Raw genomic sequence first — 72,089 nt, forward strand, 5'->3', positions numbered from 1 at the left:
AGAATTTGAAAAATAAATGAATAAGTGAATAAATAAATGAATGGAATAATAATAACGAAAATAATAATGATTGGATAAATAATTGCGAAGATTGGAATTTTGGAAATTGAAAATTGAATTTAGAAATTGGAAATTTGAAGAATTATTTAGAGATGGAATTTTAAATAATTGAATAAGTGAATAAATAAATGAATGAAATAATAATAACAAAAATAATAATGATTGGATAAATAATTGCGAAGATTGGAATTTTGAAAATTGGAAATTGAATTTAAAAATCGGAAATTTGAAGAATTATTTAGAGATGAAATTTTAAATAAATGAATAAGTGAATAAATAGATGAATGTAATAATAATAATAACGAAAATAATAATGATTTGATAAATAATTGCGAAAATTGGAATTTTGGAAATTGGAAATTGAATTTAGAAATTGGAAATTTGAAGAATTATTTGAAGAAAGAATTTGAAAAATAAATGAATAAGTGAATAAATAAATGAATTGAATAATAATAATAACGGAAATAATAATGATTGGATAAATAATTGCGAAAATTGGAAATTGAATTTAGAAATTGGAAATTTGAAGAATTATTTAGAGATGGAATGTTTTTAAAAAATAAAAATAAATAAATAAAATAATAATGATTAAATAAATAAATGTGAAAATTGGAATTTTGAGACTTGGAAATTAAATTCAGAAATTAGAAAATTAGAATTTAGGAAATTGGGAATTAAATTTGAAAATAGGAATTTTTGGAAAATTATATTTAAAATTTTGAATCTTGGAAAATTAAATTTAAAATTAGAGTCTTAGAAAATTATTACGAAAATTGAAATTTGAAGAATTAAATTTAAAAAAATTGGAGTTCCGAAAAATTGAATTTTGAGGATTAAGGTTTTGTAAACTAAATTTAAAATCAGATTTTAGAAAATTATTTCGAAAATGGTATTTTTTTTAAAAATAAATAAATGAATAAATAAATAAATTTGAAGCTTTGGAATTTTAGAAGAATTATTTGATAACGGAATTTTTAAAAGATGAAATTTTTAACATGAAAAATGAACTAAGAGGATGGCACGTGACTGCTGCTGTTGGGAGGTGGTCGGAATACGGTGGTGGTCTTGTGAGAACCAAACCAGGTCCCACTCTGGAGCTCATGCTTGCCGGACTCATCCTGGATGAGTTGGAAATCAAGGTTCAGAAGCTTGAAGATGCAACTGAGCTTGCCTTTTAGGCCCTTCACCTAAACGATCTTCGCACCTTCAGGTATGTCCACTATTCCTTCAAACAAATCCGGCATCGGCAACGTTGCAACTTGACTTTCACTACAACTTTTCGAGATTAATCCGATCAAGGACCCCACCATTCTTCCAAAACCTCAAGACAATACAACTCTAGTCAAGGCTCGATGGTCCAATCAGGAGGCAGCCAAGTATATTAACCCTCCCTCTCACTTGAGTCGCTTGCTGAGCCGACGTTGCTGATGGCGCCATATCAACTCTTATGGAATTCAGAGCCATATTGTTCTAGGACCAAGGCTGGATTTCTTACGTTGCAAGTGCGAATATATAACAGAGGGGTGAGCAACTGCTGTTGGAGCAGCAGATTAGCTAATTTTGGAATTTACTGTAACTGGAGATCACTTCAAAGATTGAACTTTCTTTATTCTAATAGAGGGGTGAGCAACTGTTGTTGGAGTAGCAGATTGGCTAATTTTGGAATTTACTGTAACTGGAGATCACTTCAAAGATTGAACTTTCTTTATTCTATCAAGACCTGCTCTCCCATGTATTTTCCCATTAAGACTATATATATATATATATATATATATATATATATATATATATATATATATATATATATATATTTATGGCCCTTCCAATTTCCTTACCCATTGCATGCCATCCTCTTCACGTATCTTCCCATGACCACAATCCTTCAATCCTAGCAACTTGGCCATTGACGATACCACTCCACCATCAACAAGAGAGAGACAGAGAAAAAAAAAACATAAAAACTGAGCATGCCCTTAACTATATGTCATGGACCATCAAAGAGATATGAGCAAGTAGAATCCGGAGGAAATAAAAGCATGGTTTTGATACATCATGTTATGGAAGGAACAAAACATAAAATATTTTCAAGAGAAGTAAAAAATAAAAAATAAAAAACACTGAAAATAAATGGGGATACAGAGCATGCATACCCAGAGTCCCACAAAACAAACGAGTGACCTATAATATCCACACCAATCAACAAACCAAATACTCATATGAATAGCTGAAAATGAGAGTTAATCAATGTGGAAATGAGAAATAAGGAGCTCACGAAAAGTCATACCTGGAATGCTCCTTTCAAGCAAGGAGTGGGTTGGTTTCCAGCAGTGTCGTTTCTTCTCCCCCCCCCCCCCCCTCCCCCCCTTCCGTCCCATTTCCAGACTTCTTTTCTACTACCCCCAATCCAGGCTCCTAACTGGTTTTTCTTTTCAGTCGTCCTGTTTTACTGCCACCACCAGCTCACCCTGTCCCATCTAGTTGCCCCATGCAACTTAATCCCAGGGTGGTCAGAAGAATAATAAAATAAATAAATAAATAAATAAAATAAAACCCCTCCATCACAAGGAGAGGGTCTACACATATCTATTTAGTACAATAAAATAAAACTTTCCTATATTATGGTAGAAGATGGTAGAGTACCGTCTAAAGATAAAAGAATTGATCATAAAAATCAAATAAAATAATATAAAAACACTCCAAATAAAATTAGGAAAAACTTTATATAGGAGAGGAAAATTAAGTTAATAAATTTGAAGTAGTAAATAAAAGAAAAATTATTCATTTTAAATATAATTATTTTTTTTCTTTCTACCATTTCTCTCTAATTTTTTTTCCCTTATATTTTCCTCAAAATTTATAGAAGCCAAAGCCAAGAGGGCCTATGCAAGCTGAGAAATGATGTAAAAAGGGGAGATGGATCTAATCGGACAATAAATGAAGTTATGGACCTCGCATTTTGCCCCAATGCGTTTCCACTCGATGGCGAAAACTCGCTTTTTTATTTTGTTTGGTGAAAATTTGATTTTTTGAAAAAGACTTGGAGTCGCCACTTATTTTTGTTTTCTTTTTAAAAGGAAAAACTAAATAAGAAAGAAAAACCCTAAGTGTGACTCCTGAAGGAAAAAACGGGTTTGTGAAAAACCGAGTCTGGGTCCGGGGGTCAGGTTACTCATTGGGAAGGTACGGTGGTGAGTTGTAGCACCCCTCTAAGCCCGTATATGTACGGCCTTTACTAAACAAATTGAGGAAATTGTGGCAATTAATTAATTAATTATGGATACAAAAAAAAAAAAATTAATATACAAGTCATGGTGAAAATTAATATGCACAAAAACAATGATGAAATCTAATTACAAAAATACACAAAATAAATAATAAGAGAATTATGAAAAATGATTTATTGAATTAAATAAATAAAATATATTAAAAAAAAGGTTTTAAAGAAATTTCAAAGGATTTTATTAAAAATGATTTTGAATTAATGATTTCCATTTATTTACTTATAAAGAAGAATCAATTTGTTTTCTCAATTTCAGTTGTATTCAATTTTTTAAAAAGCTATTTACACTTATTGTATCAAAAGAATTTATTACAAAATTTCAATTTGGGCACAAAAATTATTTTTACTTGCTTTTACTAGAAAATAATGAATTTTTACAATTTTATTTACAAAAGTATTTAGATTCATTTTCATTTAAAAGAGTGATTTTTATAAATTATTTAAAATGACATAACTTTATTTGCAAAATAAATTTTAATTAAAAAGAAAAATAAAGATTTAAATTCTCTATTTTTGAAAAACACTTTTAATCCCATTTTAATTAAGGAAAAAGAATTCATTTGAAAATAATATTTTTAGACAATTTTATTAAAAATTAATTTTTGGAACAACTTTATTTACAAATCAATTTTTGGACAATTTTTATTAAACAAAGAAATTTTTGAACAATGTCATTAAAAACAATTTTTCGAATTCTATTAAAAATAATTTTTTTTATTTTTCTAAATGCATTTTTCTGAATTTTTATAAATAATAAAAAAATTCTTTTATTAAAAAGAATATTTTAACATTAGTATTTTATTAGAACATATTTACTGAATTCTTCCTCTCATTTAAACAAAATTTCTAATTTGTTTGATGTTCAATTTTGTACACACTCAATAAATATATACAAACAAATATTTATAAGAACTAATTAAAATAGAACCAAATAAAAGTGGGAAATAAAATATGTACCCAAATAAACTTACAACAAGCTCCACATGTCATCAATTCGTACTCAGCCAACAAGATTGCAGAATGGGTCAATGCAAAAACAAAATAGCACAACTGTAAATATCTAGAGATGTATAAAATCCCAAACAAATATTCAAACCCAAATTTCAATTTCAAATTAGTCTCATAAATTTCATCAATTAAAATGAGCTCAAATTACTATAGGTCTTAACCCAGAATATCCAAATTAATAACAAAAAATACAAACACAATCAACCAAACCTAAAATTGGATAAATTAAAATAAATTCTACTAGACCTAAATTTAATATTTCATAATCTAAGCCTAGTTTAATATACACCACAATTGTCCCGTGTCCTAATTAAACAATTCAAATTGGCCAAGCCCATATCAAATATCCAAATAATCCAACAAATCCCACCCACGTTATAGGCCCCAAAATTCACATCAATTAACAAGCCCACATAAAAAAAATGCATGGTCAAGAGAAATAATATTTCAAGCCCAATCCAATAAGCCCAAACAAATAACAACTTAATAATAGACCCAAGTCCAAATAAACAATATGCCTTGATATAATGCAAATATCCCCAAATTAATCACCAAATACAATATACCCACAAACCCAAATTAACAAATTTCAAATTAATTCACTAACAATAAATTAAATCAAATTACGTGTTAATCTACCAACAACAAATTAACCCCAAATTTCATATTAATTCAAGAATCCAAATTTCACAAACAACAATTACTATTAAAATAAAATAAAATAATAACAATAACAATAACAATAACAATGATAATAATAATAACAATGGAATGAGTGAAAATGGGAGGGGGTCGCCAACCGGTAGTGCTCGTCGGCGGCGACTGGCCGATGGTTTGCCGACGGCACTAATAGATAGTAATAATAATAATAATAATAATAATAATAATAATAATAGTAACAATAATAATAATAATAAATCAATAGAATAGTGTTTGGATTGAGAGAAAGGGAGAGAAAATGATGGAAATAAAGAAATGGGGGCCGACATGAGAGAAAAAAAAATAGGAAACAAAAAAACGGGGGGAGTGTCATGGGAAGAAGAAGAGAAAAGGAGGGAAAAAAACCAAAACAAAAAAATGGGGAAAAAGGGCTGCTACAGCCGTGTGAGAGTTTAGGGAGAAAAATAGGAACAGAAAAATAAGGAAGAGGAGAATAAGGGGTCGGCTGATCTTTTGGGAATGGGTAAATAGAGAGAGGAGAGAAAAAAATTGGAGCAAAAAAAAAAAAAAAAAAAACCTTCAGGCCGTCTCTCCATTTTTTTCAGGTACTTCAGAGTAGAAGGCGGTCGTTCTTGGGAATTGGGGGGAAAAGTGGATGGCAAAATGGGGAGAAAAAATTTTTTTTTGGGGGGGGGGGGGAGGGGGGTCGTGTGGGAAGAATAGGAAGAGAACGAGTATGAGTGGGTGGGTGGAAATGGAAAAGAAGATAAAAATAAATAAAAATAAAAATACAAAAAGAGAGATGAGATGGCGGCCGATGGTGAGGGGTATGGGAGGAGAGAGAAGAAGTGGGTGGGGTGGTTGGGGAGTAGGAAGAGAGAGGAGAGATGAGAGAGGAGAGAGAAAAGAAAAAGAAAAATAAATAAAAATAAAATAGAATATAATGATAATAATAATAATAATAATAAAAATAATAACATAAAAGTAATAGTAATAAAATAAAATAAAATAATATACAAAATAATAAAAGCTATTAAATGATGAGTGGGCCAAAAAACACATGTAATTGTAATGTAAAATTTATTGACGAAATTGGGCTCAAAATTAATGTAAAAATAAAATTGGGACAAATTTTGGGGTCTACAAATATGCCCATCTTCGGTAGAGTTCACGAGTAAAGTGAGTGTATACACAAACGAAATGAAGTGAACTTTGCCGAAGAACAAGAAAGACCACCAAATTTGTCCTAGTATGACATGGGCTCTCTTGAATGATAAGGCTGAGGAAAAATGACTCTGAACTCCAAAATGAGGAAAGATGGTGACTCTAAGTGCCTAAATGAGTATGCACGATAGCTCTGAACGCCAAAACTAAAGGAAGAAGATGGCACTGAATGCCAAGCTGGACAATGGCTCTGAATGCCAAAATGAAGACATGGCTCTGAATGCCAAAATGAAGACATGGCTCTGAATGCTTAAAACTGATAAAAGGAATGGCTCTAAACGCCTAAAACTGGAAAAGATGGCTTTGAACGCTTATGAAAGAAAATTGTGGCTCTGAATGCCAAATGGAGATCTGAAGGCCTATAATTCTAAACACCCATGAAAGAAAGCAGTAGCTCTGAACACCTAAAGGGTGGAAACGACTTTGGGTCATGAACTCAAGGCTCTGAATGCTAAGAATGACTCTAGGCCAAGAATAAGAAGAATGACTCGAGGTCGTGAGCTCAAGGCTCTGAATGCTAAGCTGACTAATGGCTCTAAATGCCAAGTTGACTGCTCTAAATGTTGAATTGAAAATATGATGGCTCTGAATGCCAAGCTAACCAATGGCTCTGAATGCCTGACCATGAACGACGGCTTTGAACGCCAAACTATGGAGAAATGGTGGCTCTGAACGCCAAACTAAGGATACGATGGCTCTGAAAGCCAAACTGTTAGGAAATGGTGTATGCCTGACTATGAACAATGGATCTGAATGCCAAACTGTGAACAACGGCTCTAAATACCAAACTGCGGAGAGATGATAGCTCTAAAAGCCTAAATGTGAACGATGACTCTAAACACCAAACTGTAGAGAGATCATGACGACTCTGAATGCCAAACTATGAACAATGGCTCTGAACACCAAACTATGGAGAAATGATGGCTCTGAACACCTGAATATGGATGATGGCTCTGAACACCTGAATTGTGGATAAATCATGACAGCTCTAAATGCCAAACTATGAACGATGGCTCTGAACGCCAAACTATGAGCGACGGACTCTAAATACTAAACTATGAGGAGATGATGGCTCTAAACGCCTGAATGTGAACGATGGCTCTAAACACCTGAATGTGGACGATGGCTCTGAACGCTTGAACTGTAGATAAATCATGACGACTCTGAATGTCAAACTGTGAACAGCGACTCTGAACGCCAAACTATGAGCAACGGGCTCTAAATACCAAACTATGGAGATATGATGACTCTGAAAGCCTGAATGTGAACGATGGCTCTGAACACCGAAACTGGAAATGCGACTTTGAACATCAAATTGAAAACCGATGATGGCTCTGAACACCAAAACTGAGAATGTGACTTTGAATGTCAAATTGGGAAGTGATGATGGCTCTGAACACCGAAACTGAGAATGCGACTCTGAAAGTCAAACCGAGAAGTGATGGCTCTGAACGCCAAAACTGAGAAACGGTGATGGCTTTGAATGTCAAAACTAAAAAGCGATGATGATGACTTTGAACCCCGAAACTGAAAAATGCAACTCTGAACATAAAACTGAAAACCGATGATGGCTCTGAACGCCGAAACTGAGAATGTGACTCTGAACGTCAAACTAAGAAATGATGATGATGACTCTGAACCCCGAAACTGAAAAATGTGACTCTGAACGTCAAACTGAAATCGATGATGGCTTTGAACATCGAAACTGAGAATGCGACTTTGAACGTCAAACTAAAGGTGTGGCTCTGAATGCCAAACTGAAAATGGCTCAAGATATCGAGCTAAAGACAAACAACGGCTTTGAATGCCAAACTGAAGATATGACTCTGAACGCCAAGATGACGATGTGGCTCTGAATGCCGAATTGAAGGTGTGGCTCTGAATGCCAAACCGAAAAGAGATGGTGGCTCTGAATGCCAAACTGGAAAGGGATGGTGACTCTGAATGCCAAATTGGGCAGAAATGGTGGCTCTAAACACTAAAACTGGAGATACGGCTCTGAACGCCGAAACTGTGAAACGATGATGGCTTTGAAGAACGAAACTAAGAATGATGGTGACTCTGAATGCCGAAACTGGAGATGATGCTCTTGAATGCCGAAATAAAGATGTGACTCTAAATGCCGAACAAAAAAACAAAGATCTGGATGTCAAAATGAAAATGTGGCTTTGAACGCCAAATGGAAAATGAACAACGACTTTAAACGCCAAACGAAAAAGGTGGTAGCTCTGATGTTGAAATGAAAATGCGGCTCTGAAAGCCAAACTGAAGATGCGGCTCTGAACGCCAAAATAAAGATGTGGCTCTGAACGCTGAACAAAAAAACAAAGATCTAGATGTCGAAATGAAAATGTGGCTCTAAACGCCAAATGAAAAAAGAACAACGACTCTAAACGCCAAACGAAAAAAGTGGTAGCTTTGATGTCGAAATGAAAATGCTGCTCTGAACGCCAAACTAAAGCTGCGGCTCTGAATGCCAAAATGAAAATACAGCTTTGAATGCCAAATTGAGAAAATGTGGTGGCTCTGAATGCCAAACTAAAAATGATATAATGACCCTGAATGTCGAACTAGGAACATGACTTTGAACACCAAACTGTGAAGAAATGGTAGCTCTGAACACCAAACTAAAAATAATAGCTATGAATGCCAAGCAGAAACAACGACTCTGAATGCCCAACTTAACTGATAACTAGGAATGTCAGGCTGAGAAAGACAACTCTGAATGTCGTGACTGAGAAGACATGGTGGCTCTAAACGCCAAGCTGAAAATGGACGACTCTATACATTGTATCCGAGAATAGATGGCGGCTCTGAACGCCAAATAGCAATGAAACGATGAGGGGAATATGCCCTAGTGTAGTGTGCCGCCACAATTCTCCATCCTCTAAGAAGGTATAAAAGAAACTCCATGAGCCTTAAGAGATGCTCTGCTAGTAAGTCAGAATGATCAAATTGACTATAAGCATAGTCTCGCAACCCATCCGTTTGGATCACGAGGCCTGACGAGATGTCACAATGAGTCAGATGTCTCTATCTCGAAATGCTCTGCTAGAGGAATTCATCGTCATCTCAAATGGGTAATTCACTAGGGAGTCTTAAGAGAATAATCCGCTCACGATCTCATCAAAACAATCTACTACGAGGTCATGGATAACAGAACAATCACAACCTGAATGTCATGTTCCATCGAAAGCTCATCTCGATGAAAATCATGGGAATAGTGACCAGTAAAGCAAATACAGTATCTCTCGGCTGAGTGATGAAAATTGTAATAGATCTGTGAGAGAATGATCATCTCCATAGCTAAAGGAAGGAATATGCCCCAACATGGCATCAGATGTACCTGATCTATCCTAATAACTCAATTTCATATTAATTCAAGAATTCAAATTTCATAAACAACAATCACTATTAAAATAAAATAAAATAACAATAATAATAATAACAATAATAATAATAATAACAATAACAATGATAATAATGATAATAATAATAATAATAATAATAATAATAATAATAATAATAATAATAATAATGGAATGAGTGAAAATGGGAGGGAGTCGCCGACCTATAGTGGCTCGTTGGCGGCGACTGGCCAATGGTTTGCCGATGACACTGACAGATAGTAATAATAATAATAATAATAATAATAATAATAATAATAATAGTAATAATAATAATAATAATAAATCAATAGAATAGTGTTTGGATCGAGAGAAATGGAGGGAAAATGATGGAAATAAAGAAATGGGGGCCGACAAGAGAGAAAAAAAAATGGGAAACAAAAAAACGGGGGGAGTGTCATGGGAGAAGAGAAAGGGAGGGAAAAAAAAAACCAAAACAAAAAAAATGGGGAAAAGGGGCTGCTACTACCGTGTGAGAGTTTAGAGTTGGTGGGTGGAAAATGGAAAAGAAGATAAAAAAAAAAAAAAGATGAGATGATGGCCGATGGTGAAGGGTATGGGAGGAGAGAGAAGAAGTGGGTGGGGTGGTTGGGGATTAGGAAGAGAGAGGAGAGAGGAGAGAGGAGAGAGAAAAGAAAAAATAAAAATAAAAATAAAATAGAATATAATAATAACAATAATAAAAATAAAATAAAAGTAATAGTAATAAAATAAAATAAAATAATATATAAAATAATAAAAGCTATTAAATGGTGAGTGGGCCAAAAAACACATATAATTGGGATTTAAAATTTATTGACAAAATTGGATTCAAAATTAATGTAAAAATAAAATTGGGACAAATTTTAGGATCTACAGAAGTGTTTAGATATTAGAAGGTCTAGAGCTTAGGCTTTTATTAGTAATATTTCTATGAAAAAACAAAAAAAAAAAATTATCTTGCTTTTTTTTCAAAATTTTGAAAATTTTGAGAAAGTAAAAAATTTTTAATCCTTAAATTTTAAGTATTTTAAAAAGTGTTTTCAAGTAAAAAAAATATATACTTACTTTTGTATAAGAATTTTTATATTTAATTCTATTTTATAAACAAAAATGAAAAATGTATCCAAACATATATTAAAAATGTTTCTAATGGAAAGGTACTAACAAATGACTTTCAAATAAAAATGCTTTAAACAAAATCACTCTCAAACAAGTGTAAGTTATAATAAATATTTTTCACCAAAATGATTTTTATTTAAAGAAGAAGCTTCAAAATGATTTTAATTTAAACTCATTTCATTTGTAATCTTGTAATCCCATGCCCTAAATGTTCCCATTCATCAATTCCATTGGTAAAATTTTATTAGAATTAATAATTATTAAAAAAATTAAATTCAAAACCTTTTTAAAAAATCCCACGGTTTATATTGTAATTTGGGTAGTCATTTCTAATAAAAAAGATATTATCAATATTTTATTTTTTATTTATTTTCATTTTGGTGAAATTATAGAATTATGTGAATTTTTCTTCTTAAAATAAGAAAGATATTATAAAGAAAATGGGGGAAAGCTAATACGCTAGATGAAAATATATGGACTAATATGTGCAATCAATTTGCATAAAATTAAAATTCTGATTATTTTCATTTTTATTGTTGTTATTTAATCAAAATAACAATAAGCGGAATGAAAAAAAGAAACGTGAGAATTAAAAATTCTTCGTGGAAAATGCTAGCTAGTTGTACTAATATTTCATAGTGGGAGGCTATATTTGTTCGCCATTTTTTCCGAAGAACTTTATTAAAGGTGATGGTGATGGTGATTATTTTCCACATATTTCATCATGTGTCTTGTGCATGATTAAATCTTTATTCTTGTACTGGAATATCATAGTGATCTAAGAAATTTATAATTATAAAAAGAATTAAATTTTGTGGCTTAAAAATGAGGATTACCTATTTTCCCCTCTAGATAGTTTCAAGAATTAAGATAAAAACTTTTAAAAATCATATCAAGTTTCATGGTAAAATATCATCAACCCTCCAAAATGTTAAAAGACTTAAAATTTTATCAAAATAAAAATTATTTTTTAATAATATAAAATAGAATAATCCTTTTGACAGAAAGTGGCACTCTAAAGATTTTCATTGAAAATATCATCCATTAGGCATTGTGCCCCAAATTTTTCTATGGAAGATGCCAACTGGTTGTGCTAAAATTTCCAAGGTGGTAGGCCATATTGTCTGCCATTTTATCCCCATTTTTTCTTATCAAAATTGCCACTTTAATAAAGGTAATAGTGAAGATGATGGGGGTACACTAAAGTCCACTTTTAAATGATTTAAGCTCTTCGATAAGGAAAAACTATACATCATATATCATCATGTCTTGTGTATAATTTGATCTTTATTCTTATGCTTGGATAATATACTTTGATTAAAGAAATTTATAGTTACGAAAAAAATTAAATTTTGTGACTTCAAAATATAAATTACCTATTTACTCCCTCCAAATGGTTTCAAGAATTAATAAAAACTTTTAAAAACTATACAGAATTTCATGGTAAAATATCAACTCTCAAGAATGTCAAAAGACTTAAAATTTTATCAAAATAAAAACTAATTTTCATTAATAAAAAGAGAATAAACTTTTTTCTTGGATAGAAAGTGATACTTAGAAGATTTTCAATTGAAAATATTATATAATAGGCATTGATATAATGTTAGCTAACATGTTTATCAAGGATTGAATTTGTGAAAAATGGATAAAAATCAATTGACTAATTGATAGGACAGTTGAAAGTGCATTCGATAATGATTCTAGAAAATGTTTTTAGTCTTAAAAGTATTTAAAAAAAAATTAAATATGATAAAATTTAGACAATACTTTTAAAAATATGAAAAATCTCTTGTAATTGTGAAAAATCTTTTACAATATTTTCGATGAAAATGCTTCTACTAAAAATAGTACCAAATACACTTCTAATAATTACATTTCCCACAAATTTTCTAGAAACCAAACATATTAATGGGAATAAGGGAACATGAAGCACCCTCTCCAACGAGAAGTTGAAGCCAATACCTATACCTTCTAAACCAACTCCTCTCTTCTGCTTGATTCATCGTCCCAAAGCTCTCCACACTCATCATTTCCCTCAAAACTAGCTAGTTCTTAATCCTCGTTGACAAAACCATGGGCAACATTTGCTCGATTTCACTCCCCGCTGACCGCATTGTCTCTAGCTTCTGGGATGGCACCACTGAGCATGCAAATTACCTGCGCAAACTCCCTGAAAATCTGGTAGAATTAGGAACCGCTTGTGAAAGATTGAGGGAGTTAAGGAACGATGTGAAGAGGATGGTGGATATTGCTGAGAGGGAACAAATGCAGCCGCTGGACCAAGTACAAGGGTGGCTTTCAAGGGTTGAAACTCTGGAAACTCAAGTCACTCAACTGATTGGAGATGGCACCGAGGAGGTTGAGAAGAAATGTATGGGTGGTTGCTGTCCTAGGAATTGCAGGACCAGATACAAGTTGGGGAAGAGAGTAGCTAGAAAGTTGAAAGAAGTGGACATTCTAATGAGCCAAAGACCTTCGGATGCGGTGGCTGAGAGGTTACCTTCACCTCGCCTAGGTGAAAGGCCTAATCAAGCAACTGTCGGCATGAATTCCAGAATTGGTAAGGTTTGGAGCAGCCTTCATCAAGAACAAGTGGGAATTATCGGCCTATATGGATTAGGAGGAGTTGGGAAAACCACCCTCTTAACCCAAATCAATAATGCTTTTACCAAAAGAACCCATGATTTTGATTTTGTGATCTGGTCAACAGTTTCCAAAAATGTAAACCTTGAAAACATTCAGGACGACATCTGGAAGACGATAGGGTTTTGTGATGATAAATGGAAAAGCAAAAGTCGAGATGAGAAAGCTACGAGCATCTGGAGAGTCCTGAGCGAAAAGAGGTTCGTGCTGTTGCTAGATGATTTATGGGAGTGGTTGGATTTATCAGACGTCGGAGTCCCATTCCAAAATAAGAAAAATAAGATAGTATTCACCACTCGATCAGAAGAGGTGTGCGCTCAAATGGAAGCGGATAAGAAGATCAAAGTGGAATGCCTAACATGGACAGAATCCTGGGAATTGTTTCGAATGAAGCTTGGAGAAGACACTCTCGATTTCCATCCTGAGATACCGGAGCTCGCTCAAGCCGTCGCACAAGAGTGTTGTGGTTTGCCACTTGTGCTAACTACCATCGGCAGGGCCATGGCTTGTAAGAAGACGCCGCAGGAATGGAAATATGCAATAAAAGTGTTACAAAGCTCTGCCTCAAAATTTCCAGGTATGGGGGACAAAGTGTTTCCTCTTTTAAAATACAGTTATGATTGCTTACCCACCGAAGTTGTCAGATCTTGCTTCTTGTATTGTTCTCTATTTCCAGAAGATTATCAGATACCAAAAATAGCTATGATAAAGCGTTGGTTTTGTGAAGGCCTTTTAGACGAATTTGATGACATGAAGGGAGCAGAAAACCAGGGTTACAACATTATTGGCACTCTGATTCATGCATGTCTATTAGAAGAAGGTGATGTTGATTATGTAGTAAAACTGCATGATGTAATCCGTGATATGGCATTGTGGATAGCTTGTGAAACAGGGAAGGAGCAGGACAAGTTCTTGGTGCAGGCCCGCAGTGGGTTAACTGAAGCTCCTGAAGTTGCTAGATGGATGGGACCAAAAAGGATTTCACTTATCGGTAACCAAATTGAGAAACTAACAGGGTCTCCTGATTGCCCCAATCTCTCAACTTTGTTTCTTCAGGATAATAGTTTGAAGATGATCACTGATAGTTTCTTCCAGTTTATGCCAAATCTAAGAGTTTTAGACTTGTCAAGGAATGCTATGACTGAATTACCACAGGGAATCTCTAATTTGGTTTCATTACAGTATCTCAACCTATCACAAACTAACATAAAAGAGTTGCCAATTGAGTTGAAGAACCTGGTAAATTGAAATTTTTGTTGTTGCATCGCATGAGACTTTCTTCAATTCCAGAGCAGTTGATATCAGGTCTTTCAATGTTGCAAGTGATTGATATGTTCAACTGTGGAATTTGTGATGGTGATAAAGCCTTGGTTGAGGAATTGGACTCCTTAAAGTACTTGCATGATTTAGGTGTCACTATAACAAGTGCCTCTGCTTTCAAAAGGCTTCTAAGCTCTGACAAGCTAAGAAGCTGCATTTCCGGTGTATGCCTCGAGAATTTCAATGGTTCAAGCTCTCTCAATTTAACATCTCTCTGCAATGTAAAGCGTCTCCGTAACCTCTTTATCTCAAACTGTGGCTCGTCGGAAGATTTGGAGATTGATTGGGCTTGGGAAGGAAAGGAAACAACAGAATCTAATTACCTTAACTCAAAGGTCAGTTCCCACAGCAGTTTCCACAACCTTTCGTGGCTAAGAATCAAAAGGTGTTCGAGGTTGAAGGATCTAACATGGCTTGTTTTTGCTCCAAACCTTAAAGTTCTTTTAATAACTAGTTGTGATCAAATGCAAGAAATAATAGGTACCGGTAAATGTGGTGAATCTGCAGAGAATGGAGAAAACCTAAGTTCATTTGTCAAACTCCAAGTACTTACGTTACATCATCTACCACAATTGAAGAGCATATTTTGGAAAGCCCTGCCATTTATCTACTTAAATACAATCTATGTAGATAGTTGTCCACTTCTAAAGAAGCTGCCACTCGACGCCAACAGTGCCAAGGAACATCGGATTGTCATTTCCGGACAAACTGAGTGGTGGAATGAACTAGAGTGGGAGGATGAGGCAACTCACAACGCTTTTCTTCCATGTTTCGTATCTATTGAAGAATAAGGGCCTGCAGCAATCTCAGAGAGGCTACAATGCGATTCTCGGTGAGACCCTTTTCACAATTAACTATCATTTGATCCTGAATAGGTATTGGTCCAAATAAAGCATTCAATTATAGCATCTTTTCATGGTCGTATACCTCCCACGTACTGCTGATACACTTAAAAAAATGCTATTCCATTTCAAACATGTAAGGCAATTGATTGCGGGTTTACAAGGAGTCATCTTGTTATTGGAATTCAAAATATACAACTTTTACGGTTATGTTTTCTTCTTAAAAAGTATTAATAAAAGAAAATAAATATTAATGAAAATGATTTTTTCATATTTGATTATATTATCAAAAATATAAAAGAAAATAAAATATAAATAAAATTAGTTTGAAATTTACATATTTTTTAAATTGTTTAATTTTTATATCAAAGAGTTAAAATAAATAAAATAAATTAAAAATAGTATATAAAAGTAATATGTTAATTTAAAATTTATTTTTTATTTTTTTTCACTTTTTTTTCCTTGTATTTTTCCTTTATATTTTCTTTTTGTTACAATTTTCCAAGAACCAAACATAACCTACATATAATGATCAAATATGATCTTACACACCAACCCATATAAAAATTTAAGTCCATTCTTGTGGCTTTTCTAATTTGGTTTAATAAGTCAATAGTATATATTCTTATGCAATCTTATTTTGTTTAGTTGTAGAATATAACCTCATATGCCATAAATGCTTCCGCAATCTTCCGTCAATGAGAATCCATTGTTGTCCAAGGTGAAGGATATGGATGGCTTAATTTTCATGCCAACTTTTCAGTATGTTGATGACATTGTAGGCTACCGAAATGGAACATATAATTGCTTATCTATGTGAGGTAAACAATTGGTTTATGTATGTTGTTTCATAGTGTTTGTGTGCATATGTTGTTTCTCTTTGAATTGCAATATTACAATTTTTGAATTCTAGGGATTGTGAGATGCCTTTTATGATTTGTGTAAAAAATTTGAGTTGGATGGCTTTCCTTAATTGCTTTACTTCAATTGAAGAGCATGTACATAATATCTTTGATTGGAAATAATCTAATGTATAATTTAAAAAATATAATCATATTTTCAAATAGAAAAGATAGTTGAGTCAGGGTACTCCTAGATCAACTAGGAATTGTATCTTTGTTTACAGAGAAGCAAGCATTCTTGAGAAAAAAAAAAAAAATCAACTCCCTCTTTGTACAAAAATTTTAGGGGAGAACTTGCCCAAGTCATGGGTAGACCATAATTGGGGCACCTTAGCTAAGGGTCCCATTTGGTTCCCAATATGTGTTTATCAAATACGCCTTTTTATAATTGTAATGGGAATGGAGTGTGGGATTTATATAACATTAAAGCATGTATTCCTTAATTTTGCAATATGTTAAAGAGGATGAAACATTTTTTATTTGTTGCAATTCAAGAGCATGTACTAAAATGCTCTCTCCATGTGTTCAAAATAGAAGAACTCATTTATCTTACGCCCCATAAAACTTTTTTCAAAATTTTGAGAAAGTGAAAAATTTTCACTTCCTTAAATTTTAAAATTTTTTTTTATAAAGTGTTTTCAAGTATATAAGGTATTTACTTGTTTTTGTATAATAATTCTTGTATTTTATATAAGACTTCCTATTTAAAAAAAAAAATAGAATATGTATCCAACCAAGTGATTCTCCTAACAAAAGTACTATAAATAAAAATACTTTAACGAGAATCACTCCCAAACGTGTTCTAAGTTATATTTTCTAATGGACTAGCTTTTCTATCAAAAAAGTTCTTAAGTAGACAATAATTTAGAATTAAATGCAAAACATTTTTACTCCATGGTAATTTTTATTTATCTTTTTCGGTTTAATATCCACCTCTCAATATCTTGGTATTTTAAACTAAGGATATAATTATATTAGTTGTGCACATGACATTATCTTATATATCCATGTAAGGTTTTTTTTAAAATAAATAATTAAAATTTTCATTATTAAAAAAAATAGAATCAATAATATATTATTTTTATATAATACCAAAATTAACAAATTTCTTACCATTTATTGTTCATAAAAAAAGAAATAAATAAGTAAATGTGTGAAACTAATAAAAATAATTGTTGATTTATGGTAATTATTTGGAATATATTAATATTTAACCGATGGAGCATTAGCTTAGCTTAGCTAGATCATTTTACCCAACATAAGTTTTTTATTTATTATTTTAACATACTATCAAAACACTTTTTTTTTTGTTTATATTCAAATAGTAAGTTATTCTATTTTAAACTATTTCTAATGTAACCACTATTTAAAATCACTTTTAAAAATCTCAAAAAATAACTTGAGGTGATTTGTTAACAATCACTTGATATGATTTTCTTAAAAATCATTTTTTAATAAAATAATATGTTACAAAAAAAAAATACTATCAAAACATTTTTTTTAATTTATATTTATAGTTTTGGATATGCTTCCTATCTATATACAAAATATAAGAACTCTAATGCATAAAACAAAATATTTATCTTGTGTCTTTAAAACTTTCTTCACAATTTTGAAAATTTTGAGAAAGATAATTTTTTTAATCCTCAAATTTTAAAAAGTATTTGAAGTATATGAGGTATTTATTTTTTTCTAAGAATTTATATATTTTATATGAGACTTTCTATTTTAAAAACAAAGATGGGAAATGTATACATACATATAAGTAATTCCCTACAAATATATAATCATAACTAACAAAAGTGTTGCAAATAAAATTACCTTAAGTACAATTACTCCCAAGTAGTTCAAAGTTATAAGAAATATTTTTTGTCAATATTTCATATCACCAAAAGAAACTATAAAGGATTGCAATATTATGAAAAAATTAAAAATGATTTTAGTTTAAGCTTTTCATTTGCAATCTTGCAATCTCATGCCCTAAATGTTCTGATTCATCAATTTCATTGGTAAGATTTTATTAAAATTAATGATTATTAAATAAATTAAATTTAAAACCTTTTCCAAAACCATATCCATTTAAAATATCTTCATATCAGGGATCTCTAGTTTTGCTTCATGCTTCTCTTTAGAATTTTATTTTTATTTTTTCAACATGTTTACTTAAAGTTCCAAATCCAATAATGGTGAGAAAATATTCAATTCTAAAAACCATTTCCATATTCATATTTTCATATCTGTTTTATCCTTTTAAATAAATAATCCTAGGCTTTGGCATCAATTAATTAATCTATGCTTTGCCCAATTACCAAGTTGATTGCAAAAATATGCTACACTCGTAAGTCTAAAATATGCTTTTGGTTTTTCAGCTTTCTATTTCACTCCAATTTTGCCATCTCAAGTTTCATATGTATAGGTGAAAGAAAAAAATAAAAATGCATAATTTAGTGTTAGATTGGAAATATATTTTTTCAATAGTGTTAACTTTTATATAAAATATTATAACTTTTAAAAATTTACGTTTAAAAGATAATAATTTTTAAAAACTACTAAAAAATTTTGAGATATTAAAAGGTTTTACTTCTCTAATTTTAAAATTTTGAAAATTAATTTTTCAAAATATAATTTAAAACTTTGTCTAGATAGATTTCCTTTAAAAAAAAAAATTAAATAGTAATAACTTCTAAATAAAATATAAAACATTTTAGAAGTTTTCATTGAAAATCTTATGATTTTTAAAAAAAAACCATTTAAAAGAATTGAGATATTAAAAAGTTTTACTTTCTCAAATTTAAAAATCTTTTAGAGCCTATTTGGCCATGCTAATGCTCGTTTTTAAAAACCGTCTTGACTTGAATTTTTTTTTTTTTTTTTTAGTGTTTTATAAAAATATGGGTGTTTGACAAGCTGTTTATGAAATCAATTTTTTAAAAATAAAAAATAAAGAACTTGTTTGGATAATTTTTTAAAAATTTTTCAAAAGCATTATAAATTCAATTTATATAATATAAATTTAATTTAATTTATATTATATAAATATGATGATTTTATATTTAAAAAAAAACCATTTAAAAGAATTGAGATATTAAAAAGTTTTACTTTCTCAAATTTAAAAATCTTTTAGAGCCTATTTGGCCATGTTAATGCTCATTATTTAAAACCGTCTTAACTTGAAAAAAAAAATTGTTTTTTAGTGTTTTATAAAAATATGGGTGTTTAACAAGTTGTTTTTTAAAAATAAAAAACTTGTTTGGATAATTTGTTTTTACTATTTTATTTTATTTTTTTCAAAAACATTATATATTCAATTTATATAATATAAATTTATTTTAATTTAAGTCTTACTTAAATGAAAATATTTCTTAATTACAAATAAATTTAAAAATAAATAGTTTTTAGGAAAATATGAATAGTAATGATACAATAAAATTATTAATTGTATTTTTTTTATATAAAAAAAGTACTATTTTAGTATATGCTAGAAACAGAAGGATATTAATATCTTTTTTATTATCATTTTTTATTAAAAATGAATTATAATAGTTTAAAAATAATAATTATTAATAATATTTTATTTTAAATAAATAATGAATAAAGTTTTAACATGTATATGAATCAATTTTTTCATTCTATGAACACATATAGTACCTAATTATGAATATAATATTCTAAAACCTCCATCGCCTCATTTGAGGTTTTTAACTTTCTGATAAATTCGAATCAACAACAATAGAATTGCTCTTTCAATATCAAAGGCTCCTTTTGGCGTCAATAAACCGCCAGTTAGTTATTGAAACAACACGTTCATACACATATCTAAGTCTTATTGGAATGGAATACAAGTTACCTTCAAGTAAGGTTTTTGCTTACACATTTACACATTTTCTATCTCAAACTGTTAGTGAAAGATACAGGGCAAACCCGCATTCAAATGATCTGAGCCTGTCATGTACAATCCAAGCTCAAAAGTCAAGCTTAAGTTATAATTCACACGAAAGAGCTAGTCAGCGCACCAAGCCCAAGAACAATGATAAGACTGCCATTTACCAACCTGACAGAAGCTTGATATCTCACATGGAGAACTTACAAGGTGGGTAAGCATTTGTTAATTGACACCAATCAATCCTGATACAGAAGATGGACATCTCACATGAAGGGCATAAGATGAACCCCTAGGATCCTGTTGAGCAAGTTGGACTACACTCCAATCAAGAGCTAAGATCTTACTATACCAATTCAGGTTATCCTGATCACGTGTTAGTGGAGGAAGTGTTGTTGATTTCCATTTACATAACTTTGATTTAGTAGGTTTGGTCTAATTGGGGTGTAATATACGTTATACAACGGGGAAAGGGAGTGCGATGAGGTAGTAAAAACAGGACACAACTTGTGAAAAAGGGTCCAAAATGGAACCCCTTTTTAAGGCTTTTAATCCTCTACAGCTGTGCTGAAATACTATAACCCAGATTACTGGTACACAAGCGTTACCAAAAACCATCATTTCTAGTGGATTATTCCTACCCTTCATTGAGGGAAGTCTAACCCTGCAGACAAATACAACCTAGATGGCTGATTTTCTAGCTTCCATTAATGGGGAGATTTTCTCTCAACATTCACTGACCATTCTAAGTGGGTAAAAATTAGAAGTTAAGAGACAACCTACATGATGAATTAGTCATGCAGAACATAAGTCCAGGGATATTATCAAGTACTTTAGGGTCCTTTAGGTCATGGAAACTACTCGAGAAAGAAAAAAGAAAAAAGAAAAAAAAAATTATGAAGGAACCTGTATTCTCTTGCTTGGTTTGCCAAGGAAAATTTTGCTTTCCCTTTTTCATCCTTATTTTCTTATTGTCATACTTCCCCTCAAACTTTTCATGATCTAAACAGAAGTTTGACTTATTTAAGAAGCTACCTGACAAGTATTTCCTTTCCACAATTGTTTATTCAACCAATGAGGCACTTTTTCCATTACTCAATTCTCAATCTAGTTTCTTTTACACTAACCCTCAAGAAATAAAATAACACATAAGCGAGGGTTATTTTTCAATATAAAAATTCTCTACCAAGATATCAGACGTCTATGAATTGAAAATTTAGAACAATATTTTCCAAATCACCCGTGGGGATCCATGATAAGATAAATTAGTTACATTCTCATGCTTCTTTACAAACCTTTTTCAACAGACCGAGCCTAGTTAATGGTTGATCTGGCCAAAGCATCCATCAGATCAATACATTTCCTAAGCAGAGGATCATCCCGAGGCAAAAGATCACGCATGTCATCAGAGCCAAGGATGACAGTGTTCACAGCCCTCACCAGAAGAACTTGCATTGCAATTCTTAGCAGATTCCTTGCCACTTCCATGTCCTTTCGATTTAAAGATTCAATTGCAAAAATTACAGTGTGTTCCATTGTTGCTTCATCTGGAACAACAACCTCAAACCCCTGCATACATAGAATTTAGATTGGAAACAATCAATGTATTTACGGATGACAGAAATGAAAACCGTGCTAAAAGGTATATAGTGAGTTGATGTGGTAACTAAAACTAAAACAGGTTGCTTTTTTCCCTCAATTAAAAGCATCTTTCAGAACTTCAGAACTCCCATAGATTCATATGGAACATCACTATATATATATATGTAGCATGCACTTCAAGGCAGTGTATGTGAAACACGATCAGGAGTGTGAGACTATAATGACACACGGAATTCCAAATCCTATCATTATATTAAATATAATATATTAATTTCATCATTATTTTATCCATCATGTGTAGGTAGGACCCAGCTCTGCCCAAAACTGCAATCCTATCACAGTTGGCAAAACATTTTGAAATTCGCTTTTGAGCTCTGTTGTAATTTCAGTAAGCAGTTACAACCATAAATACCAAAAGGAAACAGAATACAAGTAAAATGGTATTTCTAGGGGTTTTAGACAAGCTGTCATGATGAAGACAAGATGGGGGTTTAGCAAAATGGATGCTGATTTTGTTGTATCGAAGATTCAACATTCTTTTGTTAAAGGCCGTTAAATTTTGGATGCAAATTTGAAAGCCAATGAAGCCATAGATTTTAGACTGAAGAGTTTGAGAGGGGGGGTGAATCTGTAAGTTGTGTTGAGGCCTCGCGTCCATGGTGATCCACGTAGTTACCAAATGGATGGACGCACGATCTCAACTAATATAGATTCCTGGTTCAGTCGTTCCTGCAAAAGGCGTCCGGACAGGGTGTCCGGACACACGCTCCGATGGTTTTGTCAACCATGGTTAGAGAGAATAATCAGTTGGTCTTTTACTAGGTATAGCAAGCTTACCTTCCTCTTTGTGTAAAGGTCCATATATATAGCGTTTAGGAGCTTTGTTTCTCTCTTTAATGGTAGGGAGATATTTTGGCTTGTCATAATGCCTCTAGGTGGTGACAGGGCCATGATCACCCTACGGGTGGCTGAAAAAGATCGTGGGAGGCGCCGCAGCTGTCAGAGATCGTAGGAAGTGACTTGCCATCATTCCTGTCTTTTCACTCTGCAGGTGGCGGAACGTGGGCCGTGGCAGGCTGTCGAAATGACGTAGTAAGACTTGCTTACTTTAGTCAACGATCCGGTCAAACATATCTGGATAGGATATGTCGGTCGTCCGGATGTGATGTTTGCGAGTGTCGTGTGCTTCTCCCTGAGGGAGTCCGGATAGGGGAAGCGCGCCACGTGTCTCTTTGGGGGAAATCCGGATGGAGCTAATTCGGATATAAATGCGTGCCACGTGTCATCAGGGGGAGGGGTCCCTACAATGGCCCCCTTTTAACCTGCCCATTTTGCCCGGGCAAAATGGGCGGGTTAAAAAATGATTGTTTTTTGAAACTGAGGTTGACTTTTTTCGCTTTATTGGGCCACGTGGCGAGCGGGGGCGAAAAAGGAAGAAGAGCATTTATGATGAGCCGCCGATTCTGGGATTTCCCAGGCAGCGTGTCCTTTCAATGATGGCGCGACTGAGCATTTGGGATACCGAGGGGTTGTCTCTCTATAAATTGCAGACTGTGTCTTCCTCTTGCATTTTTCCTTCTGCATTTTTTCCTGGTAGTGTTTTCTCTTCTACCTTCTGCGTATCTTCGTTTTCGAGTGAAGCTCTAGGGTTTTCTGCCGGCAATACTCATGTCGTGACGGTGACTGCACTGCGGATTTCATCCCATTTTTCCAGTTTTACACTTGGTACGTTCGCTATTCTTGTCTTCTCTTCGTTATGTTTGCTTTGTTGGTTGTTTCTGGCTTGCTGGGCAAGTTGATTGCGACTGGGTGTCGATATTGGTTTCTAGGGTTTTTTCAGGGGATTCTGTTGTGTTTTGGGTGCGTTTAGGGTTTCTGTTGCCCCCCTGCGCTTTTTGTGGGTTGTCGATACTTTTTTGGGGTAGAGACAAGGTTTGGAATGGGGATGCTAGTGATGTTAGGTTTTCTGAGCGTTTTTGTTGTTTAGGGTTGTGGGGTCGGATTGCTGTGTTTGACTGTTGGTCATTCTTCCATGCAGGTTCCGTTCCAGCCCCAACCTCAAAAATGTCTGCGAACAAGGGCGCTGCTTCGTCTACTGCGGCCGGTCAGAGCGGCAAAGATGCGTCTGGAGACGTTCACGCGGAGAAGTCTGTGGACAAGCTGAATGCGAAGGAGTTTCGTGAACGCTTCTGCATCCCAAATGGCGTGTCCGTTGAACTTATGGACGGAGAGGCCATGTCGACTGAGGAAACTGAGGAGAACGCTATCTTTTTTACCAAGGAGCAATTCAATGCTGGGCTCCGGTTCCCTCTCCCATCGCTTTTCAAAGAATTTCTCCACTTCACCCAGATCCCTCCGGCCTACATCCATCCCAACATGGTCCGGGTGCTGATGGGATGCAGCATTCTAAGTATGTTGTTCAACCTGGACCTCTCGCTGCTGGAGGTTCTTTTCATCTACTCCCTCAAGAAGGAGAAAAATGACATCTTTAGCATGGTTGCCCACTTGCCTTTTCTCCAACTGGTGACTGAGCTTCCGGATTCGACGAAGGGAGGAGCCAAGGGACATGTGTTGGTCCGGGGTGTCTGGGCTGGGCTATTGGAGCATCCGGAGAGGTCGTTTTCCCCAAACCGTTCGTTGGTGCTTCCGGGTAAGGTAGCTTGCGGGGTTTGTCCGGCATTCGTCTTGTTGTGCTTCTTACTTTAGGGTTATCAGATGGCTTAATACCTTTGGTTGCTGATAATGCAGGTCCGGACAAGAGGGGTCGCGTAGTCGAGTGGGTAGAAAAAGCGTATTTCGTTCGACTGAACAAGTTATTTGAGATTACTGCCGCTGAGAGGCATCATGAGACGCTACTTACTACGCGAAACTTGTTGGCCGTTGTCCGGGAGCCCCAGGCGTACGTCACTAATATTCTCCCCAGGAAGTTGCCAAAGAAGGTAGTGCCTGGGGAGCATTACGTTCTAAAAGACCTCCCTTTCTACAAGGAGGTGCGCAAGGCAGATGCCCAGGCACGTCGACCACGTCTCGACGATCGGGAGAGAAGGAGGAAAGAGGGAACTTTGCGGAGGGCCCCCGGTAAAAAACGCTCCGCACCCTCTCTTCCTGCTGGCGCCCCAGCGAAAAAGAAGAAGAAGATGGTTCTCAATAAGGGGAAAGAAATAAAACTTCCAACTCTCCCAAAGGAAGTGGTAATACCACCTCCAACTTTTGTAAAGGAAATAACAATAAGAGAGCCAGACCACCCCGTCTTGCCCTCTGTTTCAAGTGGCTCCGGACATCTCGCGGGTCTAAACCATTCGAGGCCTTCAGTGCCAGTGGTTGGATGGCTGGCTCTTCTGGCTGAGGAAGCGACTTCAGTAAATCAGCCCAGCTCTCCCCATCCGGACGCAGATGCAACCGGGGCCTCTTGCGCTGAAGCATTGCCTCTTTCGGCACCCCCAATGGAAGAAACGGGGGCAGAAAGTCAGGGTTTGCCTCCTTGCGAGCCAAGCCCCCTTGCCTTTGTACCGGTGAAGGGGCCAGCTACAAGGAGGTCTCGTCCGGCGCGTGACTTAAAGTCTGGCCTCATCAGGCGGCTTCAGGATCGTTTTCTGGAAGCCATCGAAGTCAGCTGCTCGTCCGTCCAGGAGGAACATCCGGAGAGGAGTGAGACGGAGATGGCAGAAGAGAACCCAACCGCCCCGGTGCTAGTCCCGGATGGGGGTTCACCAAGAGAGACCCAGTCGGCCGAGAATGATAGGGCCCCAGACCCGGGGGAGGAGTCACTTCCTAATGCCTCGTCAGGGGGGAGTCCCGTTGATGATGCAGCTTGCATCTCCGCTAGTCCTTTCAACTATGCGGAGTTGGGAGAGATGCTGAAATGGATTCCATCCGGGCTCAGATGTTGCTGTGCCTTCAGCAAAAATGTTTGAAGCGGCGGAAATGGTATAGTTTACTTCTTGATTTATCTCGCCATACTGTTGTGTTTGTCACATGGGTTGTAATTTTTGCACTTCTTGTTTGTGGGTTTTTCTACAGCTGGTGAGCGGTATTCGCGGCATGGCTCAACAACGTGATCTTTTTTCTGACTTGCTGCGGACTGCTGATTATATGAAGGCCTTCGTCTCTCAACTCATAAATAGTGAAGAGGATCTGCGCTTGAGATTGGAGCAGGCCAAAGCCAGTTTATCTGCTGCTCGAGATGACAACGAGTCTCTCCGGATAGAGCTAGCTGAGACAAAGAGTCGAGAGGAATCTACAGACGCCCGCCTGCATGAGGCGGAGGGCGAGATGGCGCAGCTGAGGGGGGAAGTGAAGCAACTCCGGACAGAGGTGTCTATTGAGAAAAAGCAGAGAGAGGATTTGCAGTTTTGTTTATCAGCGCAAAAAGAAGAGTTGGAGGCTGAGTTTGCTGCGGAAATGGAGGAACTTGAAGCGGACTACCAAAAGCAGGTAGATAAAATGTACTTCTTCGGCTACCGTTGCTGTATGAAGAAAAATGGTATCAAACGGGACGTCCCTTCGATTCCCCCGGGTAAGGAGGAGAAGCTGCGCGGCAAGCCTTCCCAATAAGAGCTTTTCTTTTTGTAATTTTTTATTGCTATCTTCTCTCTATATTTTGCAGTCCGGAGAACTCTTTGTATACAACTTCACAAGTATTAATAAAACATACTTATTCATATTGTACTTGTATCTTTCTTTCATTGGTAATACTGCTTTAAATTGGACACATTCCATGGTCTAAGTAATGGGGTTCCGTCTAGCTTTTGTAGATGATAAGCTCCACTTTCACTTGTCTTAGATACTATATAGGGGCCTTCCCAGTTGGCTTGAAACTTTCCTGCTCCTATCTCAGCAGTATTTTCGAAAACCTTTCTAAGGACCAGTGTACCACTTTTGAAATTTCTGGGCCTTACCTTGCGATTGTAGTGAGCGGATGCCCTTTGTTGATAGTCTGCCATCCAGATGGATGCAGTTTCTCTTACTTCGTCTGCCCAGTCCAAGTTTCTTCCTAACTCCGCATTTGCATCATCCTGCCTTCCTGCCTCGGTCCGGATAGTGGGTAGCCCTATTTCAGTAGGAATGATTGCGTCCATACCGTATGCGAGGGCGAAGGGAGTGTTTCCTGTCAGACGTCCGGGTGTGGTTCGATAAGCCCATAGGACGCCGGGTAGCTCCTCCACCCATTTTCCTTTGGCTTGCTCGAGCCTCTTCTTTAAGGCAGTGATTAGAGTCTTGTTTGTGGCCTCTGCTTGCCCATTACTTTGAGGATAACGCGGTGTGGAGTATGAATTTCGGATGTTTAGTTCCGAACAGAAATTCCGGAAAGCGATGCTATCAAACTGTGGACCGTTGTCGGCTATAATGGTTTGGGGGATTCCGAAGCGGCAGATGATGTTCTTCCACACGAACTTGGTGACATCTTTGTCTTTGATGCTAGCATATGCTTCAGCTTCCACCCATTTACTGAAGTAATCTGTGGCGACGAGCAGGAATTTCTTTTGAGCGGGTGTGGCTGGTAGGGGTCCTACTATGTCCATGCCCCACTTCACGAAGGGCCAAGGGCCTGAAATTGGCTTCAATGTCTCCAACGACACATGTGGTATGGGGGCATGCCTTTGGCATTTGTCACATTTTTTGACATAGGCTGCCGCATCCTTCTTCATCATGGGCCAGTAATATCCTTGCGAATGGGCCCTGTGTGCTAGAGATCGACCTCCAGAATGATTTCCACATACTCCCTCGTGCAATTCAGCTAATACATACAGGGCCTCTGAGTGGTTTAGGCACCGGAGATAGGGACCTGTGAAGGATCGCTTGTACAAGTGCCCCCCAATCAGGGTGAAACGGGCGGCTTGCACCAGGATCTTGTGTGCCTGCTTGGGTTCTTCAGGCAAAGTGCCTGTCCGGAGGTACCTTATAATGTCTTTTGTCCACTCTTGGCTGTCTACTTGGTTTGCCTCAATGGTATTGCAAGTGGAAGCTTCCGCGACGAAAGGGTTGGCTTGCACATGTATAGGCAACAATATGGCTTCTTTGATGGGGAGGGAGGCAGTTATGCTTGCCAAGGCGTCGGCGCGCCCATTTTCAGTTCGTTTTATTTTTTCGATCGTCCATTCGGTGAACCGCTGTAAGGTGTCTCTTACTTTAGCCAGATATCGCGCCATGCGCGTGTCCTTAGCTTCGTATTCCTTCTTAACGTGCCTTACCATGAGTTGGGAGTCACTATAGACCCGGAGCTTGGAGACGGATAGAGCCAGGGCGAGGTCTAATCCGGATAGGATGACCTCATATTCCGCTTCATTGTTAGAGGCGGTGAACCCCAGCCGGATGGCTTGCTCCAGATGTTCTCCTGTTGGTGATTGCAGTAGGAGCCCTATTTCGGATCCTGATGATCGTGAGACTCCATCGACCCGCAAAGTCCACCACTCTTTTTCACTTGATTCCTTGTGCTGGATAGGCCTTCGGGAGTATTCCAGCACGAAGTCAGCCATAACTTGGCCTTTCATGGATAACCTGGGTTGGAACTCGATTCCATATTCACTTAACTCTATGGCCCATTGAAGCATTCTTCCGGTTAGGTCCGGCTTGTGCAGAATGTTGCGAAGGGGTTGGTTAGTTAGCATGACCACCAGGTGGGCTTGGAAGTAAGGGCAAAGCTTCTGGGCGGTACTTCGAAGAGTTAAGGTCGTTAGCTCCATCTTTGAATACCTGGTTTCTACGTCTGCCAATGTTCTGCTGACGTAGTAGATAGGTTTCTGCTCCTTGGGCGATGGGCAACGGAATAGAACAACGCTAATTGCCCACTCTGATACAGCCAGATACATATACAGTTTTTCTTTAGGGAGGGGACTGCTCAGGATGGGCGGTTGCATGAGGTAGTGTTTAATTTTTTCAAGAGCGCTTTGACAGCTGTCCGTCCATCCGTTTGCTCCAGCTTTTCGTATTGCCAAGAAGAAGGGTCGCAGTTCATCAGTGAATCGGGCTATAAAACGTCCTAGCACGACGAGTTTGCCTGTGAGGCGCTGTAATTCCTTTTTGCTCCTTGGGGATGGTGTTTCCATGACTACCTTGACTTGATCTGGGCTAACCTCTATCCCCCTTTGGCTGACCATAAATCCCAGGAATTTGCCAGCACTTACGCCAAAGGCGCATTTGGAAGGATTCAGCTTCATGTCATACTTCCTTAAGAGTTGGAAGACTTCTTGCAAGTGGAGGACATGTTCTTCTCGGGTTTTGCTTTTAACCACGATGTCGTCAATATATACCTCTACTGTGCGGCCGACCAGAGGTTTGAAGATTTTCGTCATCAGTCTCTGATAAGTGGCGCCAGCGTTTTTGAGTCCGAATGGCATGACTTTGTAGCAATAAAGACCGTGTGGCGTTATGAAGGCTGTTTTTTCTTCGTCAACCGAGGACATGGGGATTTGGTGGTATCCGGAGAAGGCGTCCAAGAATAAGAGCATCCCTTGCCCAGTAGTGGAATCCATAATTTGATCTATCCGTGGCAAAGGAAAACTGTCTTTTGGGCATGCATTATTGAGGTTGGTGTAATCGACGCACACCCGCCATTTGCCTTCTTTTTTGGGTACTACCACTACATTTGCCAACCAGTCCGGGTAATCCACTTCTCTGATGAATCCAGCTTCTAGCAATTTGTCAATCTCATTTCGGATAATTTTTTGTCTGTTCGGGTGAAAACGTCTAACCCTCTGCTGGATGGGTTTTGCTGTTGGCAAGACGTTAAGCCTATGAGAGGTAATTGAGGGATGAATTCCCTTCATATCAGAATGTGCCCATGCGAAGACGTCATGATTTTGTCTGAGGGCGTTCTGCATGTTCCGGGTCTCTTCTGGTGTCAGGAGGGAACTGATATTCGTAAGGTAAGTACCTTCTTCCGAAATTTGGATCGCTTGCAAGGGATCCATTGCCGGGGGATCTTTGTCCGCCGGACTCAATAATTGCTATTGGTCACGTGCATGGCTGGACTCAGGGAGGGATGCATCCTCCTGGCTGGTTCCTGCTTCACGTGCTATCTGGTAGCATTGGCGAGCGGCTAACTGGCTGCCGTATAGGTCAATTTGCCCATCCTTGGTAAGGAAGCTTACCATTTGATGATACGTAGAGGGGATGGCTTTCATGTAGTGCAGCCATGTGCACCCCAAGATGACATTGAAGGGTGATAAATCTTGTACCACCGAAAATTGTACGTTGAGAGTGACTGGGCAAGCTTGGACCGGCAGTACAATGTCTCCCAAGGAAGTAGTTGACGACCCGTTGAATCCGGACAAGATTCGCCCAGGGTTTTCGAGGCCTGTGAGACTGTGTCCCATGTGGCTAATGACCGATGCTTGTACAAGATCGGCCGAGCTGCCCAAGTCAACCAGGATGCGCCTCACGTCGAAGTCTCTTATCTCTAGGGACAGGATGAGGGCATCGCGGTACGGATGCAATATCCGGGTGGGGTCTACTGGTGGAAAAATGATTGTCCCATCTTCTAGGGCGAGGGCCCCCCTCAATTACTCCAGGCCGGATGGAGTTGACACGTTCACGCACCGATGCTGCCCGCAACAACTTTTGTCTCTTTCGTTTGGAGTAGTACTCCTCGTCAAATGGGCCTCCGTTAATATAGTTTATAATGGATTTGGGGGCGGCTAGGGCCCTGGGGGCCCCAGAGTTGTGATTTCAGGAAACGTCTCTACCTCCGACATTTGAGCGGAGGTATTGCTTTAAATGTCCCGCCCTTATGAGCCTTTCGACCAAATAATGGAGGCACCTGCATGTCTCCGTTGTGTGATCATGCTCCTTATGGAAGGCACATTTTTTACTATGATCTCTTTTGGATGGGTCCGTTCCTAGGAGTCTAGGCCACCTGAAGTCGGACATGTCTTGGATCATAGGGAGAAGCTTCTCATATGATATGGAAAAAGGTGTGAGGGGCGGCATTTCCGGGCGACTTGGCCCTTCCTGCCTTCGATCGGACGGCCTTGGCCGGTCCGGAAGTTTGGCACTTCTTTTCGCACCCCTTCTAGATGTCTGTCCGGCAACCAAGACTTGTTGGGTGGCTGCACGCACATCATCTTCGAGCATTAAGTATTTGCTCGCACGCCGGAACAAGTCGTCCATCGTCGTAGGAGGCTTTTTAGCGAGTGATTAAAAAAATAGGGTGCCTGGACAGATGCTTCGTTTGAATATCTGCAGGACAGCATCCATGATGTAAGCCTCTACCTGTAGTACAGCTTGACCAAACCGCTTCACGAACTCCCTTAAGGATTCGTTATCCTGCATTTTTATGTTTTGCAGAGTGCTGATGTTCTACTTATGTCGAGCGGAGCATAAGTATTGTCCCACGAAGGCTTCCGATAGGTCTCTAAAATTATCAACAGAGTTGGGAGGTAAGCGGTGAAACCATGAGAGGGTCTGCCCTTGTAGGCTGGCGGGGAATACTTTGCATAGCAGCACGTCGCTGCCTATATCGAGAGTCATAAACTGTCGATAATGCATAATATGGTCGAAGGGGTCGTTGGACCCATCGTATGTGGAGAATTTAGGCAGGAAGAATCCCCTTAGGGGCTCGTAATGAATGATATGAGAGCAGAAAGGCATGGAGAGCATGTCGTCCAGCCTTTTGCTGATGGAGCCAATGGGTGGCTCATTTAGGAGGTTTCTCCCAGCTTGTCGTACCGCTAGGTGCGGTTGAACGTTCTGCACCATAGGGGTGACCATAGGGTCAGGGTGCGCTCCCCAGGTTGTGGCTACTGGCGGCCTTGGCCTCCTAGGCTCTTGTGGGCCTAGCCTCGCATGCATTGAGTTTGACAACTGTGGCCTTTTATCGCATTGTCTTTTTGCTTAAAAATGAGTAGAGTCTGAGCTTTCCTCATGGGGAGCTCGATGCATGGGAGTGTGTGGCTCATGTGGCCTAACGTTGCATGTTTCTGGGATGGCTCCTACTATCCCAGGGTATATTGACTCTGGTTCTGGCCTTGAGTTTGCTACCTGGCCTCTTGAACGCTGACGACGGGGAGGCCCCGTCGATGAAGCCTAGATGCGTAGCACCGCGTTTTCTTCTCTTAACCTTTCTGTCTCCTGGAGGAGAGTTTGCAGTTGTCGTTCGCTTGCCAACTGTCTTCTTTCGATGGCTTGGCGCCATTCAGAATTATCTTCCTCTCCCCTACCAGATGAACGACTTCGGGAAGGTGTGGCCATCTTTGCCGGTGACTGAATCAGCGAGATTCCCACAGACAGCGCCAATGTTGAGGCCTCGCGTCCCTGCTGATCCATGTAGTTGCCAAATGGATGGACGCACGATCTCAACCAATATAGATTTCTGGTTCAATCGTTCCTGCAAAAGGCGTCCGAACAGGGTGTCCGAACACACCCTCCGATGGTTTTGTCAGCCATGGTTAGAGAGAATAATCAGTTGGTCTTTTACTAGGTATAGCAAGCTTACCTTCCTCTTTGTGTGAAGGTCCATATATATAGCGTTTAGGAGCTTTGTTTCTCTCTTTAATGGTAGGGAGATATTTTGGCTTGTCATGATGCCTCTAGGTGGTGACAGGGCCATCATCACCCTACGGGCGGCTGACAGAAATCGTGGGAGGCGCCGCAGCTGTCAGAGATCGTAGGAAGTGACTTGCCATCATTCCTGTCCTTTCATTCTGCAGGTGGTGGAACGTGGGTCATGGTAGGCTGTCGAAATGACGTAGTAAGACTTGCTTACTTTAGTCAACGATCCAGTCAAACATATCCGGATAGGATATGTCGATTGTCCGGGTATGATGTTTGCGAGTGTCGTGTGCTTCTCCCTGAGGGAGTCCGGATAGGGAAAGCGCACCATGTGTCTCCTTGGGGGAAATCCGGATGGAGCTAATCCGGATAGAAATGCGTGTCATGTGTCATCAGGGGGAAGGGTCCCTACAAGTTGGATATTCAGAAGTCCAACAGTCATGGGATTTGGCAACGAGTGAATATGTTGGATACAATTCCTCATGTCTATTGTAACAATTTCTCTGTTTGTGAATGGCTCTTTTTTGTTTCTTTCAAAGTCCAAGTGGGTTGAACAAGGCACCCTCTTATCTCCTTTGTTTGTTCTAGTTATGAAGACTTTTAACTGTTTTGTTACCAAGGTGACAAGAGGGGCTTCTTTTATGACTTTAAAGTAAGGGAAGATGAAGAAAAGGGTCGGAAGTCTCCCATTTACTCTTTGCATTATGATAAATTGCTTTTTTGTGATTGATCACTGACTCAGTTTTGATGTGAAGTCATCTCAAAATTGAGAATAAGCTCGAAGAAAAGTGAAAAGTCCCCAATATTGAATAATTAACCTCTTTGTTGGGTTCCAAGGTGGTCAAGTTACCCTTCTCCTTTTTTTTTTTTTTTTTTTTTTTTTGAGATAATCGAAGAACCTTCTAAACCCTTAGGACTCTCCATAGAGACCCAAACCTTGGGCCTTCCCTAACAATCGACACTGGGTAAATCAAAGTATCATCAATAGCAAGATTTAAAATCAAGATCATGTGCCTCTTATTAGAACCACATGCATCTCCCATCATTTGCCCTAACCAACTGGGCTACCCGACGGGCATACCTTCCTTCTTAGTCTTCCTAGGTTTTCCCTTCAAAGTCTTCTACTATGTCAAATGTTCTGAAGGAGAGACTACTTAAAAGGTTAGCCTCATGGAAGTGTTAGTATTTGTCTACAAGTGAAGATTAACCCTTTTGAAAAGCATTTTATCCAATGTGTCCATTTACTATTTGTTATCCCAAAAAGAGTTCATATGAGGTTAAAAATGATTAAGAGAGAGTGTTGGTGGCCAGTAAGTTTTTTAAAGAAGAAACCTCATTTAGTCAACTCATATACAATGTATTTAGATGATAAAATAAAAATTAAATTAAATTAAAAATGGAGGCGTTGACATAATCATTTTGTTCACAAATATATAATTTATATTATTAAAATTCACAATAATTATAAAAAGGAAAATAATTAAAAATAACTAAAAATATCTTTTTTTGAGTGAAGACACTTTTAACTTTTCTAACTATTTTCTAACTTTCATATGTCAATAATAAATAAAAAATAAATAATTATTTTTTACTTTTTAATTAAAAGAATTTTAGAATATCAATTTTCAGACCTAAGGCATGTGCAAAACTATATTGTTTATGGTCAAAATGATAATTGATGAGGATGGTACAACCCATCCACTCCAATTTTTAAAACCATGTTTTTAAGCAAGGCTCCATTAGGTAAGTAGAGTTGCAGATTTGCCATATATAGGGATAATATAGAACAATTTTTGCTCACAAAAGTAGACATCCTACATTAGTAAGACCTTTGTATGCTAGTACCTAGCATTTATAATGCATAACAAGAACTACAAAACACTTCTTCCTGAGGTTGTTCAAATTTACACTTCCATTAAATGGACTCCTCAAAATGGGCTACATCAGACGGGACATCTAATGAATAAGGTATGGGGTAATAAGGTATGACTAAGGTTTTACATTTAGTACCAAATCAACATATGTTTATATAGGGATGATTTTGATGCAAATCAAATTAAGCTTTTACATTTAGTACCATCATCCAAGATTAATTCACCATGGCTCTAAATGGTCATGCATGTTTTGTTTCCCCATATTTTTATTATCGCCCATGGAAGAAACTACATGGGTCATTTAGAGGGGCCCATCACAATAACATATAGCCTAATAAAATTAATGAAGTCTTAGAAACTGATTCTATAATCCATGCATGCAACAAGCTGAGAAAATAATCTTTCAAGTTAAGATTGGATAGTTGAGCCCCCTTAGAAACTCTACCACACTTCAAATCTCATTTTCCCTTATTTACGTATTGGCATACACTGCCCTTTATCTGCTCACAAAGAATTAGAGCTTACCAAGAAAAAGTTCTCGTTCAACTCAAACAATGTAGAGGATTGTAAAGTAGTTCAAGGAGAGGAAGAGTGGCTGAGTAAGTTAGAACAGAAGGACAAAGCTACTCTAAATGCCTTTTTGCCCCGTTTCAAAGCAACATAAGAATAAGGGGCTTTCAAAGCAACATAAGAATAAGGAGCTTAAGAATGATTTCCAGTCTTCTATTTTCATGTCTATTTGATAGTTGGAATGTGTATTGTTCATTTGTGGGTTGATTCTCTCTCCACCCTTGAAATTCCCATGCAGGGACAAAACAAAGGAAATGCATGGTGTTATGAGATGTTTATGACAAGTGTCTTGTAATTGCATTATGTGTAATAAAGTACTAAGTCTATATAGGGTTGTTTAAAATTGTTGTGATCTAAGTATCATTTTGATATGATTTTAATTTTTAAAAGTAGAAAATGATATTAATTCCTATATTGATTTTAAAATGTTAAATATTTGAAAAATTTTACATGGTAATTCTAAATATTGGTAAAATCATACTATTAATATTTTGTACATTTTTAATATTTTCATCCTTAATTGAAAATATTTTCCAAAGCAACATAAGAATAAGGAGCTAAGGAATGATTTCCAGCCTTCCATTTTCATGCCTATTTGATGCTTGGAATGTGTATTCTTCATTTTTGGTTAATTGCTTTTACGTTTACAGGAAGAAGGGTCCAAACTCCCTTTGTTGCTCCTCTATCCATCCTTGTAATCCCCACGCATGGACAAAACGAAGGAGATGCATGGCTTTATATGCATGACAAGTGTCTTGTAATTGTGCATGTGGAATAGAGTTTGAGTCAATTGGTCGTTATTTCAAACTATTATGTTGTAAGAATAAGTTGGATATGATTTTTAGTTTAAAAAAATAGAAAATAATGTTTCAATTTGAAATGTCTTTAATGAAAGTGTTTTTAAAAGAATTACCTATAAATGTTTCTGCAAAAAACACTACAAGCAATTTTTCAATACTATAAGTAATTTCTTTTAAAATTTAAAAGTATTTCTTAAATTTTATTAAACACCTAATATTTTTTTAAAAAACACTTTTTTAGGTTGACAATGTTTTTCAAAAAGCATTGTCAAATAGACTCAAACTCTTATATTGATTTTAAAAATTATTTCAAAATTTTAAAAATTCAAAGGTAAATTTAAAAAACATAATGTAAGTGTGAGTTACTATATTTTATATGAAAGTGACTATTAATTTCTATCTCTAAAAATAAAAATAAGAAATGAATTCAAATTATTAGTACTTAATAATTAACTAATTAATTAGTGTTTGAATACAAAAATATATACAATAAATTAATAAGTTTCTTATATGTTTGGAAAAAGTATCTATATAGAGTGTTATTTATTGAAAATGTCTGATAAATTAATAAGATTCTCACTTAAGTTGCATTTTATTTGAATTTCAGAAATAATAGTGATAAAATTAGAAGGAAATTGGGTTGATATTGTCAAATGATGAAACATAATTCAGAAATAAAAACAGGAAGAAAAAAATTAAATAATTGTATATTCTATATATATTATAGTGGAGGCATCAAATATTTGTCTATTATCATTATTATTATTCTTTTTATCATTTCCACCTAATTTATTCATCGAATACACAAGAGTTGAGTCACATAATCCATATTGACCAAATAAATAATAGGACAAAGTCCAACTATCTCCTCCTACGATGATATATATACCTTTTTTTAATTAAATGATAAAGCTATATATAATTCTAAAAAGATTCTTTGCAACATCTTGTATTTTTGCATGTGGTCAAATAATCATCCTCATCATTATTATTATTTTAATACCACAACTACTCTACCTAATAACAAATGGTTGCCAGCTATTTTCCTGATAAATTAAGTTTTGAAAAGAATCATTTCAACTACGTACTCTACCAAATCATCAACAATAAGAAATGGTTACAAGTTATTTTCCTAATAAATTAAGTCTTGAATTCTCCCAACAAATGAAGTTTTGAAAAGAATCCTTTAGTTGTATGGTACTTTACTATCTTTATATATAAGTATATTTGTTCTCATATGTATAAGGATTTTTTTATTTATTTAAAAGAATCACTTCAATATATGTATTATTAATTAGTTTATTATTTTTTAGAATTTTGTCTAACATTTTTGTAATTTTTTAATCAACTTTTATCCCATATTTTTTTTTCAAATTTTTGTATAATATTTGTAATAATTTTATAAAATTTGAATATTGATATTTTGTAAATTTTTTACATGTTCATCCAAAATATTTTAAAATTATATGCCTTTAAAATATATTAAAAGTTAAAGCATGCAACCGAAGGTAAGAAATATTTGAAAATTAAGGTCAATTATAGTGCCTATAATATTTTAGTCACAAATCCTTCTATAAAAAAACTTTTGTAGATCATATTAAAAATAAAATAGAAAGGAAGTGTTAGGAAGATGCCAAGATGTATGATAAATGAATAAGACTAAGTAGTATTTTAACTGAACCACTAAGACAACGACGATAAAAATAAGAAGAAAAAACAAACTTATACTATGTCTTGGTAACACCGGAGAAACATGATTTAAAAAATAAAATTAAAAAAATTTGATAACTTACCATCAACTTTGATCATTCCCACGCTATTTATCATAATTTATTCATTAAATATACAAGAGCGGAGTAATCGAAACCATATTGTCTAAATTATTGAATTAAGTGAAGTCTCTCTTATCTTCTATCATGGTCTACTTACATAAAGCTTATAACAGTAAAAAATGAATTTGATGGCATCTTTTCTTCTTTTATATGGCCAACTTCTCTCACTATTATTTTAATCCCACAACTTCTCTAACTATTCATAAATAACAATTATCGTTTCTATCAATGTTTGTTATTTCCACTTAGTTTATTCATTGATTCATTGATTCATTGAATATACAAGGGCTGAGTCACACAATCCATTCAGGTCAAATAATTGAATGAAGTCACCCTCCCTTATGCCTTTTCATGATATACTTACTTATTAGATGAAACAATTGTAATAATAGAAAAAGAATTTTATAATAACATCTTGTCTTTCTTTCGTATGGCCAAATGGTCCTTGTTAATATTATTTTAATCTCATAGTTCTCTAACTAATCATAAATAAATAAGAATTGATTGCAACTATTTTGTAAATAAATTAGAGTTGGAAATGAATTAACGTTTAGTTAATGTATGGTAGTTGCATAACTAATCTTATTAGTTACAACAATGCATGGAGGGCAACAATAATATAATATAAAATAAATAAATGCAATTAACATTATTTTCTTGAAACCCAAATAGTTTCATTCTTTTATGAAATTTTTTTTACCTCAAGCTAATTATTTTAGAATATGTAGTGCATTAAGTTGAAATCAGTAATTCCGACTTCAAGTCATATTAAAAAAAAAATTAGGAATTTGAAAACTATTAAGAATGGATGTATTAGTAATTAGTTTTATATCCAAACCTTATGATATGTCTAAGAAAATTGATATCTAAATTGAAGACTTCATATCATAAATTCCTTTTTAAGCTAAACAATTTAATGGTATATTTGCAATTTTTAGAAAATCCAAATCAAGATGTTAGGATCAAATGTGAATTATCATTAAATTAGTTGGTAATTGATACCATAAAAATGAAATAAAAACTGTTAATTAATCAAGTTATTTAATTAAGTTGCCAATTTTATTTAAAACATTACTGAATTCACTTCACATGTTTTTTTGGTTTTATATATATATATATATTTTTAGAAATCGCCTTGAAGAGAGATGATTTCTCCATATATATGTATTTTTTAATCAATGAAGAAATTGTCTCTCTAATTAATTTTTTTTAAGAAATCATATCTTGAAAAGATGATTTTTTCTCTAATTTTTTTAAAAGAGATTTTATAAATCACCTATTGAAAAGATAATTTTTTTATATTATTATTATCTTTTTAAAATGAAATAAATCATCTTTTTAAAGAGACGGTCTAAAAAAGAAATAATTTTTTTTATTTAACAAAAATTACAATAAATTTAAAATTATTTTTATCACTATAATATTTTAGGAATGGTCTTTTTAAACTATTGTACTAAAAAATCTTTGCTTACCCGGGGGTACTGGGCAATAAAGAAGTGAATAGAGGTGGTAGGGGGGCGTCATCCAGCTGGACCCTCAAATGCAAAATAAAGAAGTGAATGGACGTGGTGGGTTGGCTGTCATCCAGCTGGACTCTCAAATGTAAAAATGGAGATTCATTTATCCCAACTCACAAGTCACAAGTCGCGAGGGGTGTGTGGATTGGCAATGGTAGCTGATGTGGCACTTGATACAACCTCAATGTCCCAATGCCGACTGCCAGTTGGATCGTCAACGCTTCCCGATATTATTTCTATATTGAGCCCCCAGCCCCTTCCAGCCTGTCACCTTCCCTACCTTCTCCAACGTCTCTCTGTGTCTTTTTTGGCCTTTCTCATTCAATGCCCTTTACTCTTATATTTTATATAAGATTCTCTATTTTTTAAAACAAAACTGGAAAATGTATTAAAATATGCGCTAAGTGTTTCTCTTTAAAAATATTTCTAATGAAAACACAACTAAAAAAAAGTATTGCAAATAAAAACCCATTAATATAATTCCCAAAACGAGTTCGAAGTCACTAAAACATTTTTTTTATGATATTTCATATATATCACCAAAAGAATATGAACTACAACATTAGTGAAAAATCTCAAAAATAATTTTATTTGATTGATTTTATTTCGGTCTTACTATCCTATACTTTAACCGTAGTCATTCATCAATTTCATTGATAAAATATTATTAAAAATAATAATTATTAAAAAAATTAAATTAATAACCCTTTTCAAAATCGATATCTATTTAGTACAATAAAATAAAACTTTCCTCTATTATGGTAGAAGATGGTAGAGTACCATGAAAAGAATTGATCATAAAAATAATATAAAAACACTCCAAATAATATTAGAAAAAACTTTATAGAGGAGAGGAAAATTAAGTTAGATAGATTTGTAGTAAATAAAAAAAAACATTCATTTTAAATATAATTTTTTTTCTTTCTACCCTTCCTCTCTAATTTTTTTTCCTTATATTTTCCTCAAAATTTATAAAAGCTAAGAGGGCCTATGCAAGCTGAGAAATGATGTAAAAAGAAGAGATAGATCGACTCGGGTAATAAATGAAGTGTTTGAATATTAGAAGGTCTAAAGTTTAGGCTTTTATTAGTAATATTTCTATGAAAAATTTAAGTGTGACAAAATTTAGATCACAACACTCTTAAAAATATGAAAAATCACTTGTAATTGTGAAAAATCTTTTATAATATTTTTTTCAATAAATACTTGATAAGTGATTATCTTAAAAACACTTTTTAGATACAATATTTTGTACCAAACACATTTCTAATATTGCAAAAAAATTGTCAATATATAACATTGATGGACATAGTCATAATAATTACATTTCCCACAAATTTTCTAGAAACCAAACATATTAATGGGAATTACAAGTCGCTTGGAATGAAATCAAGTTACATCTGAAGGGCAATAAGGGAACATGAAGCACCGTCTTCAACGAGATGTTGAAGCCAATACCTATATCTTCTTCTAAACCAACTCCTCTCTTCTGCTTGATTCATCATCCCAAAGCTCTCCACACTCATCATTTCCCCCAAAACTAGCTAGTTCTTAATCCTCGTTGACAAAACCATGGGCAACATTTGCTCCATTTCACTCCCCGCTGACTGCATTGTCTCTAGCTTCTGGGATGGCGCTACTGAGCATGCAAATTACCTGCGCAAACTTCCTGAAAATCTGGTAGAATTGGGAACCGCTTGTGAAAGATTGAGGGAGTTAAGGAACGATGTGAAGAGGATGGTGGATATTGCTGAGAGGGAACAAATGCAGCCGCTGGACCAAGTACAAGGGTGGCTTTCAAGGGTTGAAACTCTGGAAACTCAAGTCACTCAACTGATTGGAGATGGCACCAAGGAGGTTGAGAAGAAATGTCTCGGTGGTTGCTGTCCTAGGCATTGCAGGACTAGATACAAGTTGGGGAAGAGAGTAGCTAGAAAGTTGAAAGAAGTGGACATTCTAATGAGCCAAAGACCTTCGGATGTGGTGGCCGAGAGGTTACCTTCACCTCGCATAGGTGAAAGGCCTAGTCAAGCAACTGTTGGCATGAATTCCAGAATTGGTAAGGTTTGGAGCAGCCTTCATCAAGAACAAGTGGGAATTATCGGCCTATATGGATTAGGAGGAGTTGGGAAAACCACCCTCTTAACCCAAATCAATAATGCTTTTAATAAAAGAACCCATGATTTTGATTTTGTGATCTGGGCAACAGTTTCCAAAACTGTAAACCTTGAAAACATTCAGGACGACATCCGGAAGAAGATAGGGTTTTGTGATGATAAATGGAAAAGCAAAAGTCGAGATGAGAAAGCTACGAGCATCTGGAGAGTCCTGAGCGAAAAGAGGTTTGTGCTGTTGCTAGATGATTTATGGGAGCGGTTGGATTTATCAGACGTCGGGGTCCCATTCCAAAATAAGAAAAATAAGATAGTATTCACCACTCGATCAGAAGAGATTTGCGCTCAAATGGAAGCTGATAAGAAGATCAAAGTGGAATGCCTAACATGGACAGAATCCTGGGAATTGTTTCGAATGAAGCTGGGAGAAGACACTCTCGATTTCCATCCTGAGATACCGGAGCTCGCTCAAGCCATCGCACAAGAGTGTTGCGGTTTGCCACTTGTGCTAACTACCATGGGCAGGGCCATGGCTTGTAAGAAGACACCGGAGGAATGGAAGTATGCAATAAAAGTGTTACAAAGCTCTGCCTCAAAATTTCCAGGTATGGGGGACAAAGTGTTTCCTCTTTTAAAATACAGTTATGATTGCTTACCCACCCAAGTTTCCAGATCTTGCTTCTTGTATTGTTCTCTATATCCGGAAGATTATAAGATGTCAAAATTAAGTTTGATAGACCGTTGGATTTGTGAAGGCTTTTTAGATGAATTTGATGACATGGAGGGAGCACAAAACCAGGGTTACAACATTATTGGCACTCTGATTCATGCATGTCTATTAGAAGAATGTGATGTTGATTATCAAGTAAAACTGCATGATGTAATCCGTGATATGGCATTGTGGATAGCTTGTGAAACTGGGAAGGAGCACGACAAGTTCTTGGTGAAGGCCGGCAGTACATTAACTGAAGCTCCTGAAGTTGCTAGATGGAAGGGGCCAAAAAGGATTTCACTGATGGATAACCAAATTGAGAAACTAACAGGGTCTCCCAATTGCCCCAATCTTTCAACTTTGTTTCTTAAGAATAATAGTTTGAAGATGGTCACTGATAATTTCTTCCAGTTTATGCCAAATCTAACAGTTTTAGACTTGTCAAATAATAGCATGACTGAATTACCACAGGGAATCTCTAATTTGGTTTCATTGCAGTATCTCGACCTATCAGAAACTAACATAAAAGAGTTGCCAATTGAGTTGAAGAACCTGGGTAAATTGAAATTTTTGCTGTTGGCTCAGATGCCTCAACTTTCTTCAATTCCAGAGCAGTTGATATCAAGTCTTTCAATGTTGCAAGTGATCAATATGTTGGACTCTGGAATTTCTGAAAGAACAGTACTCAAAGATGGTCTTTTGTCTGATGATAATGAAGCCTTGATTCAGGAATTGGAGTCCTTAAAGTACTTGCATGATTTAGGCGTCAGTGTAACAAGTGCCCCTGCTTTCAAAAGGCTTCTAAGCTCTAACAAGCTAAGAAGCTGCATTTCCCGTCTATGCCTCAAGAATTTCAATGGTTCAAGCTCTCTCAATTTAACATCTCTCAGCAATGTAAAGCGTCTCCGTAGCCTCTATATCTCAAACTGTGGCTCGTTGGAAGATTTGGAGATTGATTGGGCTTGGGAAGGAAAGGAAACAACAGAATCTAATTACCTTAACTCAAAGGTCAGTTCCCACAACAGTTTCCACAGCCTTTCGTGGCTAAGGGTCGAAAGGTGTTCGAGGTTGAAGGATCTAACATGGCTTGTTTTTGCTCCTAACCTTAAAGTGCTTACAATAATTGATTGTGATCAAATGCAAGAAGTAATAGGTACCGGTAAATGTGGTGAATCTGCAAAGAATGGAGAAAACCTGAGTTCATTTGTCAAACTCCACGCACTTTGGTTAGTTGGTCTACCACAATTGAAGAGCATATTTTGGAATGCCCTGCCATTTATCTGCTTAAATACAATCCATGTGCGTAATTGTCCACTTCTAAAGAAGCTGCCACTCAGCGTCAACAGTGCCAAGGGAAATCGAATTGTCATTGAAGGACACAAGAAGTGGTGGAATAAAGTAGAGTGGGAGGACGAGGCTACAAAAAATGTTTTTCTTCCATGTTTCGTACCTGTTGGAGAATAAGGGGCTGCAGCAATCTCAGAGAGGCTACGATGCGATTCTAGGTGAGACCCTTTTCACAATTAACTGTCATTTGATCCTGAATAGGTATGGGTCCAAATAAAGCATTCAATTATAACATCTTTTCATGGTTGTATACCTCCCACGTACTGCTGAAATACTTAAAAAATGCTATTCCATTTCAAACATACAAGGCAATTGATTGCAGGTCATCTCGTTATTGGAATTAGAAATCTACAACTTTTACTATAGAAAGTATTAAGGAAAGAAAATAAATATTAATGAAAATGATTTTTTCGTATTTGGTTATATTATGAAAAATATATATATAAAAAAAAACAAATATAACTAAAATTAGTTTGAAATTTACATATTTTCTAAATTATTTAATTTTTATATTGAAGAGTTAAAATAAATAAAACAAGTTAGAAGTATATAAAAGTAATCTATTAATTCTAAATTAATTTTTTTTATTTTTTTCACTTTTTTTTCCTTATATTTTTCCTTTATATTTTCTTTCCATTACACTTTCCCTCAAATTTTTCACAAACCAAACATAGCCTACATATAATGATCAAATATGATCTTACAAACCAACCCACATAAAAATTGAAGTCCAATCTTGTGGCTTTTCTAATTTGGTTTAATAAGTCAATGGTATATATCTTTATGCAATCTTATTTTGTTTTGTTGTAGAATATAACCTCATATACCAGCAATGCTTCCACAATCTTCACTCAATGAGAATCCATTCTTGTCCAAGGTTGAAGGATATGGATGACTTATTTTCATGCCAACTTTTCAATATGTTAATGATATTGTAAGCTGCCGAAATGGAGCATATAATTGCTTATCTATGTGAGGTAAACTGTTGGTTTATGTTTGTTGTTTCATAGTGTTTGTGTGCATATGTTATTTCTCTTTGAATTGCAATATTACATTTTTTGTATTCTAGGGATTGTGATATGCATTTTATGATTTGTGTAAAAAAAATTGATTTTGATGGCTTTCCTTAATTGCTCTACTTCAATTGAAGAGCATGTACACGATATCTTTGATTAGAAACAATCTAATGTATAATTTCAAAAATATAATCATATTTTCAAATAGAAAAGATAGTTGAGTCAGGGTATTCCTAGATCAACTAGGAATTGTATCTTTGTTCTTGGAGAAGCAAGCATTCTTGAGAAAAAAAAAAATCAAGTCCCTCTTTGTACAAAAATTTTAGGGGAGAACTTGACCAAGTCATGGGTAGAACATAACTGGGGCACCTTAGCTAAGGGTCCCATTTGGTTCCCTATCTGTGTTTATCAAATACACCTTTTCATAATTGTAATGGGAATGGAGCGTGGGATTTATACAACATTAAAGCATGTATTCCTTAATTTTGTAGTAAGTTAAAAGAGGATGAAACATTTTTTATTTGTTGCAATTCAAGAGCATGTACTAAAATGCTCTCCCCTTGTGTTCAAAATAGAAGAACTCATTTATCTTATCTCCTATAAAAAATAAAATATGTATCTAATCATACAAATTCTCTTAACAAAAGTACTATAGATAAAAATACTTTAATGAGAATCACTCCCAAACGTGTTCAAAGTTATATTTTCTAATGGACTAACTGTTCTATCAAAAAAGTTCTTGAGTAAACAATAATTTATAATTAAATGCAAAACATTTTTACTCCATAGTAATTTTTATTTATCTTTTTCCCGTTTAATATCCGCCTCTCAATATCTTGGTATTTTAAACTAAGGATATAATTTTTTTAGTTGTGACATTATCTTATATATCCATGTAAGGTTTTTTCTAAAATAAATAATTAAAATTTTAATTATTAAAAAAATAGAATCAATAATATCTTCTTTTTATATAATACCAAAATTAACAAATTTCTTACCATTTTCATGTTCATAAAAAAGAAATAAATAAGTAAATGTGTGAAACTAATTAAAATAATTGTTGATTTATGGTAATTATTTGGAATATATTAATATTTAACCGATGCGGCATTAGCTTAGCTTAGCTAGATCATTTTACCCAACATAAGTCTTTTATTATTATTTTAACATAATATCAAATCACTTTTTTTTGTTTATATCCAAATAGTAAGTTATTCTATTTTACACTATTTAAGATGGGGTTTAGCAAAAAAAATGGATGCTAATTTTGTTGTATTAAAGATTCAGCATTCTTTTGTTAAAGGCCATTAAATTTTGGATGCAAATTTGAAAGCCAATGAAGCCATAGATTTTAGACTAAAGAGTTTGAGAGGAGGGGTGATATGTAAGTTGAATATTCAAAAGTCCAACAATCATGGGATTTGGCAACGAGTGAATATGTTGGATACAATTCCTCATGTCTATTGTAACAATTTCTCTTCTTGTGAATGACTCTCTTTTTTATTTCTTTCAAAGTCCAAGCGGGTTGAGACAAGGGACCCTCTTATCTCCTTCTTTGTTTGTTCTAATTATGAAGACTTTTAACTGTTTTGTTACCAAAGTGACAAGAGGGGACTTCTTTTATGACTTTAAAGTAAGGGAAGAGGAAGAAAAGGGTAGGAAGTCTCCCATTTACTCTTTACATTATGATAAATTGCTTTTTTATGACAGATTATGGACTCAATTTTGATGTGTAGTCATCTCAAAAGTGAGAAAAAGCTCGAAGAAAAGTGAAAAGTCCCCAATATTGAAGAATTAACCTCTTTGTTCGGTTCCAAGGTGGTTAAGTTACCCTCCTCCTATCTTTTTTTTTCTTTGGGGGGGGGGGGGGGGGGGGGGGGGGGGGGGGGGGGGGGGGAGGGTGATATTCGAAGAACCTTCTAAACCCTTAGGACTCTCCATAGGGACCCAACCCCCCCTCCTAATAATCAACACCGAGTAAATCAAAGTATCATCAATGGCAAGATTCAAAATCAAGATCATGTGTCTCTTATTGGAACCACATCTCCCATCATTCACCCTAACCAACTAGGCTACCTGACAGGCTAGTTACCTTCCTTCTTAGGTTCTCCCTTCAAAGTCTTGTACTATGTCAAATGTTACGAAGAAGAGGCTACTTAAAAGGTTAGCCTCATGGAAGTACTAGTATTTGTCTACAAGTGAAGATTAACCTTTCTAAAAAGCATTTTATCCAATGTGTCCATTTACTATTTGTCACTATTTGTTATCCCAAAAAGAGTTCATATGAGGTTAAAAATGATTAAGAAAGAGTGTTGGTGGCAAGTAAGTTTTTTTAGAGAAAAAACCCTCATTTAGTCAACTCATATACAATGTATTTAGATGATAAAATTTATAAATTAAATTAAATTAAAAATGGAGGCATTGACATAATCATTTTTTTCACAAATATATAATTTATATTATTAAAATTCAAAATAATTATAAAAAGGAAAATAATTAAAAATAACCAAAAATATCCTTTTTTAAGTGAAGACACTTTTAACTCTTCTAACTGTTTTCTAACTTTCACATATCAATAATAATTAAATAAATAAATATAAAATTATTATTTACTTTTTAATTAAAAGAATTTTAGAATATCAACTTTCAGGCCTAAGGCATGTGCAAAACTATATTGTTTATGGTCAAAATGATAATTGATGAGGATGGTGCAGCCCATCCACTTCAATTTTTAAAACCATGTTTTTAAACAAGGCTCCATTGGGTAAGTAGAGTTGCATATTTGCCATATATAGGGATAAGCTTCAAAGACAACTATCTTAGATAAATTTTTGGTGAGGAGAGAGGATGGTAGGACTACGGAAAGAAATTAGGAAATGATGGAAGGTGTTTCAAACAAGAAGTGGCTTTTGAGCTCTCCTCTTTTTTATTATATACTAACTAAGCACATTAATTATTCCACCAGCCCAATTATTCCACCAGCCCAACTCTGTGTAGGAATCAAACTTCCCATATAGAACAATTTTTGCTCACAAAAGTAGACAACCTACATTATTAAGACCTTTGTATGCCAGTACCTAGCATTTATAATGCAGAATAAGAAACTACAGAACACTTTTTCCTGAGGTTATTCAAATTTACACCTACATTAAATGGATTCCTCAAAACGGGCTAAATCAAACGGGACACACTATGAATAAGGTTTTACATTTAGTACCAAATCAACATATGTTTATATAGGGCTGATTTTGATGCAAATCAAATAAAACTTTTACATTTAGTACTGTCGTCCGAGATTAATTCACCATGGTATAGACAGTCATGCATGTTTTGTTTCCCATATTTTTATTAGTCGCCCATGGAAGAACCTACATGGGTCATTTAGAGGGGCCATCACAATAACACATAGCCCAATAAAATTAATGAAGTCTTAGAAGTTGATTTTATAATCCATGCATGCAACAAGCTAAGAAAATAATCTTTCAAGTTAAGATTGGATAGTTGAGCTCCCTCAAAAACTCTACCACACTTCAAACTATTATGTTGTAAGAATCAACTAGATATGATTTTTAGTTTTAAAAGTAGAAAATAATGTTTCAATTTGAAATATTTTTAATGAAAGTGTTTTCTCTATAAATGTTTTTAAAAGAATTACCTATAAATATTTCTCCAAAAAACACTGTAAGTGATTTTTTAATACTATAAATAATTTCTTTAAAATTTTAATAGTATTTCTTAAATTTTGTCAAACACCTATTATTTTTTCAAAAGCATTTTTTAGGTTAACAATATTTTTTAAAAAACACTATCAAACAGACTTTAACTCTTATATTAATTTTAAAAATTATTTCAAAATTTAAAATATTTAAAGGTAAATTTTAGAAACATAATATAAGTACAAGTTACTATATTTTAGATGAAAGTGAGTACTAATTTCTATTTCTAAAAATAAAAATAAGAAACGAATTCAAATTATTAGTACTTAATAATTAACTAATTAATTAGTGTTTGAATACAAAAACATATATGATAAATTAATAAGTTTCTTATGTGTTTGGAAAAAGTATATGTATAAAGTGTTATTTATTGAACATGTTTGATAAATTAATAAGATTCTCACTTAAGTTTCATTTTATTTGAATTTCATAAACAATAGTATAAAATTAGAAGGAAATCAAGTTGATCTTGTCAAATGATGGTGAAACATAATTTAGAAAACAAATCAAGAAGAAAATTTTAAATAATTGTATATTCTACATTATAGTGGAGGCATCAAATATTTGCCTATTATCATTATTATTATATTTTTTATGAATTTATTCATTGAATACACAAGAGCTGAGTCACACAATCCATATCGCCAAATGATAAAGCTATAGTTCTATAATGTAGTCCAACTCTTTTGTCTCTTATAATGATATACCTATTTTTCATTAAATGATAAAGCTATAATTCTAAAAAGATGCTTTGCAACAGCATCTTGTTCTTTTCCAAGTGGTCAAACAATCATCCTCACTATTATTATTATTATTATTATTTTAATACCACAACTACTCTACCTAATCATAAATAATAAACAAATGGTTGCAAATTGTTCTCCCGATAAATTAAGTTTTGAATTCTCCCAATAAATGAAGTTTTGAAAAGAATCATTTAGTTGTATGGTAGTTTACTATCTTTATATGTAAGGGTTTTTTGTTCTCAGATGTATAAGGATTTTTTTATTTAAAAGACTAAATTCAATTATTATTAATTTATTTATTTTTATTTTTTTGCAATTTTTTAATCAATTTTTATCCCAATTTTTTTTTCAAATTTTTTTATAATATTTTTAATAATTTTGTAAAATTTGAATATCAATCTTTTGTAAATTTTTTACATGTTCATCCAAAATATTTTTAAGTTATGCGCCTTTAAAATATATTAAAAGTGTAAATCACACAACCAAAAGTAAGAAATATTAGAAAATTGAGGTTGATTATGGTGCCTATAATATTTTAGTCACGAATGCTTCTATAAAAAACTTTTGTAGATTATATTAAAAATAAAATAAAAAGGAAGTGTTAGGAAGATGCAAAGATGCATGATAAATTAATAAGATTAAGTAGTATTTTAATTGAATAACTAAGACAACGAGGATAAAAATAAGAAGAAAAAACAAACTTGTATTACATCTTAGTAACACTAGAGAAACATGATTTAAAAAATAGAATAAAAAATTGGATAATTTATCATCAACTTTGATCATTCCCACACTATTTATCATAATTTATTCATTAAATATTATACAACAGCGGAGTCATAGAAACCATATTGGCTAAATAATTAAATTAAGTGAACTCTCTCTTATCTTCTATCATGGTCTACTTAGATAAAGCTTATAACATTAAAAAATGAATTTGATGGCATATTTTCTTCTTTCATATGGCCAACTTCTTTAACCATTATTTTAATCCCACAACTTGTCTAACTAATCATAAATAACAATTATCGTTTCTATCAATGTTTATTATTTCCAGTTAGTTTATTCATTGATTCATTGAATATGCCAGGGTTGAGTCACACAATCCATTCAAGTCAAATAATTGAATGAAGTCACTCTCCCTTGTATTAGATGATATAGCTATAATAATAGAAAAAGAATTTTGCAATAACATCTTGTCTTCTTTCATATGGCCAAATAGTCCTCGTTAATATTATTTTAATCTCACAATTTCTCTAACTAATCATAAATAAATAAGAATTGGTTGCAAGCAATTTTGTAAATAAATTAGAGTTGGAAATGAATTAATAGTTGCATAACTAATCTTATTAGTTACAACAATGCATGGAGGGCAACAATAATATAATATAAAATAAATAAATGCAATTAACATTATTTTCTTGAAACCCAAATAGTTTCATTCTTTTATGAAATTTTTTTATACCTCAAGCTAATTATTTTAGAATATGTAGTGTACTAGGTTGAAATCAGTAATTCCGACTTCAAGTCGTATTAGAAGAATTTTAGGAATTTGAAAGCTATTGAGAATGGATGTATTAGTAATTAGTTTTTATATCCAAACTTTATGATATGTCTAAGAAAATTTGATATCTAAATTAAAGACTTCATATCATAAATTCCTTTTTAAGCCAAACAATTTAATGGTTTATTTGCAATTTTTAGAAAATCCAAATCAAGATGTCAGGATCAAATGTGAATTAGTATTAAATTAGTTGGTAATGGATACCATAAAAATGAAAGAAAAATTGTTAATGAATCAAGTTATTTAACTAAGTTGCCAATTTTATTCAAAATATTACTGAATTCACTTTACATGCTTTTTTGGTTTTATATCATTTTTTTTTTTTACAAATCATCTTGAAGATATGATTTCTCCCCTAATTTATTATTATTATTTTTAAATTAAGAAATCATCTCTTGAAGAGATGATTTCTCCCCTAATATTCTTTTTATTTCAAAAATCGTCTCTTGAAGAAACAATTTTACTTCATAAATTTTTCTCTTTTTTTTTAAATTTAGAAATCCTCTTTTGAAAAAATGATTTTTTTTTGTTATTATTATTTTTAAATAAAATAAATCGTCATTTTAAAGATAGGATTTAAATAATAATAATTTTTTTATTTAATAAAAACTACAATAAATTTAGAATTATTTTTATGACTAGGAATTATCTTTTTAAACTATAGTACTAAAGAAGGGAAATTTTGGTAGGGGGGCCGTCATCCAGCTGGACCTTCAAATGCAAAATAAAGAAGTGGATAGACGTGGTATCCAGCTGGACTCTCAAATGCGAAAATGGAGATTCGTTTATACCAACTCACAAGTCTCTCTGTGCCTTTTTTGCTTTTTGTCCCATTCAATGCCCTTCACGCTTCCCCACCGCTAAGCCTCCACAGCACTCCTTCTCAGGCCTACTTTGGTCAAATCAAAAGTCCTCAAACTGTATCCTTTTTAAAATTGAAAAGCCCAGTTGAATTCCTTTTTAAAATCTTTTTTAAAAATTTCAAAATTAATTATTAGGAATTCTATGGCGGCCATAGTAGCTATTATAATATTATGAACACTTTTGGATACAATATTTCGTACCAAACACACTTCTAATATTGTAATATTATGATCATTGAAGGGCGATAAGGGAACATGAAGCACAGTCTTCAACGAGATGTTGCTTGATTCATCATCCCAAAGCTCTCCATACTCGTCATTTCCCTCAAAACTAGCTAGTTCTTAATCCCTCGTTGACAAAACCATGGGCAACATTTGCTCGATTTCACTCCCCGCTGACCGCATTGTCTCTAGCTTCTGGGATGACACTACTGAGCATGCAAATTACCTGCGCAAACTCCCTGAAAATCTGGTAGAATTGGGAACCGCTTGTGAAAGATTGAGGGAGTTAAGGAACGATGTGAAGAGGATGGTGGATATTGCAAATAAAAATGCATTAATATAATTCCGTTCTAAGTCATTAAAATATTTTTCTTGGATATTTCTGATAAAAACCATGATTTACGCAGCGGAAACAAATCATGATGAAACAAGTATGGAGGCAAGCCAAAACCATATGTAAAAGACTGGCCTTTTTCTTTGCTGAAAACGCCCACAATCTCCTACAATCTTCTACTGTTTACCTTATCAATTTTCCGGACTATGATTTCTGAGTGGGCAGAAAAACAACAGCTAGGGTTTTTTCACTCTCTTTTCTATTTCTAATATATCTCTCTTCGATGGGAAGAAGACCACTTTCTAAGAAACTCTTTCCCTTAAAATGCTCATTTTAAATAAATTAGATTATCTATTTTTAATTAAATAAAATTTAATTAAAAACTAATCTATCATTTATTTAAAAAAACCGCTTTCTAAGAAACCCTTTCCCTTAAAATACTCATTTTAAATAAATTAGATTATCTATTTTTAATTAAATAAAATTTAATTAAAAACTAATCTATCATTTATTTAAAACACATAATTCATGTATAGTCCAAACAATTAAGGCACAGCAGGGACCGCAAGAATAAAATTAACAAGGCTACTAATTATAATAAGAATTCATACAGCACCAGTATATTCTCATTATAATTAATCACAAATTATACCACTAAAAATTCATGATTGAACTCCTTATTAATCTTACAATTCCATTACATAATAATTTATGTTTCCCACGTTAAGATTACAGATGCTATTTACATCAAACAAATTACTGACAATTTATTTGAGTAACAATAGATCTTCAAAATTGTCACTTAACTTAATTCATGTGTCGGATAAAAATCCGTCTGCAGGGTTTACACTATGAAACCTTATAAGCTTACTTCATCAATCTCTATACCGAGACGTGGATTCAATCATTATTTAATACATCGCAAACATAAAGCGTCTTTGTCCAACTCATCGAGTCTTATCGCTCCAATAAATGAAACTCACTCTTTAATGAATCAAAACACAAGACATTTTATATTTGCTCATATTAATTAAATCATGATTAAAAACATAAATCTTATTTCTAATGTCCTAGAGAATATGTTTTAACAGTCAGTACAAAACATCCATTCTCTACTTGGTCCAGTTAGTTATATATAAAATATACTAACACAATTATTATTAAATTATACCGAAAGATTAATTTATCTAATGCAAATCTCCAATTAAATACAAAGAAATAATTGTTTATAGAATGTCATCATAATAACATACTATTAAATTCACGCATATGCATGGTTAATAGTATATCTCTATCAATCTCCCACTTAGACTTATAACCATGCATTTGTTACTTTAACCCCCATTCCTTCTACATGTCTTTCAAAAGTGAACGATAAGCTCTTTGTAAAAGGATCTGCTAGGTTGTTTTCCGATGCAATCTTCATCACCACCACATCACCCCTTTGAACTATGTCTCGTATCAAGTGATACTTACGCTCTATGTGTTTTGCCCTTTTATGGCTCCGTGGCTTTTTTGAGTTTGCAACCGCCCCGCTATTATCACAATAAAGTGTAATAGGCGATTGAACCGAAGAAACCACACCTAGATCCAAAAGGAAGTTTCTAAGCCACACAGCTTCCTTGGCTGCCTCAGAGGCTGCCACATATTCAGCTTCCATGGTGGAGTCAGCAACACAAGTTTGCTTGATACTCCTCCAACTAATGGCTCCACCTCCTAAGACAAAAACATTTCCCGAGGTAGATTTCCGAGAGTCCTGATCAGATTGAAAATCTGAATCTGTATACCCTATAGGCACAAGATTTTCTGACTGGAAAACTAACATATAATCTCTAGTTCTTTTTAAGTACTTGATTATATGTTTAACTGCAGTCCAATGTTCTCTCCCCGGGTTAGACTGAAATCTGCTTACCATGCCAACAGCAAAACAGATATCGGGTCTAGTACACAACATCGCATACATGAGACTTCCTACTGCAGAAGCATAAGGAACTGCCTTCATGCTTTCTATCTCTTCAGGAGTCTTAGGAGACTGATCCTTAGATAGAACGATTCCATGTCTAAAAGGAAGAAAACCCTTCTTTGAACCCTGCATGTTGAAACGATTGAGAATAGTATCAATATAAAGTGCCTGGGATAAGCCTATCATCCTTTTCTTGCGATTTCGCATAAGCTTGATCCCAAGAATATGAGCAGCTTCTCCCAAGTCCTTCATATCAAAACGCTGAGATAACCAGTCCTTGACCGAAGTCAACATACCTATACAATTTCCTATAAGTAGAATATCATCCACGTATAGTACCAAAAATACCACCTTCTTACCATTCCACTTCTTATACACGCAAGACTCATCATGACACTAATCAAAACCAAAAGTCTTGATCGTCTGATCAAAACAAGTATTCCAAGATCTAGATGCTTGTTTAAGGCCATAAATGGACCTATTCAATTTGCATAGCAAATGTTCTTGCCCATTTGTTATGAAACCTTCTGGTTGCTTCATATAGATGTATTCATCAAGACTTCCATTTAAGAAAGCTGTCTTGACATCCATTTGCCAAATTTCATAATCGAAATAAGTTGCAATGGATAAGAGAATTCTAATAGACTTAAGCATGGCTACTGGCGAAAAAGTTTCCTCATAATCGATCCCTTCTTTCTGAGTATACCCTTTCGCAACAAGCCTAGCTTTATAAGTTTGCACTTTTCCGTCTATACCTCTCTTTTTCTTATAGATCCACTTACATCCAATGGGTTTCATCCCTTTAGGTGGTTCTACAAGTTCCCAGACTTGATTAGAGTACATAGACTCCATCTCAGATTTCATAGCTACAAGCCACTTATCAGCATCTTTATCTTGTAGTGCATCGTCGCAACATACTGGTTCGGTATTCACTTCTTCAGGGATTCTATCAAATGCTTCTCCCAAGAGTGTATATCGAACCGATGGTCGTCTTGTTCTCCCACTACGACGAAGTACTACAGGTTGTTCAGCCACACCTTCATCTTGCTGTGGCTGTAAGGCCGGCAAGTCTATGACTGGTGGGACCACATCCTGTACTTCATCAATATGTTCTTCAAACGGCACATGTATTGGTGCTTCAACATTTTCTTCATCACCAACAGGCAATGAAATGTCAGAAGTTTCAAATTCCGGTCCACTAACATTTCTCCCACTACGTTGAGGTAACGGAATGTCATCTCCGACCATGAATGGTTCAGGTTCATGTTCTGATGGAAAAATTCTAGCTGGTATGGTGTCTCCTCTCAACTCATTTAAGGCTAATTGGCTTTTGGGAATATGATTTCTAATATAGTCTTCCTCAAGATAATGTGCATTGGTGCTAACAATGATCTTTTTATCTTTAGGACTATAAAATAAACCACCTTTCGTTCCTCTAGGATATCCAATAAAGAAACATAATTCTGTTTTTGTTTCCAACTTATCTGTTTTCCCTTTCAACACATGTGTTGGACAACCCCACATCCGAACATGTTTCAGGCTGGGCTTACGTCCAGTCCACAGTTCTGTAGGAGTCTTAGGTACTGACTTAGAAGGAACTAAATTCAGAATGTATGCTGCTGTCTCAATTGCATGTCCCCAACAATCGACATTAAGTAAATCAAAATATCATCAATAGCAAGATTCAAAATCAGGATCATGTGCTTCTTACTAGAACCACATTTCCCATCATTCACCCTAACCATCTGGATTACCTGGTGGGCTAGTTACCCTCTTTCTTAGTCTTCCTAGGTTTTCCCTTCAAAGCCTTCTACTATGTCAAATGTTATGAAAGAGAAGCTACTTAAAAGGTTAGCCTCATGGAAGTGCTAGTATTTGTCTACAAGTGAATATTAACCTTTTTGAAAAGCACTTTATCCAATGTGTCCATTTCCTATTTTTCATTGTTAGTTATCCCAAAAAGAGTTCATATGAGGTTAAAAATGATTAAGAAAGAGTGTTGGTGGCAAGTAAGTTTTTTAGAGAAGAAACCTTATTTAGTCAACTCATATACAATATATTTAGATGATAAAATTTAAAAATAAATCAAATTAAAAATGAAGGTGTTGACATAATCATTTTGTTCACAAATATATAATTTATATTATTAAAATTCAAAATAATTATAAAAAGGAAAATAATTAAAAATAACGAAAAATATCTTTCTTTTTTTTAAGTGAAGACACTTTTAACTTTTCTATCTGTTTTCTAACCTTCACATATCAATAAATAAATAAATAAATAAATAATTTTTTTTTACCTTTTAATTAAAATAATTTTAGAATATCAATTTTCATACCTAGAGCAGGTGCAAAACCATATTGTTTATGGTCAAAATGACAATTGATGAGGATGGTGTAGTCCATCCACTCCAATTTTTAAAACCATGTTTTTAAAGAAGGTTCCATTAGGTAAGTAGAGTTGCAGATTTGCCATATATAGGGATAAGCTTCAAAGATAGCTCATCTTAGATAAATTTTTGGTGAGGGAGGATGGTTGGACTATGGAAAGAAATTAGGAAATGATAGAAGGTGTTTCAAACAAGAAGTGGCTTTTGAGCTCTCCTCTGTTTTATTATATATTAACTAAGCACATTAATTATTCCACCACCCCACCTCTATGTAGGAATCAAACTTCCCATATAGAACAATTTTAGCTCACAGAAGTAGACATCCAACATTAGTAAGACCTTTGTATGTCAGTACCTAGCATTTATAATGCAAAACAAGAAACTACATAACACTTCTTCCTAAGGTTGTTCAAATTTACACCTGCATTAAATGAACTCTTCCAAATGGGCTACATCAGACTAGACACGTTATGAATAAGGTATGTATAACGTTTTACACTTAGTACCAAATCAACATATGTTTACATAGGGCTGATTTTGATGCAACTCAAATAAAACTTTTACATTTAGTACCATCATCCAAGATTAATTCACCATGGCCCTAGACGGTCATGCATGTTTTGTTTCCCATATTTTTATTAGTTGCCCATGGAAGACCCTACATGGGTCATTTAGAGGGACCCATCACAATAACACATAACCCTTTATTTCAAGTTAAGATAGGACAATTGAGCTCCCTCAGAAACTCTACCACACTTCAAATCTCATTTTCCCTCATTTAAATATGGGCATACGCTGCCCTTTATATGCTCACGAAGAATTAGAGCTTACCAAGAAAAAGCTCCCGTTCAACTCAAACAGTGTAGAGGATTGTAAAGTAGTTCAAGGAGAGGAAAAGTGGCTGAGTGAGTTAGAATGGGAGGACAAAGCTACTCTAAATGCCTTTTTGCCCCATTTCAAAGCAACATAAGAATAAAGAGCTTAAGAATGATTTCCAGTCTTCTATTTTCACGTCTATTTGATACTTGTAATGTGTATTGTTCATTTGTGGGTTGATCATCTCTCCACCCTTGCAATCCTCATGCATGGACAAAATAAAGGAGATGTATGGTGTTATGAGATGTCTATGACAAATGTCTTGTAATTGCGTTATATGCAATAAAGTACTGAGTCTGTATGGGGTTGTTTAAAATTGTCGTGTTCTAAGTATCAATTTGATATGATTTTTATTTTTAAAAGCAGAAAATGATATTAATTCTCATATTGATTTTAAATACTATTTCAAAATTTTAAATATTTCAAAAAGTTTTACATGGTAATTCTAATATATTGGTAAAATCATACTATTAATATTTTGTACATTTTTAATATTTTCATCCTTAACTGAAAATATTTTCCAAAGCAACATAAGAATAAGGAGCTAGAGAATGATTTCTTGCCTTCTATTTTCAAGCCTATTTGATGCTTGTGTATTCTTCATTTGTGGTTAATTACTTTTACGTTTATAGGAAGAAGGACCCAACCTCCCTCCATCCTTGTAATCCTCACGCATGGACAAAACAAAGGAGATGCATGGCTTTATATGTATGACAAGTGCAAAAAGTTTGAGTCAGTAGGTCGTTATTTCAAACTATTATGTTGTAAGAACAAGCTAGATATGATTTTTAGTTTTAAAAGTAGAAAATAATGTTTTAATTTGAAATGTTTTTAATGAAAGTGTTTTCTCTATAAGTGTTTTAAAAATAAATACCTATAAATATTTCTTTAAAAAACACTACAAGTGATTTTTCAATACTACAAATAATTTCTTTTAAATTTTAAAAGTATTTCTTAAATTTTGTCAAATACCTAATATTTTTTTCAAAAACATTTTTTAGGTTAACAATGTTTTTTAAAAAATACTGACAAACAGACTCTAACTCTTATATTAATTGATTTTAAAAATTATTTCAAATTTTAAAATATTTAAAGGTAAATTTTAGAAACATATTGCAAGTACAAGTTACTATATTTTATATGAAAGTGAGTACTAATTTCTATTTCTAAAAATAAAAATAAAAAATGAATTCTAATTATTAGTACTTAATAATTAACTAATTAATTAGTGTTTGAATACAAAAACATATATGATAAATTAATAAGTTTCTTATATGTTTGGAAAAAGTATATGTATAAAGTGTTATTTATTGAAAATGTTTGATAAATTAATAAGATTCTCACTTAAGTTTCATTTTATTTGAATTTCAGAAACAATAGTATAAAATTAGAAGGAAATCAAGTTGATCTTGTCAAATGATGGTGAAACATAATTTAGAAAACAAATCAGGAAGAAAATTTTAAATAATTGTATATTCTACATTATAGTGGAGGCATCAAATATTTGCCTATTATCATTATTATTATTATTTTATGAATTTATTCATTGCACACACAAGAGCTGAGTCACACAATCCATACCGGCCAAATGGTAAAGCTATAGTTCTATAATGTAGTCCAACTCTTTTGTCTCTTATGATGATATACCTATTTTTCATTAAATGATAAAGCTATAATTCTAAAAATATTCTTTGCAACAACATCTTGTTCTTTTCCAAGTGGTCAAACAATCATCCTCATTATTATTATTATTATTTTAATACCACAACTACTCTACCTAATCATAAATAATAACAAATGGTTGCAAGCTGTTTTCCCAGTAAATTTAGTTTTGAAAAGAATCATCTCAACTATGCACTCTACCTAATCATCAACAATAAGAAATGGTTGCAAGTTGTTCTCCCAATAAATTAAGTTTTGAATTCTCCCAATAAATGAAGTTATGAAAAGAATCATTTAGTTGTATGGTAGTTTACTATCTTTATATGTAAGGGTTTTTTGTTCTAATATGTATAAGGATTTTTTTATTTAAAAGAATAAATTCAATTATTATTAATTAATTTTTTTTTTGGTAATTTTTTAATCAAATTTTATCCCTTTTTTTTCAAATTTTTTTAATAATATTTTTAATAATTTTGTAAAATTTGAATATCAATCTTTTGTAAAATTTTTACATGTTCATCAAAAATCTTTTTAAATTATGTGCCTTTAAAATATATTAAAAGTGTAAAGCACGCAACCAAAGGTAAGAAATATTTGAAAATTGAGGTTGATTATGGTGCCTATAATATTTTAGTCACAAATACTTCTATAAAAAACTTTTGTAGATCATATTAAAAATAAAATAAAAAGGAAGTGTTAGGAAGATACAAAGATGCATGATAAATTAATAAGATTAAGTAGTATTTTAATTGAATAACTAAGACAACGAGGATAAAAATAAGAAGAAAAAACAAACTTGTATTACATCTTAGTAACACTAGAGAAACATGATTTAAAAAATAGAATAAAAAATTGGATAATTTATCATCAACTTTGATCATTCCCCACACTATTTATCATAATTTATTCATTAAATATTACACAACAGCGGAGTCATAGAAACCATATTGACTAAATAATTAAATTAAGTGAAGTCTCTCTTATCTTCTATCATGCTCTACTTAGATAAAGCTTATAACATTAAAAAATGAATTTGATGGCATATTTTCTTCTTTCATATGGCCAACTTCTTTAACCATTATTTTAATCCCACAACTTGTCTAACTAATCGTAAATAACAATTATTGTTTCTATCAATGTTTATTATTTCCAGTTAGTTTATTCATTGTCTAACTAATCGTAAATAACAATTATCGTTTCTATCAATGTTTATTATTTCCAGTTAGTTTATTCATTGATTCATTGAATATGCCAGGGTTGAGTCACACAATCCATTCAAGTCAAATAATTAAATGAAGTCACTCTCCCTTGTATTAGATGATATAGCTGTAATAATAGAAAAAGAATCTTGCAATAACATCTTGTTTTCTTTCATATGGCCAAATAGTCCGCGTTAATATTATTTTAATCTCACAATTTCTCTAACTAATCATAAATAAATAAGAATTGGTTGCAAGCAATTTTGTAAATAAATTAGAGTTGGAAATGAATTAATAGCTGCATAACTAATCTTATTAGTTACAACAATGCATGGAGGGCAACAATAATATAATATAAAATAAATAAATGCAATTAACATTATTTTCTTGAAACCCAAATAGTTTCATTCTTTTATGAAATTTTTTAATACCTCAAGCTAATTATTTTAGAATATGTAGTGCACTAGGTTGAAATCAGTAATTCCGACTTCAAGTCGTATTAGAAGAATTTTAGGAATTTGAAAGCTATTGAGAATGGATGTATTAGTAATTAGTTTTTATATCCAAACCTTATAATATGTCTAAGAAAATTTGATATCTAAATTAAAGACTTTATATCATAAATTCCTTTTTAAGCCAAACAATTTAATGGTTTATTTGCAATTTTTAGAAAATCCAAATCAAGATGTCAGGATCAAATGTGAATTAGTATTAAATTAGTTGGTAATCGATACCATAAAAATGAAAGAAAAATTGTTAATGAATCAAGTTATTTAACTAAGTTGCTAATTTTATTCAAAACATTACTGAATTCACTTTACATGCTTTCTTGGTTTTATATCATTTTTTTTTTACAAATCATCTTGAAGATATGATTTCTCCCCTAATTAATTTTTTTTTTTTAAATTAAGAAATCATCTCTTGAAGAGATGATTTCTCCCCTAATATTCTTTTTATTTCAAAAATCGTCTCTTGAAGAAACGATTTTACCCCATAAATTTTTCTTTTTTTTTTTTTAATTTAGAAATCCTCTTTTGAAAAAATGATTTTTTTTGTTATTATTATTTTTAAATAAAATAAATCGTCATTTTAAAGATAGGATTTAAATAATAATAATTTTTTTATTTGATAAAAACTACAATAAATTTAGAATTATTTTTATGACTAGGAATTATCTTTTTAAACTATAGTACTAAAGAAGTGAATTTTGGTAGGGTGGCCGTCATCCAGCTGGACCTTCAAATGCAAAATAAAGAAGTGGATAGACGTGGTATCCAGGCTCCAGCTGGACTCTCAAATGCGAAAATGGAGATTCGTTTATCCCAACTCACAACTCTCTCTGTGCCTTTTTTGCTTTTTGTCCCATCCAATGCCCTTCACTCTTCTCCACCGCTGCGCCTCCACAGTCCACAGCACTCCTTCTCAGGCCTACTTTGGTCAAATCAAAAGTCCTCAAACTGTATCCTTTTTAAAATTGAAAAGCCCAGTTGAATTCCTTTTTAAAATCTTTTTTTAAAATTTCAAAATTAATTATTAGGAATTCTATGGCGGCCATAGTAGCTATTATAATATTATGAACACTTTTGGATACAATATTTCGTACCAAACACACTTCTAATATTGTAATATTATGATCATTGAAGGGCGATAAGGGAACATGAAGCACAGTCTTCAACGAGATGTTGCTTGATTCATCATCCCAAAGCTCTCCATACTCGTCATTTCCCTCAAAACTAGCTAGTTCTTAATCCTCGTTGACAAAACCATGGGCAACATTTGCTCCATTTCACTCCCCGCTGACCGCATTGTCTCTAGCTTCTGGGATGGCACTACTGAGCCTGCAAATTACCTGCGCAAACTCCCTGAAAATCTGGTAGAATTGGGAACCGCTTGTGAAAGATTGAGGGAGTTAAGGAACGATGTGAAGAGGATGGTGGATATTGCAAATAAAAATGCATTAATATAATTCCGTTCTAAGTCATTAAAATATTTTTCTTGGATATTTCATATATCTCACCAAAAGAATATGAACTACAATAATATTATCGAAGAATCTTAAAAATAATTTTAATTGATTGGTTTCATTTGGGTCTTGTAATCCTATACTCTTAACTTTACTCATTCGTCAATTTCATTGATAAAATATTGTTAAAATTAATAATTATTAAAAAAATTAAATTAATAACCTTTTTCAAAAACCATATCTATTTAGTACAATAAAATAAAACTTTCCCATATTTATGGTAGAAGATGATAGAGTACCCTCTAAAGAGAAAAGAATTGATCATAAAAATCAAATAAAATAATATAAAAACACTCTAAATAAAATTAGGAAAAACTTTATATAGGAGAGGAAAATTAAGTTAAATAAATTTGAAGTGTAAATAAAAGAAAAATTATTCATTTTAAATATAATTATTTTTTTTTCTTTTACCCTTCCTTCCTCTCTAATTTCTTTTTCCCTTATATTTTCCTCAAAATTTATGGAAGCCAAGAGGGCCTATGCAAGCTGAGAAATGATGTAAAAAGGGGAGATGGATCTAATTAGACAATAAATGAAGTGTTTGGATATTAGAAGTTCTAGAGTTTAGGCTTTTATTAGTAACATTTCTGTGAAAAAACAAAAAATTTATCTTGCTTTTTTTAAAATTTTTTTTTTTTCAAAATTTTCAAAATTTTGAGAAAGTAAAAATTTTTTAATCCTTCAATTTTAAGTATTTTAAAAAATGTTTTTAAGTAAGAATATATATATACACACTTACTTTTGTATAAGAATTTTTATATTTATAAATAATATATATAATATATATATATACACTTATTTTGTATAAGAATTTTTATATTTTATAAATAAAGATAAAAAATGTATCCAAACATATACTATCTAATTCTCTTTAAAAATGCTTCTAATGAAAATATACTAACAAATAAACTGCAAATAAAAATACTTTAAACAAAATCACTCTCAAAAGAGCCTAAGTTATAATAAATATTTTCATCAATATTTCTAATCACCAAAAGAAATAAGAAATTCAGGAATAAGCTTCAAAATGATTTTAATTTAAACTCATTTTATTTGTAATCTTGCAATCCCATGTCCTAAATATTCTTATTGATCAATTTTATTGGTAAAATTTTATTAGAATTAATAATTATTAAAAAAAATTAAATTCAAAACCTTTTTAAAAAATCCCACTGTTTATATTATAATTTGGGTAGTCATTTCTAATAAAAACAGATATTATCAATATTTTATTTTTTATTTATTTTCATTTTGGTAAAATTATAGAATTACGTGAATTTTTCTTCTTAAAATAAGAAAGATATAATAAAGAAAATGAGGGAAAGCTGATACGCTAGATGGAAATATGTGCAATCAATTTACATAAAATTAAAATTCTGATTATTTTCATTTTTATTGTTTTTATTTAATCAAAATGACAATAAGCGGAATGAAAAAAAGAAACGTGAGAATTAAAAATTCTTTGTGGAAAACGTTGTACTAATATTTGCAATCATTATGTTTTCTTATGAGATGACCACTTTATTAAAGGTGATGATCCCAAAAGTCTGACCACTTTATTAGTGGTGATGGTGATGGTGATGGATATATCGTCATATGTCTTATGCATGATTAAATTTTGTGGCTTAAAAATGAGGATTACCTATTTACCCCTTTAGGTAGTTTCAAGAATTAAGATAAAAACTTTTAAAAACCACATCAAGTTCATGGTAAAATATCATCAACCCCGACTTAAAATTTTATCAAAATAAAAATTATTTTTTAAGTAATATAAAATAGAATAAACTTTAATAAAGGTGATAGTGAAGATGATGGTAGGTACACTAAAGGTATAAAATTGACGACTTTTAAATGATTTAAGATCTTAGATAAAGAAAAATTATACATCATATATCATCATATAATTGGATCTTTATTCTTATATTTGGATAAGATATTTTGATTAAAGAAATTTATAGTTACGAAAAAAATTAAATTTTGTAACTTAAAAATATAAATTACCTATTTACTCCCTCCAAATGGTTTCAAGAATTAATAAAATCTTTTAAAAACTATACAGAATTTCATGGTAAAGTATCAACTCTCAAGAATATCAAAAGACTTAAAATTTTATCAAAATAAAAACTAATTTTCATTAATACAAAACAAAAATAAACTTTTTTTTTTTTGATAGAAAGTGGCAATTAAAAGATTTTCAATTGAAAATATCATACAACGGGCGTTGATAGAATGTTAGCCAACATGTTTATGTAGAATTTAATTTGTGAAAAATGGATAAAAATCAATTCGCTTATTGATGGGACAATTAAAAGTGTATTCGATAGTGATTTTATAATATGTTTTTATTAAAAAAAAAATAAGTCCGACAAAATTTAGACAACACTCTTACAAATATGAAAAATCACTTATAATTGATAAAACAATTTTTATAATATTTTTCAAAGAAATACTTAATAGGTGATTATCTTAAAAACACTTTTTGATACAATATTTTCACACACTTCTAATATTGCAAAAAAATTGTCAATATATATCATTGATGGACACAGTCAATATACAATATTAATGGGAATTACATGTCGCTTGGAATCAAATTAAGTTACATCTGAAGGGCAATAAGGGAATTCAACGAGATGTTGAAGCCAATACCTATACCTTCTAAACCAACTCCTCTCTTCTACTTGATTCATCATCCCAAAGCTCTCCACTCATCATTTCCCTCAAAACTAGTTATTAATCCTCTTTGACAAAACCATGGGCAACATTTGCTCCATCTCAATCTCCGTTGACCACCCTATCTCTAGTTGCTGGAATCGCACTACTGAACATGCAAATTACCTGTGCAAACTCCCAGAAAATCTGGTAGCTCTGGGAACTGCTTGTAAAAGATTGGGGGAGTTCAGGAACGATGTGATGAGGAGGGTGGATATCGCTGAGAGGGAACAAATGCAGCGGCTCGATCAAGTACAAGGGTGGCTTTCAAGGGTCGAAAATCTGGAAACTCAAGTCAGTCGACTCATTGAAGATGGCACTGAGGAGATTGAGAAGAAATGTCTCGGTGGTTGTTGTCCTAGGCGTTGCAGCACCAGATACAAGTTGGGGAAGAGAGTGGCTAGAAAGTTGAAAGAAGTGGACAATCTAATGAGCCAAGGATCTTTTGATCTGGTGGCTGAGAGGTTACCTTCACCTCGCGTAGGTGAAAGGCCAAGTGAAGCAACTATCGGCATGGATTCGAGGCTTGACAAGGTTTGGAGCAGCATGGACGAAGAACGAGTGGGAATTATCGGCCTATATGGGTTAGGAGGTGTTGGAAAAACCACCCTCTTAACCCAAATCAATAATGCTTTTACTAAAACAACCCGTGATTTTGATTTTGTGATCTGGGCTACAGTTTCCAAAAATGTAAACCTTGAAAACATTCAGGACGAGATCTGGAAGAAGATAGGGTTTTGTGATGATAAATGGAAAAGCACAAGTCGAGAGGAGAAAGCTACGAGCATCTGGAGAGTCCTGAGCGAAAAGAGGTTTGTGCTGTTGCTAGATGATTTATGGGAGCGGTTGGATTTATCAGACGTCGGGTCCCATTCCAAAATAAGAAAAATAAGATAGTATTCACTACTCGATCAGAAGAGGTGTGCGCTCAAATGGAAGCTGACAAGAAGATCAAAGTGGAATGCCTAACATGGACAGAATCCTGGGAATTGTTTCGAATGAAGCTTGGAGAAGACACTCTCGATTTCCATCCTGAGATATCGGAGCTCGCTCAAGCCGTCGCACAAGAGTGTTGCGGTTTGCCACTTGTGCTAACTACCATGGGCAGGCCATGGCTTGTAAGAAGACCCGCAGGAATGGAAACATGCAATTAAAGTGTTCCAAAGCTCTGCCTCAAAATTGCCAGATATGGGGGACAGAGTGTTTCCTCTTTTAAAATACAGTTATGATTGCTTACCCACCGAAGTTGCCAGATCTTGCTTCTTGTATTGTTCTCTATATCCGGAAGATGCTGAGATGTCAAAATCAAGTTTGATAAACCGTTGGATTTGTGAAGGCTTTTTAGATGAATTTGATGACATGGAGGGAGCAAAAAACCAGGGTTACAACATTATTGGCACTCTGATTCATGCATGTCTATTAGAAGAAGGTGATGTTGATTATGAAGTAAAACTGCATGATGTAATCCGTGATATGGCATTGTGGATAGCTCGTGAAACTGGGAAGGAGCAGGACAAGTTCTTGGTGAAGGCCGGCAGTACGTTAACTGAAGCTCCTGAAGTTGCTGAATGGATGGGGCCAAAAAGGATTTCACTGATGAATAACCAAATCGAGAAACTAACAGGGTCTCCCATTTGCCCCAATCTCTCAACTTTGTTTCTTGGGAAAATAGTTTGAAGATGATCACTGATAGTTTCTTCCAGTTTATGCCAAATCTAAGAGTTTTAGACTTGTCAGATAATAGCATAACTGAATTACCACGGGGAATCTCTAATTTGGTTTCACTACGATATCTCGACCTATCATCACTAAATAAAAGAGTTGCCAATTGAGTTGAAGAACCTGGGTAACTTGAAATGTTTGGTGTTGGTGACATGCCTCAACTTTCTTCAATTCCAGAGCAGTTGATATCAAGTCTTTTGATGTTGCAAGTGATTAATATGTTCGACTGTGGAATTTGTGATGGTGATGAAGCCTTGGTTGAGGAATTGGAGTCCTTAAAGTACTTGCATGATTTAGGTGTCACTATAACAAGTACCTCTGCTTTCAAAAGGCTTCTAAGCTCTGACAAGCTAAGAAGCTGCATTTCCAGAGTATGCCTCAGGAATTTCAACGGTTCAAGCTCTTTCAATATAACATCTCTCGGCAATGTAAAGCGTCTCGATGTGCTCCGTATCTCAAACTGTGGCTCATTGGAAGATTTGGAGATTGATTGGGTTGGGGAAGGAAAGAAAACAGTAGAATCTAATTACCTTAACTCAAAGGTCAGTTCCCACAACAGTTTCCACAGCCTTGAGGTGGTGGCCATCGAAAGCTGTTCGAGGTTGAAGGACCTCACATGGGTTGCTTTTGCTCCAAACCTTAAAGCGCTTGCAATAATTGATTGTGATCAAATGCAAGAAGTAATAGGTACCGGTAAATGTGGTGAATCTGCAGAGAATGGAGAAAACCTGAGTCCATTTGTCAAACTCCAAGTACTTACGTTAGATGATCTACCACAATTGAAGAGCATATTTTGGAAAGCCCTGCCATTTATCTACTTAAATAGAATCATTGTACGTAATTGTCCACTTCTAAAGAAGCTGCCACTCAACGCCAACAGTGCCAAGGGACATCGAATTGTCATTTCCGGACAAACCGAGTGGTGGAATGAAGTAGAGTGGGAGGATGAGGCAACTCACAACGCTTTTCTTCCATGTTTCGTACCTATTGAAGAATAAGGGCCTGCAGCAATCTCAGAGAGGCTACGATGCGATTCTCGGTGAGACCCTTTTCACAATTAACTATCATTTGATCCTGAATAGGTATTGTCCAAATAAAGCATTAAATTATAGCATCTTTTCATGGTCGTATACCTGCCACTATTGCTGATATACTTAAAAAATGCTATTCCATTTCAAACATAAGGCAATTGATTGCAGGTTTACAAGGAGTCATCTTGTTATTGAAATTCAAAATCTACAACTTTTACGGTTATTTTAGTTCTTAGAAGTGTTAAGGAAAGAAAATAAATATTAATGAAAATAATTTTTTTATTTGTTTATATTATGAAAAATATAAAAGAAAATCAAATATAAATAAAATTAGTTTGAAATTTACATATTTTTAAATTATTTAATTTTTATATCAAAGAGTTAAAATAAATAAAATAAGTTAGAAGTGGCATATAAAAGTCATCTATTAATTTTAATTTATTTATTTTTTTTTTTCACTTTTTTTTTTCTTGTATTTTTCCTTTCTATTTTCTTTCCATTACAATTTCCCTCAAAATTTTCAATAACCAAACATAACCTACATATAATGATCAAATATGATCTTACAAACCAACCCATATAAAAATTTAAGTCCATTCTTATGGCTTTTCTAATTTGGTTTAATAAGTCAATAGTATATATCCTTATGCAATCTTATTTTGTTTAGTTGCAGAATCTAACCTCATATGCCATAAATGCTTCCGCAATCTTCACTCAATGAGAATCCATTATTGTCCAAGGTTGAAGGATATGGATAGCTTATTTTCATGCCAACTTTTTAGTATGTTGATGACATTGTAGGCTGTCAAAATGGAACATATAATTGCTTATCTATGTGAGGTAAACTGTTGGTTTATGTATGTTGTTTCATAGTGTTTGTGTGCATATGTTGTTTCTCTTTGAATTGCAATATTACATTTTTTGTATTATAGGGATTGTGAGATGCATTTTATGATTTGTGTAAAAAATTTGAGTTGGATGGCTTCCTTAATTGCTCTACTTCAATGAAAGCATGTACATGATATCTTTGATTGGAAACAATCTAATGTATAATTTCAAAAAATAATTATATTTTCAAATGGAAAAGATAGTTGAGTTAGGTACTCCTAGATCAACTAGGAATTGTATCTTTGTTCATGGAGAACAAGCATTCTTGAGAAAAAGAATAAAAATCAAGTCCTCTTTGTACAAAAATTTTAGGGAGAACTTGCCCAAGTCATGGGTAAACCATAATTGGGGCACCTTAGCTAAGGGTCCCATTTGGTTCCCTATCTGTGTTTATCAAATACACCTTTTCATAATTGTAATGGGAATGAAGTGTGAGATTTATACAACATTAAAGCTTGTATTCCTTAATTTTGCAATAAGTTAAAGAGGATAAAACATTTTTTATTTGTTGCAATTCAAGAGCATGTACTAAAATGCTCTCCCCTTGTGTTCAAAATAGAAGAATTCATTTATCTTATGTACTATAAAACTTTTTTCAAAATTGAGAAAGTGAAAAAAAATTTGCTTCCTTAAATTTTAATTTTTATAAATTGTTTTCAAGAATATAAGGTATTTACTTGTTTTTGTATAATAATTCTTATATTTTATATAAGACTTCCTATTTAAAAAATAAAAAATAGAATATGTATCCAACCATATACTAAGTGATTCTCTTAACAAAAGTACTATAAATAAAAATACTTTAACGAGAATCACTCCCAAATGTGTTTTGAGTTATGTTTTCTAATGGACTAGCTTTTCTATCAAAAAATTTCTTGAGTAGACAATAATTTATAATTAAATGCAAAACATTTTTACTCCATGGTAATTTTTATTTATCTTTTCCCTGTTTAATATCCACCTCTCAATATCTTGGTATTTTAAACTAAGGATATAATTTTATTTGTTGTGAGCATGACATTATCTTATATATCCATGTAAGGTTTTTTCTAAAATAAATAATTTAAAATTTCATTATTAAAAAAAATAGAATCAATAATATCTTATTTTTATATAATACCAAAAAACTTTTTTAGGTGTAGCTATGCTAAAGTAAGTAGTCGACCTAACCTTCAATTCTTGTAACCAAGTTTTTCTTTCGCACTCCTTTTTTACTTTTTTTAAAGTGTTGGGCAAAGGGCGCCCTCTACTTCTACTTCTAACTAAAGGCGAACAGCCGACTTTGAAAAATGGTATTTCTGGTGGTTTTAGACAAGCTGTCATGATGAAGACAAAATGAGATTTAGCAAAATGGATGCTGATTTTGTTGTTTCGAAGATTCAGCATTCTTTTGTTGAAGGCCGTTAAAATTTGGATGCAAATTTGAAAGCCAATGAAGCCATAGATTTTAGACTGAAGAGTTTGAGATGAGGGGTGATCTGTAAGTTGGATATTCAGAAGTCCAACAATCATGGGATTGGGCAATGAGTGAATATGTTGGATACAATTCCTCATGTCTATTGTAACAATTTCTCTGCTTGTGAATGACTCTATTTTTGGTTTCTTTCAAAGTCCAAGCGGGTTGAGACAAGGCACCCTCTTATCTCCTTCTTTGTTTGTTCTAGTTATGAAGACTTTTAACTGTTTTGTTACCAAGGTGACAAGAGGTGGCTTCTTTTATGACTTTAAAGTAAGGGAAGAGGAAGAAAAGGGTAGGAAGTCTCCCATTTACTCTTTGCATTATGATAAATTGCTTTTTTGTGACTGATTATGGACTCATTTTTTATGTAAAGTCATCTCAAAATTGAGAATAAGCTCGAAGAATAGTAAAAAGTCCCCAATATTGAAGAATTAACCTCTTTGTTGGGTTCCAAGGTGGTTAAGTTACCCTCCTACTATTTTTTTTTTTTTTAGGATAATCGAAGAACCGTCTAAACCCTTAGGACTCTTCATAAGGACCCAAACCTTAGGCCCCTCCTAACAATCGACACTAGGTAAATCAAAGTATCATCAATAGTAAGATTCAAAATTAAGATCACGTGCCTCTTTCTAGAACCACATCTCCCATCATTCATCCTAACCAACTGGGCTACCTGGCAGCCTAGTTACCTTTCTTCTTAGTCTTCCTAGGTTCCCCCTTCAAAGTCTTCTATTATGTCAAATGTTACAAAGGAGAGGCTACTTAAAAGGTTAGCCTCATGAAAGTGCTAGTATTTGTCTACAAGTGAAGATTAACCCTTCTGAAAAGCATTTTATCCAATGTGTCCATTTACTATTTGTCATTGTTTGTTATCCCAAAAAGAGTTCATATGAGGTTAAAAATGATTAAGAAAGAGTGTTGATGGCAAGTAAGTTTTTTAGAGACGAAACCTCATTTAGTCAACTCATATATAACATATTTAGATGATAAAATAAAAAAAATTAAATTAAACTAAAAATGGAAGCGTTGACATAATCATTTTGTTCACAAATATATAATTTATATTATTAAAATTCAAAATAATTATAAAAAGGAAAATAATTAAAAATAACCAAAAATATCTTTTTTTAAGTGAAGACACTTTTAACTTTTCTAACTGTTTTCTAACTTTCACACACACACACACACACACACACACACACACACACACACACACACACACACACACACATATATATATATATATATATATATATATATATATAATTTTCAAAGAGTTTTAATTAAAAGAGTTTTAGAATATCAATTTTAGACCTAGGGCATGTGCAAAACCATATTGTTTATGGTCAAAATGACAATTGATGAGGATAGTGCAACCCATCCACTCCAATTTTTAAAACCATGTTTTTAAACATGGCTCCATTGGGTAAGTGGAGTTGCAGATTTGCCATATACAGGGATAAGCTTCAAAGACAACTATCTTAGATAAATTTTTGGTGAGGAAGGATGGTAGGACTATGGAAAGAAACTAGGAAATGATGGAAGGTGTTTCGAACAAGAAGTGGCTTTTTAGCTCTCCTCTTTGTTATTATATTCTAACTAAGCACATTAATTATTCCACCAGCCTACCTCTATGTAGGAATCAAACTTTCCATATAGAACAATTTTTGCTCACAAAAGTAGACATCCTACATTAGCAAGACCTTTGTATGTCAGTACCTAGCATTTGCAATGCAGAACAATAAACTACAGATCAAACGCTTCTTCCTGAGGTTGTTCAAATTTACACCTGCATTAAATGGACTCCTCAAAACGGGCTACATCAGACGGGACACATTATGAATAAGGTATGGGGGAATAAGGCATGAATAAGGTTTTACATTTAGTACCAAATCAACATATGTTTATATAGGGCTGATTTTGATGCAAATCAAATAAAATTTTTACATTTAGTACCATCGTCCAAGATTAATTCACCATGGCCCTAGATGATCATGCATGTTTTGTTTCCCATATTTTTATTAGTTGCCCATGAAAGAACCTACATGGGTCATTTAGAGGGGCCCATCACAATAACACAACCCAATAAATTTAATGAAGTCTTAGAAACTGATTCTATAATCCATGCATGCAACAAGCAGAGAAAATAATCTTTCAAGTTAACATTGGAAAGTTGAGCTCCCTCAGAAACTCTACCACACTTCAAATCTCATTTTCCCTCATTTACGTATTGGCATACATTGCCCTTTATCTACTCACAAAGAATTAGAGCTTACCAAGAAAAAGTTCTTGTTCAACTCAAACAGTGTAGAGGATTGTAAAGTAGTTCAAGGAGAGGAAAAGTGGCTGAGTGAGTTAGAACTAGAGGACAAAGATACTTTAAATGCCTTTTTGCCCTATTTCAAAGCAACATAAGAATAAGGAGCTTAAGAATGATTTCCGATCTTCTATTTTCATGTCTATTTGATACTTAGAATGTGTATTGTTCATTTGTCGGTTGATTTTCTCTCCACCCTTGCAA

General features: G+C 33.7%; 3 protein-coding genes and 1 pseudogene across 3 annotated transcripts; 2 read left to right on the top strand and 2 right to left on the bottom strand.

Moving 5' to 3' along the window:
• The first annotated feature begins 12,739 nt into the window (after positions 1-12,739).
• LOC117922100 (probable disease resistance protein At5g63020) lies at positions 12,740-14,690 on the top strand. Its single transcript, XM_034840120.1, has 2 exons — positions 12,740-13,960; positions 14,111-14,690. The coding sequence occupies exons 1-2, from the start codon at positions 12,814-12,816 to the stop codon at positions 14,629-14,631; spliced, it is 1,668 nt and encodes a 555-aa protein (XP_034696011.1). The 5' UTR covers positions 12,740-12,813; the 3' UTR covers positions 14,632-14,690.
• An 11,921-nt stretch (positions 14,691-26,611) lies between these two features.
• LOC117922096 lies at positions 26,612-29,695 on the bottom strand. Its single transcript, XM_034840117.1, has one exon. It carries the CDS (start codon positions 29,693-29,695, stop codon positions 26,612-26,614), a length of 3,084 nt encoding a protein of 1,027 aa, XP_034696008.1.
• Positions 29,696-29,875: 180 nt separating this feature from the next.
• On the bottom strand, positions 29,876-31,037 carry LOC117921736 (annotated as a pseudogene).
• Positions 31,038-40,437: 9,400 nt separating this feature from the next.
• On the top strand, positions 40,438-44,176 carry LOC117922097 (disease resistance protein SUMM2-like). The gene is made up of 2 exons (XM_034840118.1): positions 40,438-43,341; positions 43,994-44,176. The coding sequence occupies exon 1, from the start codon at positions 40,583-40,585 to the stop codon at positions 43,298-43,300; it is 2,718 nt and encodes a 905-aa protein (XP_034696009.1). The 5' UTR covers positions 40,438-40,582; the 3' UTR covers positions 43,301-43,341; positions 43,994-44,176.
• Positions 44,177-72,089: the final 27,913 nt, after the last annotated feature.

This window comes from Vitis riparia, chromosome 9, assembly GCF_004353265.1.
Source record: "Vitis riparia cultivar Riparia Gloire de Montpellier isolate 1030 chromosome 9, EGFV_Vit.rip_1.0, whole genome shotgun sequence".
Classification (NCBI taxonomy): domain Eukaryota; kingdom Viridiplantae; phylum Streptophyta; class Magnoliopsida; order Vitales; family Vitaceae; genus Vitis; species Vitis riparia.

Excerpts from the sequence above, each read along its gene's own strand:
- LOC117922100 (XM_034840120.1), top strand. The coding sequence starts at position 12,814 with ATGGGCAACATTTGCTCGATTTCACTCCCCGCTGACCGCATTGTCTCT. Across the intron at positions 13,961-14,110 it reads CTCTGCCTCAAAATTTCCAG|GCCTTTTAGACGAATTTGAT; the intron begins GTATGGGGGACA and ends GGTTTTGTGAAG.
- LOC117922097 (XM_034840118.1), top strand. The coding sequence starts at position 40,583 with ATGGGCAACATTTGCTCCATTTCACTCCCCGCTGACTGCATTGTCTCT.
- LOC117922096 (XM_034840117.1), bottom strand. The coding sequence starts at position 29,695 with ATGAAGGGAATTCATCCCTCAATTACCTCTCATAGGCTTAACGTCTTG.